This window comes from Nuphar pumila, chromosome 5 (assembly GCF_984573655.1).
Source record: "Nuphar pumila chromosome 5, dmNupPumi1.hap1.1, whole genome shotgun sequence".
In the NCBI taxonomy this organism is placed as follows: domain Eukaryota; kingdom Viridiplantae; phylum Streptophyta; class Magnoliopsida; order Nymphaeales; family Nymphaeaceae; genus Nuphar; species Nuphar pumila.
The window spans coordinates 5,611,800-5,683,888 of record NC_143253.1 but is presented as its reverse complement, the minus strand read 5'-3'; the positions used below and the strand labels follow the sequence as shown (position 1 = coordinate 5,683,888).

At 38.0% G+C, this 72,089-nt stretch overlaps 2 protein-coding genes across 4 annotated transcripts; one reads left to right on the top strand and one right to left on the bottom strand.

The window, feature by feature from the left end:
* The first annotated feature begins 6,497 nt into the window (after nucleotides 1-6,497).
* Nucleotides 6,498-10,658, top strand: LOC149836578 (calmodulin-binding receptor kinase CaMRLK-like). The gene is made up of 2 exons (XM_090005438.1): nucleotides 6,498-8,505; nucleotides 9,825-10,658. The coding sequence occupies exons 1-2, from the start codon at nucleotides 7,101-7,103 to the stop codon at nucleotides 10,490-10,492; spliced, it is 2,073 nt and encodes a 690-aa protein (XP_089861564.1). The 5' UTR covers nucleotides 6,498-7,100; the 3' UTR covers nucleotides 10,493-10,658.
* A 16,637-nt stretch (nucleotides 10,659-27,295) lies between these two features.
* Nucleotides 27,296-64,203, bottom strand: LOC149836577 (uncharacterized). 3 transcript variants are annotated; one of them, XM_090005439.1, is made up of 10 exons: nucleotides 63,921-64,203; nucleotides 62,993-63,071; nucleotides 51,217-51,315; nucleotides 49,143-49,256; nucleotides 46,875-47,038; nucleotides 46,656-46,737; nucleotides 41,101-41,186; nucleotides 28,984-29,196; nucleotides 28,631-28,855; nucleotides 27,296-28,187 (listed from the first exon to the last, which is right to left on the bottom strand). In XM_090005439.1, the coding sequence occupies exons 1-10, from the start codon at nucleotides 64,025-64,027 to the stop codon at nucleotides 27,476-27,478; spliced, it is 1,881 nt and encodes a 626-aa protein (XP_089861565.1). In that variant the 5' UTR covers nucleotides 64,028-64,203; the 3' UTR covers nucleotides 27,296-27,475. The 3 variants fall into 3 exon arrangements, with proteins under 3 accessions (XP_089861565.1, XP_089861566.1, XP_089861568.1); XM_090005440.1 differs by having other exon boundaries at nucleotides 28,984-29,187; nucleotides 63,921-64,202; XM_090005442.1 differs by lacking the exon at nucleotides 49,143-49,256 and having other exon boundaries at nucleotides 63,921-64,202.
* Between the last annotated feature and the right edge of the window lie 7,886 nt (nucleotides 64,204-72,089).

Below are 72,089 nucleotides of genomic sequence, written 5' to 3'. Positions count from 1 at the left end.
TTATGTTTTCTTCTGTTGTTGCTCTGCTCTCTCCGAACATTATTGGTTTTTCGGCTCCTGCGTGAGCCGCTTGTTTTTTGTTTGTTTTGCTTCTGTTGTTCTGCTTTTGTTCTCTTTGGGTTCAACTTTGTTGACCCTTTTGTGGTTTCGTCTCTCTCTCTCATGAGTACAAGCAAGAGTTCCCCAGCTGGCATTAGAATTAGATTTGAGTGAACAAAGTAACCATACGAAGCCCCAAGGGGAAGCAGATCAGGTCATGCTGAACAAGAGCATTTTTGCTCATGCCGACATCGTGGCCATCCGATTTGCATTTTAAAAAGCTCAAAAGTCAACTAAACCATGTGGCATTCATCCAAAATGCAAACATACGTCCACGAGGCCCCATGAGCAAAAATGCTCATGTTCAGCATGACCTGATCTGCTTCCGCCCCAAGGGGGTTGGCGTAGTGGGGTGGGAGCCTTGGCTGCTAGATGAGCAGTCAAGGTTCGATTCCTATGGGTGTCACCCTTCTGCACAAGCCAATGCATGGCATAGGCCCTATGGGCATGGTTCCTAACTTCGGAATTTTACGCTGTTGGCACGATGATCGTAGGTATAGCAGGCTGAGCCAGCACGACCAGGTCTTCGTGCCGGGTGTGGTTTGTTCGGGTTATGAATAAAAAAAAACATATGAAAGTCGATTGAACTTTTATCTGGAAATACAGCTGTATAAATTAAGGTAATTCTATTATGTGAAACATTAGGGTGCTTAGTCTCCCCCACAATATTCTTCTGCCTTTAAAACAAACAAAAAGGGACACGTCAAACCTTGCTCCTGTATGCATAAAGTGGATACCTTTGAGAAAAGCAGAAACAAGAGGAACTGTTGATGTCCACTTTTGCTTTTAGGTGAAGTTCCCATGCATTCTTTTTCCATTTATATGAATATATTGACATTCATCCTTCAACCCTGACCCCGTTATTGAGCAACCACTGTCCTGGAGTTGCGACACTCTTTTAACATTATGGGGAACATAATTAATTAAGATGATTAATTATATGCTGACATAGAACACAATAATACCACCGTGGTGTTTACCCATGGGGTCAGCAGGGTCCTGTGTCAAAGCTGAAGGCCCAAGATCGAATCCCGATAGCACTTGGGACTGTGGTTGCTTTATCACAGTTGGGCACATAAGGCTAGGTGGTCGCGTCCTCAACCTGGAGTTTTACTCTGCAGGAGTCTGGCCTATTAAGTGACCTAATTCTCAGTTAGGGTTTTCCTTTATCAAAAAGAAATAGAACATTATAATGCACATTAATTAGAAAGATCTTTCTATAGTAGAATGATCTTGGTTACCATTATCAAATATTTCAAGTATTCTATGCTTGATACTTCAAAACAATTGGTGGATACGGAATGTGGCCAAAATGATTACCATTATCATATTAGCAAAGTGGCCAAAATGATCTTTCCCCAAGTAACTATCTTGTTTAGATTGGCATATAAGGCATTTATAAAGTAATTAATTCACTGAACCATGATTTTATCTAGGATCAAAGTTGTCCCCTTAATCTCAATTAACTGAATTTGTATAGCATAAGGAATGAATTAATTTGGTGATTAAATTAACCCCAACTTTCTTTCAACAAAAATGTTGGTTTTGTTTACATAAGGGTAGGTTTGAATTTCGAACCTCAAAGCACAAGTAACATTGATCAGATAATGAATGTACAACTATTGCATCCCACAACCCAATGTGAATCTCAAACGAAACTATTCATATTTATGGACCTGACCATGAACATGCAAACCCACATCCGTATTCAGGTTTACCCGGACCAAACCATATAGGGTCCATGTATGGTAACAAATAAGACCCGATTTAGACCCAGGACCGGACCCGAAGGTCTGATTAATACATGGACCCAGGTATAGTTTGTGAAATTTTATACCAGACCCCAACCTGACCCGAGTTCTGATTAAGTCCCTCAATTTTTCAATATAAACATGATAAAAAATATTATTTTACTTGGTCTGATTCATGTAGTTCTTATCGGATCTGGGTATGGTTTCTCTTATAGTATACCCACATTGGACCCGATACCATACCCAAAAATTTGGTCCAAGTCTGGTTCCACCTGAACCCGAACCAAACCCGACCATTGACACCCCTATTCATGTGACACTTTGAAACTCTGAGTGTGTTTTAGTCTTTTTGCACCACATTGTAAACACAAGCTAACCAGTAGGAATTTTTATTTCTTTTAAAATATTGGTATTTTCATCTTTGTAAGCAATGGTTGTCATCCTCAGCCTTTTATGAAACAACCCTGGCCTAATTAAGTGCTTGAAGGTTCGGGCCCAGCTCATGACTGCATGCTTCGTACAAGTCCAGGCTTCGAAATAGGGTTTTCCACTGGTTGGGTCAGGATGCACCCCACTCAACCAAGGTCCCGTGCCTAGTTAAGCCCTACCAGATCATGCTACCCATCCAAATAGTCCCTATAATTAGTGCATTCTCTACCAAAACCAGATAGCATATCCTGGTTCCCCACTATCAAAATTGGATACATATTTTGCAATTATGTATGATTAATGCAGGTTATGATACATCTTACTCCGACCCAAATCCAGAATCTTTTAAGCCCTATATGCAATGCATTATATCTGGACTACATGCCTCATATTTAGTGATGTCAATGAATAGGATTTTATCTTATATTCATTTAATTGAATTTGGTAAACCAAAACCATATCCGATTATAATCGGATGCAGATATGGTTTTGAGTTTTTGTGAACAAATCTGACAAATATCTGAATTTGATGGATATCCGAATTTGTTTACATCTAAATTCGAATCAGTTTAGCCAACATTCGATTAATTGAATATGGTATTAGCCACACTCAATTTGAATCTGAAACCATTCACATCCCTACTCATATTGTCCTTAGAATCACAACATAAAGTTTTTTTTAAACACCACATCACTGACCTCACACTGTCAGGCCTCCTGTTGGTAAAACTCATGAGATCCTCCTTGCTGATAGGGATGTCAATGGATCAGATTTTACCAGATATCCGACCAAATCCAACTCCATTTTGTTGGATTTGATAACCCAAAACCATATCCAGTTACAATCGGATGAGGATATGATTTTAATTTTTTGCTACCGAATCTGACAAATATCTTGATTTGAAGGATATCTGAATCCAATTACATGAAAAAAAAAATCAATAGGTTATAAGTTTTTCACCATCTGAATTTAAATCCCATTAACCCCACTTCTGATAAGTCGAATCTGGTATTGGCTACATTTTACACGAATCCGAACTGTTTACGTCCCTACTTGCCAAGCAGAAATTACACCCAGCTTAGCTTTGATATTGCAGTAAGGAACGTCTCCAAGGGCATCCTGGAGGGTAGATCAGGTGTAATGTGATTGCACACTTTTGATGTGCAGTTGCACCTGATCACGCACAATATGCTGTTGTGCCACTGCTGACAGGCTGTATCCCAAAGATGGAGGGTGATCAGGTGCAGCAGCACACTGAAACTGTGCAATCACATTGCACCTGATCCTCCCATGGTCAGCCCTAACAAGGCAGGCAAAGAACTCGTGGGCCACATCAAGGGATATGTACGTTCAATAATTGGAAAGAATTCTCAACAAAGCAGTAGACACTGTGGTAAAATGGATGTTATTAAACATAGGAGTCAGAAAGCCGTTGACGAGGCCAGTGCTTGGCAATTGGCATCTTGGATATGAATTAAATTAGGGTATTAGCTGACCTACTACCGTTAAATCTAACGCCGTTAGGTCCAGCATGAGTTGCATATAAAGGGAAGATGGGGCTACTGAATGACGGATTCTGACCCATTTTCCTGGGGAGCCTTCTTTGATGGATCTCTTCTATTGGTAAAGGAAATACAGGTTGAGACAATAAAGGATATGGGAGGAGGTCCCTTATGCAAATCCATGGCTACCCAAGTCCAATCTCTTCTTGTTATAGCCAAAGGCAAGATCGCTCTCTCTCTCTCTCTCTCTCTCTCTCTCTCTCTCTCTCTCTCTCTCTCTCTCTCTCTCTGAAATATGGAAATTTATTTTCTTACCTTTGATTCTCTTCTGGCCAATTCCATGGCTTTTGTTTCTCTTGCTTCTTTTTATTGATTGATGCAAAACCAGTCTGCTTATTCCTGGACTTGTTTAATTTGTTTCAATGCTCTCTGGATGTTGCCTTGGGTTTCAGAGGCAACTGGTAAATAACCAGGTCACGGTAGCGCTAAAACCTGGTGTTTGCAGATGTGATAGTACAACCAGGGATAATTTGGCTCATATAAAGAAAAACAGCAAACAAGGAAAAGAAGTGATAAGCTTTTCCTGTTCATCATTTAATGCTTATGTTGTAAAGTTGGTTAAAGAGTGTTTTGAGTGACGAAGATTTGCTTTAGCTTTTAATGTTCCCTTGCTTTGATGACTTTTCCTAAGAAAGATGAAAGCTTGAAAGGAATTGTTATTAATACTGTTTCACATTTAGGGATTAATGAAAGCTGTGTGTGTGCAGAGAGAGAGAGAGAGAGCTTCTATACCCTCCTAAAGATGCCATGCTTTGTCTTCTAAGAAACTTAAAAGGACTTAAAATCTTAAAAAATGAAATGAAGGGGAAGAAGAAGACAAGATAGGAACGCTAATATATCAATTAGAAACTAAAATCGTATAACCACAACCACCACAATCGATTTTAATATCATGGACAAAGATCTGAGTGTATCGGTGTCCTCTCGCACACAGACCTTTGTTCATTAATTACAAATAGTTATTAGGTTGAGTCTTCCCAAAAATTTTAAGACAACTAAAACATTAATTATGTGGTTGTTAATAAAATATGTGCTATTTACTATTATCATCTTTTGAATAATAAGCACAACAGCGTCAATTAGGTTGGAAGTTAACTAGCAACTTGTTATCTACTTATTTGAGAAAAATCTATGTATCTTGGGAAGGGGAGGGCCTTCCATTCAAATTGCCATATCTCATTATTTTATGCTTTTATTCAAAAAAATTTATTTTTGCTCATTAAGTAGGCAGCAGTCTGGCCAATTGTCTTGTTCTTCAAAGCTTTTGCTTAGCACGACTTGAGCTTGTCAGCATGTTCACAGCTCGTAGGTGAGGCATAGCTTGGACCTCAACTCGGCTTAGATTACTTTTCCTCTTCAATTTCTTTCTGTCTTTTCTTTGTATGGTACTGGGTGGAATGGAGCATAATTTTATCATCCTCCTTTTTTTAGCCATAGTGACTTGCAATTATGGAAAAGGCAGATGAGGTATCATCCTCTCCCTATCTGACCCAGCTGGTAGAGCTCAGTTTGTCTCATCTTGTCCTCATGTTACCATAGCTGATATGGAGCACTCCCATATAGACCCCCCCCCGCCACACACACACACACACACACCACCACCACCACCACACACACACACACACACACATATATAAGGGACTGTCCAACCAAAAGAAGGTTCAAAATCTACAACCGACTGTTTCTTCTCTAATGAGGGAGTTTTTCATCAATCAGTATCATTCATTTAGTGAGCGAGTTTTGGATTATGAATTTTCAATGCTTAGATGTGTTTTTGAAAGTGCTAAAAATCAACGGCCCACAATACTTTGTATTGAAAATTTTAAATGCATTGTGACCTATCGATTTTTCACATTTCAAAAAACATGCGTATAAGTTGTAAAGTCCGTGTAAAGCACAAATATATGAAGTCTGATCAATGAGATGCTCAAGCATTGGAGAAGGGGAGTCGTCCGTGTTGGTTATAGATTTTGGACCTTACTTTCATTGTACAGTCACTTATATATATATATATATATATATATATATATATATATATATATATATATATATATATAATAAACTTACTATGAAACGGGATACCTTGTCTTAATCTATTTAACCACTAAATATTGGATCTAACCATGCAAATATGTTTTGCATGACTTATTTAATTACCTTGTTAATAGGTTTAATTATCTTCAATACATTTTAAGTTTCAATTTTCAATATATTGAAAAATCAACCACAATTCATGAAGATGGGGTTGTCCTAAAAATGGCCCAAAACATCATGTTGGATTCAACTCATAAAAATAGCAAGTAGATCATGCTAAACAAGTTCCAAAGGTTAGTTTTGCTATAGAGATTAGATCTATGTAAATCAAGAGTGTGACTTTAACGTCCCTACCCCCCACCCTCAGAGATTTATTCACCATGGATCCCTCTCTCTCTCTCTAATCAATTCTATTGCAGTCAACCTTGGAAATCAAAGTGCCATTACTAACGGTGGAAAATCACATTTCACAACGTACACCAAACAGAGACAGATATTGGACGTCAGATCTTCAAGATCCACGGCCCACGTCATTTTCATATTCTGCACACACATCACGGGCTCCTCCTCATCAATGCTTTAACTTATTCCTAACTCATATCGTTTCTTTTCCTTTTTCAGGGGTAAAGAGAATACAGTTCCAGTGAGGAGAGAGAGAAAGGCTTCAGCCTTTACCGTATCCTAGGGGACGGGACACTGAGGTCAATGTCATCTTTCCTCCTGTCCCTTTCTTAACCATTGATCATTGCAAACGCCATCTGAACGGTCAACCTTGTTCTTTCTTCGAAGTTAGAATCTCTCTCTCATTCAACTTTTCTACCAAACAGAACTAGAACTCTTCGAACGCTTTTATAGTGAAAGCCTTTCATCCATATGCATTCATTAGGTCTCCCCATCTCTCTTGTTTCCAAGGTCAGGCTTATTCTTTCTTAGAAATAATCTCTCTCTTTCTCTTTCTCTTTCTCTTTCTCTCAATTTTATATTCAAGCTTCTCTGCAACCACCAAGAAAACAAAGTATGAGAAACCACCAATTTCTCAATTTCATTGTCTTCATTTAATACTCCAACCTCTAATTTTTCCACAGACAGCCACCAAGTTAGAAAATATGGGGAACTCATAAATTTTTCCACTTCTTTGATGCCTTTTTCCCTTCTCACACCCACTACTCTCTCTGACTAAACTTTTTTTTGAAGACTCTAACTGACCCAAGAGAAGATACAAAGATGGTGACCCAAAAATATCCGAGTCTTCACCTTCTCTTCTCATTTCTAGTGTTTCCATGTGTGTTTTCCTGCAACTCTTCAGACTACCATATTGCAATGATGGCATTCCGAACCCTCACGGGGTTCGAACCGGAGACCTCCCTCAATTGCACAAACCCCATGAGAGAGATAGTCCTTCCATCCAATGGTCTCAGTGGCACCATCTCCTGGACGTACATCGCCAACCTCACTCAACTCCAGTCGTTGGATCTCTCCAACAACTCCATCCAAGGGTCCATCCCAGGTGGGTTCTGGTCCACCACCAAGTTGATGCATCTCAACCTCGCCAACAACCAACTCGGTGGGGGTATCGGTTTCCGTACGTCCGACCCGAGTCAACTCATCCCGGTTCTTCAGACCCTCAACCTCTCCAACAACCGGTTCACCAGCTTCGTCTCGCTCTCCACCTTCCAAAACCTCCGGGTTTTAGATGTCTCGAGCAATCGAATCTCGAACAACTCTGTACTTGTCAACGCTTTCGATCTCGGCAGGCTCTCATTCATCTCGATGTCGGGGAACAAAATCGGGTCTCTTCCGAATCGGCTGAATAACTCGAGTCGTATCGCTCACCTGGATCTCTCTGGGTGTAATCTCTCTGGTAGCCTAAAACCCCTCTCTTTTCTCACTTATCTGTCGTACTTGGACGTCTCGGATAACCGTCTCAGTGGTTCATTCCCGGGAGACTTCCCACCGATACGTAAGCTGAGCTTCGTAAACATCTCGTTCAACCAATTCACTGGCATATTGGACACCGAGACGCACAGAAGATTCGGAAGTTCTGCTTTCATCAACTCGGGTCTCACGGCTCCTCGTCCCCCGATTTCATATCCGGTTCTCTTAAAAGCCGGGTCGAAAACCGGTTCGAGTAGGAAAAGGAATGCCAATGCCATAATAGGTGCTGCATCGTCTGCTGGTTTCATTTTGGTGGTGGGAATTCTTTTGGGGTGTTTTTGTAGGAGGAAGAAGAGGTCCACCATGAAATGGATCGTCTCGAAACCGAAACCGCCACTTCCAGTCAAGATCGACGAATCCGGTCCGTTCTCCTTCCAGACCGATTCAGTGACCTGGGTCGCCGACGTCAAGGAACCGACATCAGCTGCTGTCGTGATGTTCGAGAAGCCGTTGATGAGCCTCACGTTCGCCGATCTCATCTCGGCAACGTCTCGGTTCAGCAAGGAGTCTCAGTTGGGCGAGTCGCAGAGCGGACCGGTTTACAGGGCGGTTCTCACGGGGGACATTCATGTGGCAATTAAGGTGCTGGAGCTGGCTAAAGATACTGGGGCGGAGGAAGCCGTTGCCAAGCTGGAGGCCTTAGGGAGGATTAAGCATCCCAATCTCTTGCCCCTCCTTGGGTACTGCATTGCAGGTAGGACATGCAGGAGCATATTGGTCATTGTGTTTATTATAGAGGATCGGTAATGTCTGTGCGAGCACATCGGGTTTCATACTCGGGGTTTGAGATCCAAGAATTAGAGATACACGTGTCTCTAGTCCTGAAACTGACCGCGTGGTTGGTAGGAGCTGTCAGTGCACGTCTCCTTGTGGTGGGATGTTGCAGGTTCAAAACCTAGTGGTACGTTGAATAATAACTGGTGAGGGTCTGTCTAACCATAGCTCGCCTTTCAAAAAAAAATACATGAATTTCAACTGAAATATGAATCTTAGATCTCTATTCTTTAGAGGACCTGAGGTTCAGTATTTATTTAACTATGTTTGTTTTTCCTTTGGCTTAGCTAAAAAAGAAAAGTGTCTCATGCCAAATTCAATACGCGGATCTCTTATGCATCTTTGGTTACTGGTGGAAAATCCTGAGCTTTCTTGATTTGGATTTGGTGAAATTGGATTCTTCTATTTGTTGGAAATGTTTTCCACAGAATCCATTTTCCATCTTTTACCAACTCAGTCGAGAAATTTAGTGCCGTGTAGAGGGATGTTGTTTAGAGTCATTCAAACGGAATTCAGGACAGCAGCTGCCCAGGTCGCCCGAGCGGTAGTGAGCCTGGGGAGAGGCTGCTGACCCCTTCATCCCAGGCTTGTCTCTCACCGGGTGTGCGGGTGGCTTTCACTGGTGGGCTCCGTAAGGGCTTGGGTGTTGGTGACTCCACCCGGAGATTACCTACTTCGGCAGGAAACTTCGTCATCAAGAAAATGGAATTAGGGACAACACGCCATCCACTGTCACAATAATTGCGTGAAAACAAACAGCGGATTTGTTGTGAAGAATGGAATGTGTTTTCTACAAATTCTTCCTAGTTCCGCAAATCCAAGCACAACCAGTGAAAATTCCAGAATTTCTTTGAAGTTTTTGGCCTTCCTATTAATAGTTGCAACTTTTGGAATCCAGCAAATTTTAAGTTTATTAATAAACTGTCCCTCAAGAAGCTCAATTTGGATCTGGTTCTTATTAGGATTGTGATCGGTCCAACTTAATCTGATCGAGGTCATTCCTTCTTAAAATGTATGCTTTAGATTCACCTCTAGGGGTGCGTTTGGATTCCCACAGATGGAGAAATTGGAATTTGATTATATCAAAATTCTTCAGTCAAAAACAAGGGAAAAAGAAATTTTGATGGAATTGGATTCCAAGTCCACCCAATTCTCGGAGTCCAAACAGATCGGTAGGCCGAGTGTGCATATATTAGGCAACTGTATCAATATGACACTCTAGAGTGGTATTTTTTGCAGGCAAGGAGAAGCTCTTGTTGTATGAATTCATGCCAAATGGGAACCTGCACCAATGGCTTCACGAGCTCCCAACTGGTGAGACCAATGTGGAGGACTGGAGCATGGACACATGGGAACAGCAGACTGGTGGGGTCCACGCCTCCGGGGAGAAAATGGGTTGGATCACTCGGCATCGGATCGCCGTGGGCATTGCTAGGGCTCTTGCTTACCTACACCATGCAGGGGACAAGCCCATTGTGCATGGCCGGCTCCACCCATCCAACATCCTCCTAGACGATGACTTTGAGCCCCGGATCTCTGATTTCGGATTCAAGGAGATTGTTGGTGGCTGGTCGTACCACCAACCTATCTACTCTGCACCCGGGTCCGATCCAGCGAGCACGGAATCTGATGTGTACAGCTTTGGGGTGGTCCTACTAGAGCTGGTAACTGGAAAAGTTGGGTCAGAGGAGATGGTGGCATGGGTCCGCAGCTTGGTACGGGAGAGGCATGGGGTCAAGGCGATCGACCTGAGACTGAAAAGGGGTGGGTCCATAAGCGGCATGGTCGAAAGCTTGCGGGTCGGGTACCTATGTACGGCAGAGTCCGGTAAGAAGCGGCCCACCATGCAGCAGGTTGTTGGGCTGCTTAAGGACATAAGCACATGCCAGTCTGAGCATGATCCATGAAGTCTTTCATCATCATCATCATGTACTTTTAGGCTCTGTACTTTTAGGCTCTTAGCCTGTACAGTGATGTTCAAAGTTTTCTTTAGGGTCATGGAATTTGAGGTGCTTGATTCTTGAATATCTTTGTCTGACATTGGTTGTATGATTTTTTCTTTACAATGATGTACCCTAGCTAGGTCACATTATCTCAATGATAAGAGATTGTTTTTTGTGTTTGATGTGCTTGAATATCCATGGTCCAAATACCACCGAGGTGGTATCCCATGTGGTAAGGGGGTCTTGTTCCAAGCTGAAGGCCCAGGTTCGAATCCCTCTCCCACATGGGACTGAAGAGATCTTTGCTAGGGGCAGAGCCGGACCTGTCAAGAGGCTAATGAGACTTGGGTTTCAGGGCCCCTGAGCTAAAAAAAAATTTAGGGGCCCATTTTTAATAGGGATTTCATTTTCAATAGGGACCTCAAAAAAAATTGGAGGCGCTGCTCTCGAACTCCTACTATTAATAGGGGGCTCAAAAAATTCCGAGGCACTACCACCGAACTCCTACTATTAATAGGGGGTTTATTTTTAGGGAGCTCATTTTTAATAGGAGCTCAAAAAATTTCGAGGCACTGCTCCCGAACTCCTACTATTAATAAGGGGTCTATTTTTAGGAAGCCCATTTTTAATAGAAGCTTAAAAAATTTCGAAGCCTTGCCCCCGAACTCCTACTAGTAATAAGGGGCTCATTTTTTCCCTCCGCCTCAGGCCCCATAAAACACAGGTACGGCCCTGGCTAGGGGTCTGCCTCACCCCAGCTTTTCTTTCAAAAAAAAAAAGAGAATATCCATGGTCCAAATCAAGGCAATAAGTTGATTGGTGTCAACTGTCAAAACGTGTTTGATCTTGTGTGCTTGTCTCTAAGACTTGGTCTCAGACCAGGCAATCCTTACCTAAGCGTCAGATTTTTTTCAATGCCGGCTTTTAGTATAAGCATATTTTTTCTACCAGACCCCTACTAGTTATACAACCATACCATTTGGGGTTCGAACTTGCAACGTCCCAACACAAGGTGACTGCACTAACTGCTCCTGCTAGACGTAAGGGAGCATATTTGCTACGTACAAGTGTTTTTTTTTTCATAAAAAATAACTTTATGTGATCTATATATGTTTTTCTTAGTGGAAACAGGCTCTTTGATGGTCCAATTGCAACACATAGCTAGGTTTTTATAAGGCTTCAAAAATCAACTGCTTAGAATATGTGATACTTTTTCAGGTCATAAAATCATGTTTTTTTACTGAGAGAAACCACTCCAAGCACACCATGCTGAGTCAGTCTCCCGTACTTATAGTATCTGCCCATGTCAGCACAATACTCCGAGGGCTTACCCCTCGACCCCAGGGAGTCACCAATCTTTGACTTAGGCAGGAGGGTGATGCCCATGGGATTTGAACCTAGACTGCCTGCTCAACGAGCTAGGCCCCATTCCACTTCGTCGAACCCCTTGGGTCTATATAATCATGTTTTTTAATAAAAAAATACAAATCAGGTTTAACCTATGGGGGCTTCACTTGTATGGTGGGGACAACTCGTGGACGTCACCAAGTTTTCTCTTGAATAAAAAAGAAATTTTTGTTTTAGAAAAAGTGAATGTGACCAAGTGCATGTTCCTTGTGGGCAAAGAAGACTTGAGGTTTCGTCAACAAACTCACTAATAAGGCAGATGGTTTTGCTCCACTTAAAAAAAAAAATACACTGAGATAAAGATTTCAGGACACAAGATTCCAATGAGATAGCATAATGGTTATGTGGCACTATTATAATCTTGGGGTCTTCAGTTTGAATCCCACAACTGGCCTATAAAAACAAAAGGAAAGGTTTAGGACATATTCTTCTTGACAAGGATGGTGAGGCACATTAGGATACTTTTTTTTTCAGGCAGACCCCACCAGTTATTATTCAAAGTATCATTGGGTTTTTTTTGTCACATAAATAAATCAATCTAGGCTGCTAAAATACCCACTCAAGATTGGTTTGTCACTTGCTCCATGGGGTTTGGTGTAGTGGGGTGGGGCTTAGGTCATTAGACGGGCGGTCAAGGTTCAATTCCTGCTGGTATCACTTTCTTGCGCAACACGACGTCCAACATAGGCTCTAAGAGCCTCGGAATTTTATGCATATGTGACGATGGCCATAGGTATGGCAGGCTGAGCCAGTACAACCAGGTCTACGATCCTAAAACTGGCTTCTTTCAGTCATTAAAAAAAAAAAAAAAAGATAGGCTAGTCACTTTTTGTCACATGAAAGAAGTCGATTTAGGTTTTCACCTTTCATCTTTCGGTTATCTCTTTATCTTTCAATTCAATAACTCTGATTGTTGTTTTGGTGAGGTCATAAATGATGTGAAAGTCGATTATGGAGTTTGCCACTTCCATTATACAACCATAGAATTATTACTTAAAAGGAAATTTAGAAAACCACTGTATAGGAAAATGTTACCCAAGATCTGCTCATTTTGATCCTAGTTCCTAGCTTTTGGATAGAATCATTGGAAGGGCCGACTTGAAAGACTGGACATGGCAGGTTTGTTGACACTGCAATTCTGAATAGCCCACATGAATATTTTTTGGATTTATAACCCGAAGAAACTGCACTCGATACGAAGACCTGGTCGCACTGGTTGAACCTGCCAAACTTATGGTCGTTGTGCCGACAGCGTAAAACTCCGAGGCTAGAACCCCTGTCCCAGGGCCTATGCTATAGGTTGGCTTGCGCAGAGGGTGATGCCCATGAAAATCGAACCCTAACTGCCCGACTAGCAGCCAAGACCCCACTCCACTACGCCAACCCCTTGGGGCAGCCCACATGAATATGCTTGCTTATAAAACAACAATGTGGGGGAAAAGCAGAAAAGAAAAAGAAGGGCAGTTACAAAATAGAAAAGGGGGCAGTTGTGGAGTGGATATAATGATAAGGTGATAATGTGTGAAAGCATTCACTTGGAGAGCAGCAAATCCTACTGTCTTTCTGTCTTCCTGTTCTTTGAAATGTTCCTTTTACTTTTTGCTGATCATGTGAGCCTCCCTGACACCATTTGTTAGTTTACACTGAACTTTTGGATAAGCATACAATTGGAATCGTCAACCGAAAACCATTTTTAAGTTTGTCTTTTTCTATGAAACACGGCCTAATACAGCTAATAAATTATATCCATTTATTTTATTTATAAATTATGCATGACTTGTTTTTAAATGTAGCAGTGATATAAATGGATATATATTTGCTGCAATATGTGTATAATCTAGTTGGAATCTCATGATGCAAGCCTTTTTTTTTACTCAATCTAACCTCCTAAATGTGTCTCGATTTAGTGAAAAGTGACTCTTGCATCGTATTTTTTGACAATAATTGTTTTTTTAATCAGATAAATCAGTGCATTTACAGCTATTGATTTTCGCATAGCCACAAAAAACAGTACAGAGGTCATATTCGGGCGATCCAACAGCCATTTTTCTATTAAAAAACATGTAGATCAGATCTATAATGTTAGATGTAACATAAAAACCAAAAAAAAAAACTGGGTTTTTGCCAAGTCAATTGTAAATACAATCAATTGCAGCAAACATTAACCCAATATAAATTTATGTTGAACTTATTAATGTTTGAGAGAGAGAAAGAGTGTGTGATGCAAACATATTAACTGAGTTTTTTTGGCCTTTTCAGTGCTTTTTCGTGATTTCGACCCTATAGATGTATTTGGCACGGCTGATTTACTAAAAAACCAACTGAATCACGTGTTTTCAATGAGAAAATGATATATGAAGCTTCAAAAAAATATAAAAAATTTAGATCATTGATTTTTTGAACTTTATAAAATCTACCCACATGCCGGAATTGAATGCATCAAGAGCTGACCCTTATAAAATCAAGTATGTACATCACATAAACATGGTCAGAATTAAAAAAAAAAACTAAAAACTCATTTAGCATATTTCATTTAACTCATTTACATTACTATATATATATATATAGGGAAGGAGGACCGTGCAACCAAAGGAAGGTGCAACATCTATAACCAATGATGATCAGGCAGCTCTCCTTCAGAGTTTGAGTGTTCATCGATCAAACCTTATATATTTATTTTTATAATATATTTAATAAAGAACATAATTTACACGATGATATTACAACAACTAGACATATTTTTTTACATGAAAAAATGGACAGTTCATAATTTTACAATGCAGAGTATTGTCGGCTTCTGATTTTTAGCACTTTAAAAAGTGTATCAAAATATCAAAAATTCATAATCTAAAATATGTTGTTTACTGAATAAATGATAAAAATGCAATCTATAGAGCTGAGTCGATGAAAAACTCAATCATTAGATAAAGAACGTTGCTCGATCGTCAATGGTTATAGATGTTGCACTTTCTTTCGGTCCCCCATCTCGTGTGTATATATATAAAGTTGGTTAACAGCTTTCTTGTACCATGCATCGGCCCAATATTCGTGTTCTTGTTCCATGCATTGGCTCAATCTCTTTTTTCATGATTCTGTCGAGTCCGGCGGGGTTTTCCGGCGAGGCGGCATACCTGACGGCGTCACTGTATGGCAGTGGCCCTGCAAAAAAAAATAGAACAGAAAAAACAAGAAATAGACAGCGTACCTGATGCTGCCATTTACGGAGGTTGGAGGTCGCCGGAGAAAGGGATTCTTCAACTCAGCCTGTCCGCAGCCACCACAAGCGCAGGCCTCCTTATGCAGACGGTGAGTCGACCTCTTCCCTCCTCAAATTTTTGTATTTTCGCTCATGTAAAGGGTTGCTCATGAAACCCTTTTATAAGCCGCGAAATGGGAACGGTTGAGTAACCGTTCCCTCTGTTTTCAGGTTTAACGGAAGGAACACTTCATGTGGGAAGCGTTACCCACATCGTGGGTAACCACCACCAACGTGGTGGTTTAACCCAACATTCTCCCACTTGTTCCGACGATAAACCTTTTAACCAGAAAACCTTATGGGAATAACTTGATGAATAGAATGGCCTTTATATTTTATTCTAAAGGTCCTTAGTTGAATCTCTAATCCTTAGGAGATTAACAACAACCATAATGAGAATCAAAAAACTGAAAGTGATCACTTTATTTATATGCATATGTCAAAAAGAGTTTAACAATTTCATCCTCATTACATGTTCGGAATATAATCCCGGTGCTAGCCCTTTAGTAAGAGGATCAGCGATCATCTCTTTGGTACCAATATTGACAATATGCACTAAATGATTCTCTGTCCTTTCTTTAACAACAAAATACTTCAATTTCATATGCTTGCATGACGTAGTACTTTTGTTGTTGTTCGAAAAGGACACTGCAGCTTCATTATCACAGTAGACCTTCAGTGGCTTCCCAATGGAATCGACCACCTTTAACTGTGATATAAAGTTCTTTAACCATATAGCCTGCGAAGTAGTCTCGTACAATGCAATGAATTCTGCCTCCATGGTGTGGGCAGCAGTGGTCGTCTGCTTTCCACTCCTCCAAGAGATTGCTCCCCCAGCAAGTAAGAAGACGTACCCAATAGTAGACTTTCTACTATCAAGGCATCCTCCTAAATCCGCATCTGAGTAGCCAATGACCTCGAGGTGGTCAACTTTATGATACGTTAACATATAGTCTTTTGTCCTTTGCAAATACCGCAAGACTTTCTTGGCAGCCTTCCAATGGGGTAAACCTGGATTAGACTGAAATCTGCCAAGTACCTCTACTGCAAAAGAAATATCTGGTCGAGAACATGTCTGCGCGTACTGCAAGCTGCCAACAACTGATGCATATGGATAAGCACTCATCTGTGCTTTGTCAATATCGTTCTGTGGACAATCCTTTAGGCTCAGCTTGTCACCTTTTGATATGGGTGTAGAAGTAGGAGAACAATTCTCCATCCTATATCGCTTTAACACCTTTTCTATATAGGATCTTTGGGAGAGGCCTAGAAACCCTTTTGCTCGGTCTCGACGAATCTCAATGCCAAGAACATAAGCAGCCTCACCCATATCTTTCATATCAAAATGTGATGCAAGAAACTGTTTTGTTTCTAAAAGTAACTTCATATCGTTGGTTGCAAGTAAGATGTCATCCACATACAACATCAATATAATGAACTTACTCCCACTTTCCTTAAGGTATATACATTGATCAATAATGTTTTCTGTAAACCCGAAAGTCACAATGACTTGGGAAAATTTAATATACCATTGTCGGGAGGCCTGTTTAAGTCCATATATTGATTTGTTAAGCTTACAAACCAAACGATCATTTTCACAGAAACCAAGAGGTTGTTCCATGTATACCTCTTCATTCAGATCCCCGTTGAGGAACGTTGTTTTCACATCCATCTGATGTAGCTCTAAGTCATAATGAGCTACGAGGGCCAGAATAATCCTCATTGACTCCTTAGTTGAGACAGGAGAGAATGTCTCATTATAGTCAATACCCTCCATCTGGGTGAATCCTTTAGCAACCAATCTTGCTTTATGTCTCTCTATGTTACCTTTGGAGTCCTTCTTAGTCTTAAAGACCCATTTACACCCTACGGGCTTTACTCCTTTAGGTAACGTGACAAGATCTCACACTTGATTTTTAGCCATAGAGTCTAACTCTTCTTTCATGGCTTCAATCCAGTGCGAAGATTGTTTGCTCTCAACAGCTTCCATAAAATTCAACGGGTCATCATCCATATCTATGAAATCACCAGGCTCCTGAAGGTACACCACATAATCAGGATGTATGGCAGATCTCCTAATCCTTGTGGATCTCCAAACAGGTCATTCCTCAGACTCAGATGAAACATGATTATCCTGCTCGTGCTCTTCCGCATTGTACACAATAGGTTCACTTTGGATTTGTGCATTAACAATCGAATGATCAACCACACCATCATTAGGAATAACAATGTGGTATCTTTCAATGTTTTCCTTAACAGGTGATGAAACTGGATCATGTATTTCCTCAAAACCAATGCTTTGAAGTGCACTCAATCCTACTGAACCATCTTCTAGGAATTTAGCCTTATCCGTTTCAACAATCTGTGGTGAGTGAGATGGGCAATAAAACATGTACCCTTTTGATCTTTCTGGATAACCAATGAAATATCCACTGGTTGTTCTTGGATCAAAGGCTTTAATGTGGGGGTTATATAGTTTAGCCTCTGCAGGACATCCCCATATGTGCATATAAGACAGTGATGGTTTCCTACCTGTCCACAACTCGTAAGGAGTTTTAGGCACAGATTTTGTAGGAACCTTATTCAAAATATGCACAGCAGTCCTTAAGGCTTCACCCCACAACTTTATGGGAAGTGTTGAATAATTCAACATAGCCCTGACCATTTCTTTAAGCGTACGATTTCTCCTTTCAGCTACACCATTCTGATAGGCACTACCAGGCATGGTATATTGAGGCACAATGCCTTCCTCTTTAAGAAATCGCGCTAATGGTCCTTCCCTTTGCCCCATCTTAGTAAACCTACCATAATATTCGCCACCTCTATCAGACCTGACTATTTTAATAACTTTATCGGTTTGTTTCTCTACTTCTTTCTTAAATTCCTTAAATATCTGAAAAACATCAGATTTTTCGAAAATTAAGTAGAGATACATATACCGAGAATAGTCATCAATAAAGGTGACAAAATATTTTTCGCCTGTGTAACAGGGGGAAAATGGTCCACATACATCCGTATGGACTATTTCTAATATCTCACTACTGCGTTTGGCACCCTCTTTATATGTGTTTGTATGCTTAGCCTTTATACAATCAACACATGGGTCATTGTCAGTAAAATCTAGAGATTGCAAGATTCCTTTATTTACCAGTCTCTTTATTCTCTTTTCAGAGATATGACCCAACCTTTGATGCCAAAGCATGTAAGATTTATCATCTGTCATGCTACGTTTATTTCCAACCAATGCGTATTCAAAAGTCAAAGACTCCTGAGTTTGAATCTTCACATTCAATCTATATAAACCATCATAAACAGATGCAGAACCAATTTCAATTGAATTTCTGAATATGAACAATTTGGAATTTTCAAACTTAAAACAATATCCAAATTTATCCAACTTTGAAATTGAAATTAAGTTTCTACTATACGATGGAATATAAAAGACATCATGAAGATCTAAAACTATGCCCATATCCAGAGTAATCCTGCAGGTTCCAACACCCTTCACATGTGAACGCATCTTGTTTCCCGAATAGATGTTTTTCTCATGCATTGTTGGTTCCCTTCTGCTCAGGAACAGCTGTAGACAGTTGGAAATATGAACAGTAGCACCAGAATCAATCCACCAGCTATTTTCAGGAATTTGTAATAAATTATATTCATGAGAAACAAATGACAAATTACCTCTATTTTCCAACCACTTCTTGTACTTTATGCAATCTGCCTTTATGTGTCCCTTCTTCTTGCAAAAGAAGCACTTTATGGGAGTAGAATTGGATTGCTTATCTTGGGATGACTTATCCCCAGTTGGCTTCTTCCTAGCATTTCTCTTAAATGCATTCTTCCTTGGTCCTACCTTGGACGTATGAGAAGCCATATGTGCACTTTCCACCTTCTCACCTTTCATCATCTCTTCTTCTTCAACACACTTGGACATAAGTTCATTAAATGTTCATTCATCATTATGTGTATTGTACGAGATTTTGAAAGGTCCGTATTCCAAGGGTAAGGACGTTAGAACTAAATGCACTAGGGAAGAATCAGAGATAGTGAGCTTCATGTCATTCAGCTGAGATGCTATGTTTTTCATCTCCAAAATATGCTGGCGAATGTTTCCCCCTCTAGTATATTTCATAGATATCAGTTTTGACATCAGGGTACTGGCTCTAGCCTTGTTTGAACTCACAAACTGTGCCTCAATGGCATTCATGAATTCCCTCACTGTTCTGCATTTTGGGATAGCACTTCGAATGTTCTTAGCTACTTTAGATTGCAAAAGCAACAAGCTAAGTCTATTCGAGCGCTCCCACTTCTCAAAAGCAATCTTTTGATCATCAGTACTCTGATCAGTGAGAGCAGCGGGTTCATCTATCCTTAGGGTCAGATCTAGATCCATATACCCTAATGCAAATAAAACAGTTTCTTTCCAATCACTAAAATTGGATCCATCTAGAAAAGGTATAGAGCTAGAGCCATCTAAAATCACAGAACTAGAAACTGCATGACAAAAGACACGTATCAGGAAGCATTCATACGAGACTAAAACTTTAGTGGAAAAAGCAAAATAATAAAGGCCCTTGATATGCTTCTTTCCAGGCGAGTGAAAAGGGTCATCGGAGTCCTACTTTGGTAAAAGCTCTGACACGCGAAAACACTTCGCCTACCGACCATATTCGGTAAAACTAAGGTTCTTGTGAAGATAGACCATCAACACAAGGTATCTTTGGATACACATGTGTGATGTATCTCGACACATTTACCTTATTCTACCTTACTTAAATTCCAAACACGATAAAACTACCTTTGGGTCGTCTATCGTTTCATGAATATAAGTACAATGTGCATATCGGCTTAGTAACTATATGATAGTATAAAATTCATTTATGACTCACGTGTATTCAGTCACTTTGGTGACATGAAAACACTGATTCATTTAACTATCCTTAATGCTAATATGCAAAATTATATCTTAAAATGGTCCATAAACCGAATGGACCAGACATATGACTCTCGAAATGGTTCTAAAACTGAATGAAACTGCCATATGTTCCATGAACCGGTCTTAAAGCACTCTGAACCGGTCTGAAACAACCCTGAACCGGTCATCCAAGGGTCCGAACCGGTTCTGAACCTTATGAACCGGGTCAAGTATGAACAAAAAGTTCATAAAACCCTATAACTGTATGCCAAAATCCATGTATTTTCTTATATTTAAGAAAACAGGATCTTAGCATCTCGGAACCGGTGAGAAACTGGAAGGAACCGGCCAAAAATGACTCTAAACCGGTCCTGGAAGGGGACTGAGTCAGTCCCTGATCCGGTTCAGGCCAAATAGTGCCTGGACCCTTCTGGATCCGGGTTAGACCCGACTGCTAACTGGATCCGGGTCGGACCCGGTACAGTCCGGATCCGGGTCGAACCCAGTTACAACTGGATCCGGGGTAGACCCGGTACTGAACGGATCCGGGTCAGACCCGGTACTACTAGATCCGGGTCAGACCCGGTAAAGACCGGATTCGGGTCGGACCCGGTATTACTGGATCCGGGTCAGACCCGGTTGTAACCGAATCCGGGTCAGACCCGATTGTAACCGAATCCGGGTCAGACCCGGTTGTAACCGAATCCGGGTCGGACCCGGTTGTAACCGAATCCGGGTCAGACCCGGTACAAAACGGATCTGGGTCTAACCCGACTCAGATTGGATCTGGGTCAAACCCGGTAATAACCAGATCCGGGTCGGACCCGGTAACCGCTGGATCCGGGTCTGACCCGGGGTTTACCTTATCCGGGTCGGACCCGAGCGGGTCCCCACCCGAATCCCTGATCCGATCCGGGTCACCTTATGGATCGGTTTCGGGTGGGCGGGTCCGGTTCAGAAAATGAACCCGACCCGAAAAAAAAATAAAAGATAAGGGTCGAATTAGGGTTTACAGAAACCCATTTCGCCCTTTTTCAAAAATTGCAGGGTGATTGCCGTCGCCTGCCGGCAACCAACACCGGCGCCTTCCGGCGACCAACGCCGCCATCCGCCGGCGACCAAACGCCGCCATCCGCCGACGACCAACGCCGCCATCAGATGGTGCCCCAACGCCAGCGAAAACATCCATCCGCCGGCCAAAACCGTTGCCGCAAAAGATTTCTGAAATCCGACAACTCAATAGTCGCCGGCAACGGTCCCAGACGAGCTTTAACTGGCGGATGTGGAGTGAAGTGCCGGCGGGGTCCTCGCCGACAGGAAAAAACCCCTCAAAAAACCAGAGGTAAGTATTTTTTTTTTATACTGTCGCCCAACGGCGACAGTCGCCGGTGCTGGCGACAGGCACCGGTGACCAGCAGCAGGGTCACCCCACGGTGACCTGCGTTTCTGGTCAAAACCGGAGCACACCCCGCAGCGGAAGCGGGGTGTGGGCCCATAACCCAATGTCGGGTCCGGCGAGGCGGCATACCTGACGGCGTCACTGTATGGCAGTGGCCCTGCAAAAAAAAATAGAACAGAAAAAACAAGAAATAGACAGCGTACCTGATGCTGCCATTTACGGAGGTTGGAGGTCGCCGGAGAAAGGGATTCTTCAACTCAGCCTGTCCGCAGCCACCACAAGCGCAGGCCTCCTTATGTAGACGGTGAGTCGACCTCTTCCCTCCTCAAATTTCTGTATTTTCGCTCATGTAAAGGGTTGCTCATGAAACCCTTTTATAAGCCACGAAATGGGAACGGTTGAGTAACCGTTCCCTCTGTTTTCAGGTTTAACGGAAGGAACACTTCATGTGGAAAGCGTTACCCACATCGTGGGTAACCACCACCAACGTGGTGGTTTAACCCAACAGATTCATGATCAATAGAGACCACCAAAGCAATGGACCCCTCTCTAACCAAAAGATCTATAGTCCTAACCTGCAAGCTGTAAAAGCTCTCCATGACCAGTAACTGCAAAACCTTCCCACCTATCGACCGCAACAAACACCTCTACCACTTTTGTTTGAAAGGACGCTGGGGGTTACCCCGAATATGTATCAAGTAAAAGATGACTAATTGCAGACGGATCTCCCGTAACGACCAGCAAATCCAGTGGCTTGTCCTTCCACTTCCAATATAGATCATTACAAGAACGTAACAAAAACAAAATTTGGCCCATGGCCAACAAAGGTGCTTTACACAAGACCTTATCAATCTGAAAGAGACTACAAAACGAATCCACAGCAGCTAACCTCCCCGGTCGCTCCAGTGATGCATAAATCAATTTACACCTCATAGGTGTATTAGAGATGAAGACCACACAGCCAGACTGAATTTCAGCAAGCATGCTGTAGCCGTGTACTTCAACAGGCATAGATGAGCCTATTTTTAAGACCACCAATCAAAAGGATTTTTCACTAGAATAAACAGCATAAGACAGAAGGTTGTATTCTCTAAAAGACACAGAAGCAAACCGCACAACACGTCCACCCATCATCCATCCAGAGACTGCTTGAGATTAAGCCACATTACCACTTGCCATCAAACATCAGCACCATCAATATCAACAACTTATTGACTCTCTCTCTCTCTCTCTCTCTCTCTCTCTCTCTCTCTCTCTCTCTCTCTCTCTCTCTCTCTCTCTCTCTCTCTCTCTCTCTCTCTCTGGTGGACGAAGATGAACCGGTTGTACCACGTTCCCCATGTTGGTGAAGCTTTCTCGTGGTCCAATCGACGATCTACACCGTGCTTCCGTCTGCTTGACAGGGTGCTCGTTTCGTCAGAGCTGCTGAGTTCTATTAATGACATCTCTTGTTGTCTTCTGCCACCATCTGTCTCAGACCATAGTCAAATGGTTATCCGATGGGGTCAAGGCTTCACCGGCGTTAGATCCTTTAGATTTGAGCAATGGTGGCTTAAGGAGGCGGGCTTCGAGTCGTTAGTCCATCAATCTTGGAGTAGACCTTGCTTTGCAGTCCGGGCAGCTACAAGATGCATGGTTAAGCTTTTTCGTCTATCCCGCGATATCAAATCTTGGCTCATCTCCAATAGAATAAGTAAATTCCAAAATCTGGGGGATTGGGAGCGAGAGCTGGCATCTATCAATCAGTCTCTCTTGGATACGTCATATATGAATGCATCAGATATTGAATGTCTCAATGCTAGATCGGCCGAGCTGACTCTTCTAGTGCAATCGTGGCGTCTAAAGGATGAAATTCGTTGGAAGCAGCGGTCAAGGGTAAATTGGCTTAAAGCGGGTGACGGAAATACAAGGTTCTTTCATTCTTTAGCATCTCACAGGCATCGAAGACATGCGATTCACACTCTGAATATCAATGGTGTCTCCTTTTCGGGCGATCAGGTGCTCAATGCTGTCTCCAACTATTTTTCTAACTTGTATTCCTGCATCCAAGCTGTAGGTGGCAATATGGGTTCAACTTTATTCTTGTCCATGGATCGAGCGCTAGCCAACTCGATTCAGGGGTTGTTCTCCGAAGAAGAAATCGTCTCGGCGGTGCGGGAGTCGTCTGGGTGGAAAGCTTCGGGATTTGATGGGTATCCTGTGGATTTCTTTCGCATATTCTGGCAATGCGTTAAGAGTGACATTCTTAGTGTCTTCGCCGAGTTTCATCGATATGGCCGATTGTCGGTTCATTCTCACCTAGCAATTGTGTCGCTTATTCCTAAGGAGGAAGCCGCATCGGATATCTCGCGGTTTAGACCTATATCAGTGTTAGGGAGTTTATATCGCATTATCGCCAAGGTCTTAGCTAACAGGATGCGGTCAATTGCCCCTAGGATTTTCTCAGAGGCTCAGTTCGCCTTCATTCCTAACAGAAGACTTCAACATTCCTTCATTTTGGCCACAGAAGTGTTGCACTCTCTCAAGATCAGCGGGGGGGCCTTTTTCACTCTGAAGCTTGACTTTCATAAAGCCTACGACTCGGTTCATTGGCCGTTCCTCTTCAACATGTTGCCAAACTTGGGCTTCGGTAGGCGTTTCTCTAGCTGGGTGCATGAGCTGGTAACCAATGCTCAATCACAGTTTCAGATCAATGGGGTCAAGGGAAAACAGTTCAAACTTGGTCGTGGTCTTCGGCAAGGATGTCCTCTGTCTCCGTTACTCTTTAACGTTGTCTCTGAAGGCCTGGTGGTCTTGGTTAAGAGGGCAGTGGAGGGTGATCTAATTGAATCTCTCGGTATTCAAGAGTGTCGTAGTCAGATCCTGACATACGCTGATGACATAATTATCTTCGGAAGGGCCTCCATCCAACAAATGTTAAGATTCAAGCTTGTCCTTCTTTTTTTCCAATCGATGTCAGGTCTATCCTTGAACTACGAGAAGTGTTGTCTTTCCATGGTCAACGCCCCTGCTTCAATGTTGGACTTGGGCCAGCGGATATTCGGATGCTCGGTTTCGAATAACTCTTTCTCTTATCTGGGCCTGCCGCTTCAAATCAGTCGTGTATCAACGGCAGCCTGGAGCACCACTATCCAAAGGGTTCAGGAAAAAATTTTGGGCTGGCAAGCGTCCTACCTTTCTATCGCAGGTAGACTAACTCTCATTAAGCACGTTCTTTCTACTATGCCAGAATATTTTATGTCTATGTTCCTGATGCCCATGGGGGTTAGTAAGAAGATAACTCAGGTAGTGACGCACTTCCTGTGGTCTGGGCGTGGTCCAAAAAACAAGCGCCACCTAATAGGGTGGGACACTCTTCGACTACCCCAAAATAGGGGGGGTTTGGGAATCAAGGACCCCCGACTGAGGAGTATGATTCTTGTCGTGAAGCAGAGTTGGCTTGCACACCAACCTGGGTCTCCGTGTGCAAGCGTGCTTCTAGCTAAATACGGTGGTGTGGAATCATTGGTGGGGGTCACAAGCATGCGTCAGCGATCTATGTCAAAGCTTCGGCGATCATGGATCCAAGCATGGTCTGCAGTTCTGTCTCATAATGGCAATGTTGAATCACAGTCTCCGTTCTTTGGTCGTAACCTTGCTCCGAACGGATTTTTTCGTTCTAAAGAAGGCTACCTCGCTCTCCTTCCGTCGGGGGTGGACCGGTTTCCGACGAACCTGATCTGGGGCAAGGGTCCCACTCCGAGATCATGTTTCCTGGCTTGGCTAATCTTACACAATCGGGTGCAGACTGACAACTTCCTCAAATCCATCGGATTTCATCTGCCGAGTAAATGTGTGTTGTGTGAGGCGGCTGAAGAATCTGACTTTCACCTTTTTTGGGAGTGCTCTGTTTTTCAAAACATCTTTAAGGTGACTTGGAATAAGCCAGGGGTCAGCGTGCGTCAGGAATCGTTCGCCAATGATTTGTTGTGGGGTCCTCAACCAGTTCGTCATTGCAACAAATGGCGTATTATTTGGCGAACTTGGCTTCTCTCGTCATGGTGGGTCGTATGGATGACTCGCAACAACGCTATTTTTCGGCATATTCCGGCAGTGTTCAACAACATGGTGAACCTTATTTTGGCGGACGTATACGCCATTCTCCGCATCAACATCCCTGATCTGCAACACCATCTGCCTCCAGGGACCATTCATGATCCTGGGTGATGCTCGTCGCCTAACTGTATTTGCTTCTTGTTTTTTCTTCATTCTCTACTTGCATCTCTCCTTTTCTTTTTTTCCTTTTTTGGGGCTCCTTGGCATGTCTTGGGCCCGTGTTTGGTTTCTCGGTAGGTTCAATGTTGGTTGAACCTGTTTTCGTTTCGTAATGTTGATGGTTATAGTTCGGCTCTCTCTCTCTCTCTCTCTCTCTCTATATATATATATATATATATATATATATATATATATATATATATATATATATATATATATATATATATATATATATAACTTATACGTGTGTGTATTGGGGAAGTGGTGGGTAATAAAACTTTAAACCCTTTTATATTAAGAGGGTCAATCAATCTTTAAACCCTTTATCTATTAACTTTTAACAGCATTTAACTGATCAAAATGGCCAATACACCCTCAAGAGTGACAACATTTTTTAGAATATAAAAAGGTATTTAGTGGCAAAGCATATCTTTTGTTTTGAAGAAAAGAAAAAATCAAACATATTTTTAAATGTATAAAATGATGTTTTAGTAATTTTAATTTGAAATTTGTTAGTGATTTATTTTACACCAAAAAAGTAACTATATTTTCCAAATTCACTGGGGTTTGAGGGTTTTTTAATCATTTCAATCAGTTGAGTATTAAGGTTTAAAGTTAGATTAATAGGACTATAAATATGATTAGAATTCTCGCTTATGCTTTAAAATGTGTCAGTCAGTCGCACAGAGTTTGTTCAAAACTAGGCAAATTCTGACAACCCTAAAATGGCGAATGATTTTTTAGGTCCTCACTCAACAAGTATTGCATGATATATATATATATATATATATATATATATATATATATATATATATATATATATATATATATATATATATATCTGCTAAACCAATTTGGTGCTAAACCGCATGCTAAATGGGTTCTCGGGCTTCTCCAGTACCTTTTATGCGGTTACCTCCGCATAAATGTGTTGGGCATGGTCTATTTACTAAGAATCCACACCTGGATCATGTGTTTTCGATGAAAAAATTGATGTTTGGATCCTCAAAAATTTACAAAGATTTTGGACCCTTGATTTTTCAAACTTTATAAAAACCCACCAATGTGTTGGAATCAAACGCTTCAACAGCTGATCCCTCTAAAATCAAATACATAGATCACATCTGTACGGTCAGAATTTAAAAATAATATGAAAAAAGTCCAAAAAACCCATTTAGCATGTGGTTTAGCAGGAACCCATTACTCTCTCTCTCTCTCCTATATATATATATATATATATATATATATATATATATATATATATGAGTAGGTGCTTGAACATTAGCTGCTTGATGAACATGCTTGATGGGTTTTTTAATATTTTTTATTTTATTTTTAAATTCTGACCATACAGATGTTATCTATGTACTTGATTTTATAAGGTTTGAAAAATCAACGGTCCAAAAACTTTGCAAATTTTTGAGGCTCCAAACATCATTTTTTTCATTGACAACACACGATCCAGGTGTGGATTCTTAGTAAATCGACCATGCCCAACACTATATATATATATAGAGAGAGAGAGAGAGAGTCTCCCTATAAAATGAAACTCTTTAAACAAATACACTATTCAAATTACAAGTATTTACAACGTATACTTCTATGTGCAAATATCCAAGTACATCCAATGGCGTTACCTGGCTAATGGGGTCACATGAAGAACAAATTTACAAAGCTACACTCTAAAGCCTGCACATGAATGTTTCCATGAACTCAAAAGGAACTCTGATTAACATAGGCTCCATTATAGAGCGATGCTTGGTTAGTTGCATGTGTTGATCCTATTTTATGTGGGAATGCAGGAGACACGTTCACCTGTTGGTGCACTGGTTCTACAGCCAGCACTCTACCTTCTGAGTCCACATAATCCTGCGATTCCAGTAGCCTCATCTCTGGAGAATGTGGAGAGGCTTTGTTTCTGTAGAGTGGCTGAGAAGGAACAAGCCGGGGGATGGTACTTGGTTTTTTTAATGCCCACGGTGGCGGTGGATAAGCAGATGGGTAGACTGCAGCCTGTGAAGATGAACATTGTGGCAACTGGTTGTCGAGCGTGCCCGTCAAGGAAACCCTGCGTTCTGGGTCTTCTAGTGCCCAAGGGGCTACATAATTGTTGTTTGGCATCTGCCAAGGGTGCAATTGATGCTGATGTGGCAGAAAAGGCTGCAGCACTTCAGCTGTTGGATATTCTGCTTTCTGCTGAAGAACTGGGGTAGTTTGCATATATGACCCAGTTTGCCAGAAACCGGAGAAGTCAACCAGGTCAATTTTTCCATCTTGGCAATTCCTACTTGGTGTTGGGTGTTCTACAACCACCAAATGGCCTCTTCCAGGCTCAATTGATACTGGTAAATCTGCATGGACTGCTAAAGCTTGACTGTTTGCGGCCTTGCCACTTTCATCAAGAATACTTCTAGTCTTTGAAGGCCTGCAAATTTTACATAGTTTCAGAAAACATATCATGGTCAGTTCTGCCGGAATGTTTAGGTTGGTTTAACAAAGCAAGAAAGAAGAGAAAAACCAACCATCCATCCACCACAAAGCAATTCAAAGATATCATTGCCTTTTTTTTCCTTTTTTTGGTGTTTTTCTTGATTTTTTTTAGGCAAACTAATCTTAGAACAGAACACCAAGGACTCTGCTGACCCTGAGAGGACAATCACACTGACTATCGCTCAACGAAACAACAGGTTTTCAGTGTAATGGTAATCTCTCAGCATAGGTTGCAACTTGCGATAGAATCCACACTTCCCATGTCCAAGACAAAACTTGGAAAACCACATAAGACAGTGTTACTGCGACTAAACCCAGGTCCCAATGTAATTGTTATTCTTAAACTATGAAGCAGTTTGTGCTGATATAAGATTTAACCTGCGAGCAAGCTGAGAAAATCCATCATCATCATTATCATCTTCTGCTTCATCTATTTTCTTCTCATTGTGAGGCACCACAGGTGTGACTGTAGATTCTGATTGTGCAATGGAATGAACTGGTTCAGATGGTAGAGGAGAATTTGAGGATATTTTGTCACGCTCATTGACTAGAGCTTGTTGATTACTGCTCAAAGTCAGAGATTCCATCAAAATCACCTCATCCCTGCAATTTTCATCCAATGAGGTGGTTAAAGCAAGGATTGAAATAAAAGGCAGCAGATTTGTACGCAGATATGTTTTCCCCTGATTCTATGCAATATCAGAAAGTTACTGCTGATAGTAAGATCTAACCTGGGAACAAGCTGAGCAACACCACCATCTACAACTTTGTCTCCTTTTTCCTCTTTGTGAGGCAGGGAAGCACGTTCTGATTCTAGAATGGATTGTACTTGTTCAGATGGTAAAGGACAACCCAATACTATTGTGTCATACTTAGCAAGCACGGCTTGTAGATTATCACTCAAAGTCAGAGCTTCCCTCAAGGCTGCCTCATCCCTGCAATTGCTATCCCACCAAATACTTAGTGCAAGGACCCACACACATTGCATCTACATCTATAGAGAGAGAGAAAGAGCGCTGGAGAGAGACTCAAAACTATATGCTAGAGTTCAGTTGGTGCTCTAAAGTCTCAAGGTTGTGTATCTCTATAATTTATTGCATTTTTAGCATAAACAAATACTACTAGTCCTTTATTGCATTTGTTTAAATTGAACGTACAAAGTTCATCTCTGTTTCTATTGCATTTGATAATGTTTCCTGAAAATTCCAATCAACAATTTACAATTTCATTAACTACCAGTTATAAAACATCAACAATAAATTCATAAATTTGAACAATCCTAAAACATGAGTTTGACTACTGATAGCATGTTCATTGTTAGTAATAGTGAATTACACAATAAAGCTGCATAACATCAAGATTAATAGGAATTCACAAATATCATTTGAAACTCAGGGTTCCATTCAACAGGAAAAGGAAATCCCATCAGCTTGCCAGCAAACCTGAACTTCCATAACAGTTAACAAAGAAACAAAAGAGAAAAAGAAAAGCTACACAAATACTGGATCATTTTTGAAGAATTACACAAATACTAGATCTTGATGATGCTAACAAGAAATCTCTAAAATTTATAAGAAAAAACTCTGTAAGACGCTATATTTAAGGCAAAAAAAAAAACCATAAGAAAGAAAGGTTGTCAGCCCCTAATGGGTATTTCGGTAAGACGCTATAACGCTATATATATATATATATTGTACACCGAAATACCCTTGATGGGTATTTCGGTCTTTTCACTGTAATAGGCTGTCAGCCCATTAGGGGCTGACAACCTTTCTTTCTTATGGTTTTTTTTGTCTTAAATATAGCGTCTTACAGAGTTTTTTCTTATAAATTTTAGAGAATTCTTGTTAGCATCATCAAGATCTATATGAAAGTTTTTTGCCTGTACCTGTATTGAGAAAGAGAGAAGAGAGAGAGAGGGAACCCAAAGATGTCGATTGCGGCTGTCACGATTTCTTCTTAATGAAATCGTGACCTAATAGTTGTATTAATACATTTAAGTGTACATTGTGGGTCGGGTCGGGTCTGGTGTAATATCCGAACCCGGATACAAATAACAGGAATTAACTCGAGTCTGGTACAGGATCCAGACCCGAAACATTGTTCGAAACACTGTCCACCTTTTCACCCCCCCTCAAGTTGATCATGGTTATGGACCATGTACAACTTGCCTTTAAGCATCCAAAAACAATCCTTTGTTAACCCCTTCGTGAATAGGTCCGCAACTTGTCTTTCAGTATTGACGAACTCAGGCTCAATCTCTTTTTCTTCAACTTTCTGTATCACAAAGTGTTGGTCAATCTCAATGTGCTTAGCACGACTGTGATGTACTGGATTGAATGACATGTTTATAGCACTTTGATTGTCACATAGCAAGATAGTGTGAGAGATCTTTTCTCCTACTTCAGTTAGTAGATGTCTGATCCATGTGACTTCGGCAGTAGCAGCAGCCATAGATCTATACTCAGCCTCAGTAGTTGATCTAGCGATAGCTTTTTGTTTTCTACTGCTCCAAGAGACTAAATTTCTTTCAATGAAGGCACAATATCCTGATGTAGATCTTCGTTCATCAGGATCTCCCGCCCAGTCCGCATCACAATATACAGTGAGTCTATGCTCATCTTTGCCATATGGTTGTGGTGAGTATGTCAATCCATCCCCAATAGTCCCTTTCAGATATCTAAGGATCCTCTTGACAGCTTCCATATGTCCAGTACGTGGCGCATGCATAAATTGAGACACTTGATTGACTGAATAAACGATATCAGGTCTGGTGAATGTGAGGTACTGTAACATTCCTATTATGCTTCGATATCTGGTGGGGGCATCACACAGATCTCCATCATGAGCACTAAGTTTTTGATGAAGCACATTCGGAGTTCCCAAAGGTTTGCAGTCTTTCATGCCTGCCTTGCTGAGAACATCTACGGTGTACTTGTGCTGAGTAAGTGTCAAGCCATGAGCCTGATTATCAACTTCTACACCAAGAAAACAGCGCAGAGCTCCAAGATCTTTCATTTTGAACTTCTGACCTAGTAAGCCTTTTACTTCTTGAATGTGAGCCGCAGAATTTCCTGTGATAACAATATCGTCGACATAAATTAATAACAGAGTGGTCACAGTCTAACTTCTGAAAATAAACAATAAGTGGTCCAGCATGGAACGTGAAAATCCATGTTTCTGAATCTCTAGTGAGAAGCTATCAAACCAAGAGCGAGATGCTTGCTTCAGACCATAAATAGCTCTCTTTAGCCTACACACATGAGTTTTACAATTGTGTTCTTGATACCCAGGGGGTTGCTCCATGTACACTTCCTCCTTCAAGTCCCCATGCAAGAAAGCATTTTTTATATCAAGTTGGCTCAACTTCCATCCATGTTCAACAGCCAGAGAAATAATAATATGAATTGTTCCCATTCTTACAACCGGACTAAAGGTCTCATCATAGTCTTACCCTGCTTCTTGAATGAATCATTTTGCCACGAGTCTTGACTTGTATCGTTCAATGGTTCCATCTGGCTTGTACTTTATCTTGTAGACCCATTTACATCCGACAACATTTTTGTCAGGTGGTCTGGGAACAACTGCTCAGGTTCCACATTCATGCAAAGCTTGCATTTCATCATTCATGGCTTCTACCCACTTGGTAGAAGTGGCTGCCTGGTAGTACATAGTGGGCTCATCTTCCTTATTGAGCGCAGTTAAAAAGAGTTGAAGATCCAAAGAGAAGTTGTTATAGCTAACCCACCTGTCAATGGGATGTCGTATGCGGCTCGATTTTCTGACCTCAAGAGTGTGAGAAATCGGATTACTGACTGAGACATGATCTAGATGACTTGATGTTGTTGGTTTCTGTCTAGAGTAGACAATGCCTTTGTATCTGCCCAGTACTTTTTCTGAATTCTGTGGCCCCGACGTCTCAATGTTCTCAGACATCTCTTTTTCTTGCTGCGTGCAATCTGATGAACATGCTTCATTGGAACCAGCAAAAAGTTCTGAACTCAACCAAGGATAGTAAACTTCAGTTGGTATATTCGTTGCATCAGCTTTGTCATCAAAATTTTGTTCATCAAAAACAACATTTCTTGAGATTCTGATACGTTTGTTGGTGGGATCATAACACCTATATCCTTTCTAGTCATATGCGTATCCCACAAACCTACACTTCTGGGCTTTGTCTTGAAACTTGTTTCTCAGGGACAGATCAATATGCACATAGCAAACACATCCAAAAACATGCAGATCATGATAACTAGGATGAGCTCCAAAGAGACAGCGATAAGGAGACTTATTTTCCAGAACGACCATTGGCAATCTATTTATCACATGCACGGCAGAATGAAAGGCTTTTGTCCATAGGTTGATGGGAAGATTGTTATCATGAAGCATACTCATGGCACTTTCAACGATATGTCTATGTTTTCGTTCAACAATCTCATTTTGTTGAGGAGTGTGAGGGCAGAACACCCTTCTTCCTATTTCGTTATTTCGAAGAAAAGAAATAAAATCACAGGATGAGAATTCCCCACCTCCATCACATTGAAAAAATTGAATGGACTCAGAAAATTGATTTTTGACCAAGGAAAGGAAATTTTGAAATAAAGAGAAGACTTCTGACTTATTTTTTATGAAATATATCCAAGTGTATCGAGAATAACTATCAACAAAGATTAGATAATATCTGCTTTCATACCCAGAGACAATTGGAGCGGGTCCCTACACATCAGAACAAATAATCTCAAAAGGTTTTGAAGCTCTCTTATTAATGGAATGGAAAGGCAATACATGACTCTTGCATGAAAGACAACTAGAACATTTATGACTGCTCTCATCCCCGTTAAGACTTTCTTTTGGAATGAGATTATTAGAAACAAGTTTCTCAATAAAATGACTCCCACAATGTCCTAACCTACTATGTCATTTGAATGGCTTATTATATTTAGAGATATTAAAAACACTGGCAGAAGAGGATGAACACGACTCTAATGAAGACTTCGAAATCAGGTGAGAAGGGCGAACATCATGACATGGAGCTTCTTCAAAGACATACATGTTGCCTCGTCTCTTTCCTTCAGCGAATGTTTCCCTCGTGCGTAGGTCCTTGACCTGCACAGAGAAGGGAGTGAATTCAACTGAAGCATTATTATCATCAATAAGTTTGGAGACGGAGACAATATTTTTCTTAATGTCAGGAGCATGAAGAACGTCAGAAAGAGCAAGAGTGGAATGTGACATGGGAATGACAGTCTTTCCAACATGAGAAATAGGATGATGGGATCCGTCTCCAGTGACAATCTTACTTTTTCCGAAATAAGGAATAGGGTTAGAAATTTTACCTGCATCACCGGTTACATGAGTTGCTGCCCCTGAATCAACAAACCATGTGCCTTCATCACTTTGCTTCAATTTTAACTCTGACAAGGCAGATATCAGCAACTCTTTAATCTCTCCACTGTCTCTGGTATTTGTGAACTTTCTTTTGGTTTCTGTCTGTGGACCCTTCCCTTTATTCTCTGGATTATGCAAACAATTCGCCTTGATATGCCCCCTTCTTGTTACAAAGGAAGCAAGTAGGAATGGATCTTGGTCCCTGCGCATGAGTTAACATGTTTGGAGTGGGAAGCAAACCACGCCCTCCGTGTCCACTTCGCCTTTGTCCTCCTCGTCTCCGTCCTCTACCATAAGTCACTTCTGTGATCAAAACTTCTTGAGTACTTAAATGATTATGAGTTTCTTCAGAGAATCCCTTCAGAGTCATTTCATACTAGATCAATTTGGCTCGTAGCTCATCGAAGGTAGGAAGAACAGGAAGGCACAATAGTGAAGTAACTATCATATTGTAGTCAGATCCCAATCCACTCAAAGTTTGTTGCACCATATCATTATAACTAACGGCACACCCTATAATTGCAAGCTGGTCTATGATGATCTTTATCTTGTTCAAATATTCCATGATGGTCATAAAATCTTTTCTTAGCAACTGAAATTCCCTTTTTAGAAAAACAACCCTTGCTTGAGAAACTTGCGAATACGTTTGAACCAGTCGTTCCCAGAGTTGTAGCGCTGTACAGTTGTTAAGAATAGCAATGAGAATCTCTTGAGACAGAGTTGAGGTGATGTATGCAACTGATTGATCTTTCCTTTCCCAATTGAGAAATTCAACATTTTTGACATACACGATTGAACTCGCCCCTTTATCATCTTTTTCTTCTCTCGGAACAAATTCTGGTGGGACTGAAGTGGTTCCATCCAGGTGACCTAAGAGGCCTTGACTCCTTATGAAAGGAATAATTTGTCTCTTCCAAATCAAGAAATTTGAAGTGTTTAACTTTTCAGAAACAAGCTGGTTGAGAAAACTTGAAGAAAGGTTTGATTGAGAGTGATAAGGATCCATTGAGAATAAGAAACAACAGGAGTATCCACAAAAATTTAACCCTTTTTTTTTGGGGGGGGGGGGAACAGAGGGTCGTAAATTGACAGAATCGGAGCATGCAGAAACGGAAGATGCAGGAACTAATGTTCAACTTGTGAAAATTGAGATTCAATGACGCGTGAAAAACACCTTTACACGTTAAATATACCTCTCCCTTTTGACAAGTGTAGAAACGAGTAATCAAAGGATAGATTGCACAGCAAAGCAATGAGAAATCATAGGAAAACTGAAAATTGTAGCATTCGAATAGGTAGATATAGATTTGAAAAGATAGGACAAGAAGCAAAAGATGATCAAACACAAACACAGGATAAAACTGATTCTCGTGAATGGGTTCACGTGAATCGTTTCACTTGGAATCCCTTTCACGTGAATCGGTTCACTTGGAATGGGTTCAGATGAATCGGTTCACGTGGAATCCCTTTTTCGTGAATCGGTTCACTTGGAAACTTGTAGCCCCCCCCCTTTACGATATGGGTTCTCGTGAATGAATATCACGTGAATCATAGGTTGACAGTAGTAGTCTCACGCAAGATGTGAGAATGCAAGGGGCTTCAGAAAAGGGGAAGAAGAAAAAAAAATGAGGAAGGGGAGTATAAGAGGAACGAAAAACCTGGGATTTTCAGATCGTCGACTCTGCCGAAATTCCTTTTGGCCTTTAGAGGATCTAGGCTCTGATACCATGAAAGTTTTTTGTCTGTACCTGTATTGAGAAAGAGAGAAGAGATTGAGAGGGAGAGAGAGAGAGAGGGAACCCAAAGATGTCGATTGCGGTTGTCACGATTTCTTCTTAATGAAATCGTGACCTAATAGTTGTATTAATACATTTAAGTGTACATTGTGGGTCGGGTCTGGTGTAATATCCGAACCCGGATACAAATAACAGGAATTAACTCGGGTCTGGTACAGGATCCAGACCCAAAACATTGTTCGAAACACTGTCCACCTTTTCACTATATACCCCTCCTCAAACTCATAGTGGAACGACCGAGAGTTTGCCAAGTAGGAAGTAAAATCTTGGTGACGGAAGTGCTTTAGTAAAGAAGTCGACTAGTTGATACTCAGACAGAACGTAGGGCAATGTGATGGTTTTCCTCAAGAATTCTTCATGAATGTAGTGGCAATTCATTTCAATATGTTTTGTCCTCTCATGAAATGTATAATTGCTTGCAATGTATACAGCGCTCTTGTTGTCACAGCATAATCTTGAAGGTTGCGCAACATGAACTCCCAAGTCTTTTAGAAGTTGTCTCAACCACACCAATTCAGACATAGTTGTTGTCATGGCTCGATACTCAACTTCAGTGGAGGAGAGAGACGCCTTTTGTTGCTTTTTGCATCGCCATGAAATTAGAGGAGCACCTATATACACACATAAACCCATAGTTGAGCGTCTATCATTTACATCCTCTCCCCAGTCAGAATCAAAATATGCAATGATTTCTAATAAAGAAGAGGATGAGAAAAACAGTCCATGATTAATGAAATTCTTAATATATCTAACAATTCTCATTACAGCACTCATATGCACTGTAGTGAGAGCATGTTGAAATTGACTAATAGAATAAATAGCATCAGATATATCAGGACGAGTAATAGAAAGATAAGACAAAGCTCCAATCATTTGTCTGTATGGGGTTGGATCTTGCAGAGGTTCTCCATCATCTTTTTTTATTTTGGCATTTATGACCTCCGGAGTATCAACTCGTTTTTCATCTGATAGTCTTGATCGTTCAATGATTTCTGTTGCGTAATTAGTCTGTGACAAAAAATAACCACAAGGTGAGTAAGTCACTTCTATTCCAAGAAAATATCATAAAAAACCAAGATCTGTAATATCAAAGTTGTCTTTAAACACATATTTGATATGGATAACTCCATGCTCATCACCTCCTGCGATTATCATATCATTTACGTAGAGTAGTAACATCATCATTCTTGCACTGGAAGACTTAACAAATAATGCAGTGTCAGTAAAACAAGATTTAAAATGAATTTATGTCATCACACTACTGAATCTATCATACCAAGTTTTGAGAGCTTATTTTAAGTCATACAAGGCTTTTTGTAACCGAAGAGTTTTTTCATGTGCTAAATTCAAACCTGGTGGAGGATCCATGTAGACCTCATCATTCAGGTTACCATTCAAAAAAGCATTTTTTACATCTATTTAAAAGATAGGTCATTTTTTAATTGATGTTATAGAAATGAAAGTTCTCAAAATAGTCATTCAAGCAATTGGAGAAAATGTTTCGTCATAGTTTATTCCATATTCTTGACTATATCCCTTGGTTACTAACCTAGCCTTGTATATTTCTAATGTTTTATCCCATTTAGTTTTTCTCTTGTAGACCCATCTACATCTTATGGTCTTTCTTCTTTTGGCAATGTTTAGAGTTTCCAAGGTTTTGCCTTTTCCAAGGCTTCTAATTCACCATTCGTTGCCTTGATCGATTCTAGATGATTTTTAGCATCATGGTAAGATTTTGGTTCTGAATATGGGTGTATGGCCATTAAGCATGATCTATACCTTTCTTCAAAGGAATCATAAGATACAAATCTATTGGGAGCTTTTGAAATTCTTAAGAATTTTCTAAAACTAGAAGAATCTACATCTTGATTTTGAGAATACTTTTCTAAAGCACATGGTGGATGACTTTTGGTTCTCTATTATTCGCATCATGAGTGTCTTCATCTTCGCGCTCATGCATGTCATAAAGGTTTTCACACCCTTCATGTTCATTGACATGATAAAAAAAAATGAATAGTCACATCTTTCTTGAATTTTTTTCATGCTAAAACCAATTTCATTTTCAAGAAAAGTGACATTTAGAGAAACATATAAATTGTCTATTTCAATGTCATAACATTTGTATCCTTTTTGGTTTTCGGCATAGCCTAAGAAAATACAAGGAATTACTTTTGGAGAGTTTGTCATACTTATTGGTAAGGACAAAAACATTTACATCAAAAGACCCTTAACCTTTTATAATTGGAGATGTTTTAAAAAGTTTTTCAATAAGAGATATTTTCAATATTTTTTAAAGGCATTCTATTTATCAAATAGATTACCATAAGAGCGGCTTCAGCCCAAAAAGCTTTTGGAACATTTCTAGACACAAGAAGCGTTCTAGTGGTCTCAATAATGTGTTTATGCTTCCTCTCGGCTAGTCCATTTTGTTGAGGAGTGTATGGGCAAGATTTTTTATAGACAATCCCATGTAGATTAAGATAATTTTCGAATTCTTTTGACACAAATTCTTCCCCGGAATCAGTTCTAAAGATTTGAATATTAGTTTTAAATTGATTTTTTATGTAACAATGAAATTTTTTAAACAATCAAATACTTTCGATTTTTGTTTTAAAAAGAATATCCAAGAATGTCTACTATAGTCATCTACAAACACAACATAATAGGATACACCTCCTTTGGATCCAACTGGAGTCGGTTTCCATACATCTGAATGTACTAACTCAAATGGATTTTTAGTTATAAAATGTCTTGGTCCAAAGGGAAAAGACTTCATTTTGCAAAGAATGCAATCTTCACACACAAAATCTTTTTCTTTATAACTTGAAAGAAACGGAAACAAATGTAATTTGGTCACGCTAGGATTTCCTAGTCTTTTGTGCCAAATTTATATATCTTTCTTTTTCACAAAATTACAAAAGGTTTGGTTTGATAACTCAAAATTGTCCATTACATAGAGATCTCCTCTTCTATGGCTTCTCCCAATCGACTTTCTAGACTGGAGATCCTGTGTTAAACAATCATTAGATAAAAATAGTACTTTGCAACCATGGTCCGTAATTTGAGAAACTGATAAAATATTTAAATTTAATTTTGGTACTACTCTAATATTTGGTATGTGCAAGATTGGTGGCTTTTGAAAAATCCCAAAACTTTTGATTTTTAAGGACGTTCCATCGGCGGTTGAGACATAAAAATCACTTGGGTTAGAATTACATTCGGATAAAATAGACTCATTTAGAGTCATATGAAAAGAAGCACCGAAATCTAAGATCCAAGAGGTCTTACCAGGGTCACCACTTGTGGATACGGCCGCCCCCGAGAAAGAAGAAGCTTGAACTTTATGCATAGGTTTTAGTGCCTCTATTAGTTGAGCTAAAGATAGCGAGACAATACATTTGGAGTCGTCTACATCACTCCTTTCAACCGAAGCAACTTTTTTGTCTTCTCTATGATCATCCTTCTTTCTTTTGGGACAAAATGGCGTGATGTGTTCCAGTTCATAACAGTGATAGCAAATATTTTTTTTACCATTTTTATATTCATGGTCACCCATCTTTTTATTTCTTTCATAGTTATTGGGGTTTCTTCCATTCTCATTTTTTACAAAATGAGGAGGTTTATAGCTTCTATTATGATTTTCGGGTTTTGACATAGCAAGTACGGATTCTTCATCTTTAGAAGTGGAAGGCTTTTTCAATTTATTTTCTTCCATAGTCAATTCTTCAATAGTTTCTACTATGTATGGTACCCCTCCTTTATAAAGGAGAGCCGACTTGGTTCCTTCAAATTTGGGCTTAAGCCCAATAATAAATTGGTAGAAGTGCCCCGCTTTAATTTGGTTTTGACGGAGTTCTACATCTTAAGGGTAATGTCATTTTGGCTCAAGAAAAGTCAATTCATCCCAAAGAAGAGAGAATGCATTGTAGTATTCCCTAATGCTCATCTCTCCTTAAGTCATGGTTCTTACCTTGTTTTGAACATTACATATGTGAGCAATATTTTAAAACTATACATGTCTTTAAGATATTTTCACGCATCACTAGCGAAATCAAATTTCGTCAAACTAAAACACTTCTGGATGTCCACACTATTGATGAGACATCCAATTATCTTAGAATGGCTCATCCTCCATTCTTTCCATTTTTTTCATAATCGAAAACGACTTTAGCTATTTCCTCTCCTTGAAAAGCAACTTCCTTCTTATTCTCTATTTTAGAAAAAATGAGTTTAGGCGTTTTTTCGGAACCGTCCACCAAACCCCATAGTCCCTTTTCCCATATTTTGTGCTTTACGATGGATGCCCACATCACATAGTTTGTATCATTTAAGCAAACGGGAATGGAGACTATTATTCTCCAATTCTTTTACAATGAGAAGAAAAAGAGATAAAGAGAGAAAAGAAAAGAGGAAGAGGAAGTGAATGTAATACAAAAAATGGTACACTTCCCGAAGCAACAATTCACGATTTTTTGTATTTGCCAAGCTCATGATCCTCCTCTTGATGTTATCACGATCTTCCTATTGAAAAATTATTTTTGGACCACAAAGCTCTAATACCATGTAATGAAATGGATTCAACCCAATACACATGGAAGAACACACTTTCAATCAAGTAGAATATTTGATTGAATAATTGAACCACCCACACAAGGGTCAAATAAAATTGTTATTGCATAGAGACACTCATAAAGAGTTACAAATACAAGGCCCCTTATGGCCTATTTATGATACAAGGACCACAAAGGGAGAAGCCCAAGGTGGCTGTTGGGCTGCTCCCAATGGTCCGTTGGGAGCAGCTCCAACAGCTACTTTGGAGCTGCCCCAAAAAGCACAATAAACAAAAAAAAAGTAAAATACATAAAAACAAAAAGAAAGAAAGGTTGTCAGTCCCTAATGGGCTGACGCCTATTCCAGTGAAAAGACCGAAATACCCTTGATGGGTATTTCAGTGTACAATATATATATATATATATATATATATATATATATATATATATATATATATATATATATATATATTAACAGTCAAGAGGCTCAAGAATCAGACCATCCATCACTTATATAAGGAACCTTCAGTGCTGGAGGGTCAAATGACCATCTGGCAGGTTTTCCTGGATTTTAAATATTTTTTGGGTTTCGCCTCAGAGGTTCGACAGCACAAATGGTGTCAGATGATGCAGTTCACTGGCACAAAAATTTAGAAACAGATATTTAGATGTTTGCCATCGAAAGGACTAAAGAAAAAGAGCTAAACCAAAACACTTGGAATGCCCCGGCACCATGGGAATTTAAAATATAGCATTGGAGAAGAAAAACCATTACAATAGGAATCAGTTATGTTTCATCATTAAAGTAAATGGATGAAGTCAATAGATCACTGAAAAAAACAATTAACTAACATGGAACAATACAAGACTGTTCCTAAAGAAATAATGTCCCAGCCAAGCATTTTATGTTTTTCCAAACAAAATGTACACTCTTATAACCTCAAGCACTACATTTAAATAAAACACGTTCAATATGTCAAAAGTTACAAAAAAGTTCCATTTAAATGAAACATATTCTATCATTCAATTGTAAGTAGTGTACAGCAACTTTCAAAGCATAGAAGGAAGAAAAGAATCACTATTCCACTTCAAATGACCACAATAATACTCTTACACTGTCGTATCAATAAGCCGCACAATTCTTCTGTAGTTGACACGGCATTGATTGACAAGATCCATAATCACCTCATCCTTCAGAGCCTATTAAGGAAAAAAGAATGAGCACTTAACAAGATGGTAGTCTGGACAGAATTGAAAATTAAGCCTAAAGAGACCATCTATGTGAACATCTTCATAGCTTTCACAGTGGCCCCCTTGAGTATATTTAGAACAAGCCATAACTTAGAAGAAAGAAGAATAAGTCACAATGCCATAATAGAGAAACAACATAAGAATAGCTTGCCCAAGAAAGCTGAGTATTAACTTTACAACAAAATGATCACAATTTTTTAAGGTTATTATGATTTTGTTACTTGTGAAATATACTTTTTATAAATGTCAATTCTACAGTTTGCAATAGGAAATTATATATATATATATATATATATATATACACACACACACACAGAAGCATAACTGAAAAACAAAGATAATATTTAAAAAAAAATGCCAAACAGCTTATGTACAGAAGTGTATAACTAAAAAATTTGTGTATGAGTTACCATGACCCAGCTGATCTCAAGTCACTAGGTCTAAAACAATGAAAGAATGTATCACTCAAAACTAAAATTCTTTATCCAGATCTGACCAGGTCCTTCCATTAAAACTCACACTCAGACTATTGCATCCCTGCCTCTTTGAAATCTAACTTGCTGGTTGTTAAGAAGTGGCAATTTGAGACAAACAAAGAAAAAATAATAACAATAATTCCACTAAAACAAATGAAATTCAAATGCATTATCATAATGCATTAGACTAAACCCAACAAACAGCAAAGAACAAGAACAAGAGATAAAAAATAAATATTTTTATTAATAAAAATTATTGACATCATTTACAAGGAAATCTCACTAAAATCACTCATGCACAAATACAACTAACTACACTCATCATTCGATCAACTATACAACAAAAAAAAGAGCAATATATAGAAGAAAACACCTAACAGCTAGTTTGACTATTCAATTCAGCCGTTAAAACAAACCCCCACAGCTAGTTTGAACAAATCCCAACAGCTACTTGGCCATTAAAAATGACCAAAATACAAAAACAAGATATTTAGTCATTTCAATGACGACAAAAAAAAATAAACTAACCTAAAGTATATATTAAGTATCATTAACCTAAATCCTAAAAGATACACATAGAATATACCTGAACTAAAGATTAAATACACAAAAAATACCTCTGGCATACCTTGAATACCGGGAGAAATAAAATAAAAAGAAATACCTATAAGCACACCATAGTATACTTAGGTATGTACAACCTACACAATGATATATCTTAGGGAAAATTTCATTTCGGGGCCAACCTTTGGCCCTTAATTACAAATGTGGGCTTCACGTTTCCGAAATTCCAAATATGGGCCAAACTTTTCCTGAAAACAGTCAAATAGGGACTGTAGGTCAATATCTATCATCTTGGAAACCATGATTCCTTTTTGGTTTCTTGTGTTGTCCCTTGAAAATTGAAAAGTACTCATTCATCCCCATAAAAAAAAAGTTAAATAGCTTGAACCCTTAATGATGAAGGTCATTGTTGTAATTTGGCTTGTGATTTAACCTGAGTTAAAGGACAATAATAAATGCAGACCCTTAGATGTTGGCAGAGATGCCAAGGGACAATGAGGATTTCAAAACAGGTCATGTCTTGGTGTCTCGATGAAATATAAAAAGGGTAAAATTTGAGGGGCTTGTGTTGTGGTGGTGACTTTAATTTGTCACAGTACAGATAATTTGAATTGTTAGGACCTTTTGATTTTTTATATCTAGGGAGGAGGAATCCATCGCAATGGGTAGGCGTCATGGACAACAGTCTTCCCATACTTGCCGTCACTTCCATCAGCCACCTCCTCGGCCCTACAAGGTCCTTTCTGGAGGTCCTCGCGGCTGTCAGACTTCTTCCCCTCGTCGTCCCCTTCGTCTTTCGCGTTCTTCGCCCTCCAGCTCCCATACCAAGGGTCGACCTGTTAAAGTATATGTATATATATTTCAGTATTGTAATTAGTAATGCCTTATAGGGGCATTTTGATCTTTTCACATGTAATAATAACTGTTTATTAAAAACAGTATCTTTTTTTTGTTATTTTTCTTTTTCCTTTTGTAATTTAGTTGGCCATTAGGGGCTCTATGGTCTTTTTATCATAGAGTCATTGGGAGCTCCCAAAGCTCTATGGTCTTTTTATCATAGAGTCATTGGGAGCTCCCAACGACTCTATTTGGGAGCTCCCAATGGCCTCCCTCTCTCTTGTAACATGTATAAATAGGGGTGGTGTTCTCCCCTATTCTTTAATGCTTGGAGCTCAAGCATATGCTCAATAAAATCATATTTTTTATCTTTTTGTGTTGCCATTATTGGCTCTTGTATTGTCTCATCGCGGACTCGTGCCTGAGCACTTTGTGATTGTGTTCTTGTAAGCCCTTAGAGGCCTTTGTTTGTATTTTTTGCATATTTCATTACACGACCTACTCCTCGGTATTCCTCCTCCTTCCCTCCGACCTCTTTCTATAAAGATCTTTCAAGCTCTCAAAAAATTGGAGCACATGAAGACGTTTGGGGTAATTCTCCACTCTACGTCATACAATCTTCAAAACCTTGAGCAACTACTCAGTCTCCTCAATGACTGATCCCTCGCACACCTGACTCACAGACACATGCACCTCTCCAAACACCCTTTGCAACGTTCAAAGGAGTTTACTCAACTTTCGCCCATTTTTCTAAAATGTATAAGTCTTGGATCCTTAACAATCCCTATGATAGCCTCTTTCGTTAAGCGGCTTCGTCGGCACATCCTCTGCGTCTTCGAAATTTCTGCCTCCCCAAGACCCCCCTTTTTCCTCGACCTTGAAAATAAACCAAAGGTTGGCAACAAGTCATCTCCAAAAAATCCTTTCAGGTTATCAAGATGCTTTCTAAGGGGCAGAGCTCCTTTCTCCACCAAGGTGACCGGTGGTGACAGAAGTGTTTGGCCTTGAACTTTTAAAGGCGAACACTATGCCTTCATTGCCATTTTCCTTTCCGCCTCAATGACCCAAACCTATTGGGTTGCAAATGAAAAAAATTCAGGTGAGTTGTACCCTCGTGCTCCATCTCCTTTTGCTGCTACATCGAAATGTTTGATGATTTTGGTCGTCCTACTTCCACATTCAAAGTCAACATCATATGGATCTCACCAGACGACCTCTCATCACGGCCTTGGCCACACTCGTTTGGTTTTCGATTGGTGCAAACCTCCTCTCCGTCAGTGCAATCATTGTTAATTCAGATTCTAGACGAACCCAATATGACTCCACCTCATGCATTGTTCCCTCAAGAATTGAGGATTCAGTATAAAGCAATCATTGTGGAACCCTCGCATGATGTGCGAGACTGTAGCGACCTTCGTTAGCCACTTGAGACGGAACACATGGAACCTATAACCTCCACCGTCTCATGTTCCACCTTCCCCACTTTTTCTATGAATCCCTCATTTATCATGTGTTGCCTCAACCTTCTTCACTACCTTGTCCATCGAGACACATGGCGTTTACAACCCCCATCATACTATCAATTTCCATAATGATCCCCCTCCCGTATCGCATTTACATTTTGTCCATAGTGTCCCTTTCTTCCCCTGCCCTGACAGTTTCAATCCTTTCGGCGGGGCCCCCTTGACCTCTGGGCCCTTACATGTTTTCCCCACCCTTTATGGCGACATTTGCTCCACATCATCATTTCCTTCTCAGGGCAACCCTAACTTTTGTTTTCCCCCTCCTTTCCCCTCTCACCTATCCACCACCCCACACGTACCACCCTTACCAGCTGACAAACTTTCTTTTGTTTTCCCTCGCAGCTCTCGGGGACTACATCTCCACCCCTTCTCTTCCCCTGACACCTCCCATCTTCCTCTTTCTTTCCCTAGGTTATGGATCGATTAACTCCTCACCTTTCCCTGTGAACCCTCTTCCCTCTCTCTCCCCTTTTGTTGGACCTCTCGACTCTCCTTTGTGTTCTTTTGCCTTTCCTCTCCTTGAGGCTTCTCCCCTTGCAAGCTTTGCGTTTTCCACACCAATCCCTCCCCCCTCATCGGTTTCTCCTTCCCCTCTCTCTCCCCTCTCGGTCAACCCAAATCTTTCATCATTGGAAAGCGTGCTTGGTGCCCCCTTCATGCTTCCCGAAATCACACCAAGCTTCCCTGATTGTTGACCTTGGTCAGCACCTTCACAAGGCAACTTGGTTGATCTCCAACCTTTGGAAAGCTAAACAACTAGCCAGATCTCATGCTTCCGTGCTCAACCTTAGTGGGTCCGCTTCTGGTCTTCGTGGATCGGAACGTATCCCCTGTCCTGACGCCCTCGTAGTTTCAGTTATGAAAGGTGCCTTCTGGAACATCAGGGTCCTCAATTGCTCAAATAAACAATTTTTTGTAGCCAATTGGATATGCCAACTTGGTCTTGACGTGGTGAGTCTTGTCGATGTCATGAAATGGCATGAATCCCAATGCACTCCATAATGGTCTTCGAGAACATAAAATATTTTGATAAAAAAACTGCACACAGCTCACCCCAATAAACATCTATGAATCAACAAAAGCATATATGGATTCAGAGGCTAATCAACTATCAATTAGATCCGAGACTTGTGTCAACACGACACACATAAACTTTGGCAATTGCAGATTGAAAAGATGGTTGTGAGATACCATGTTTGCAGCTTGTAGTTTGTGTTATTTCATTCAGGTATTTTTGTCATATGTCATATATAGCCTCAAAATTTTACTGTGTGGAGATTTTAAAGTGAATAAAAATAGACTAGCACTAACATATGCTGAAAGAGTTGACACCAAACTAATAAAGAGAAGGAATAAAAAAAGTAGAGAGAGAGAGAGAGAGTTAAGCGCAGAACAGACTACATAAAATAGAAAGAAAAGAAAGAAGAGGTTTTGTCTCTCATCATAATCTGTTTCCTACTTCGATCAAAATACCAGGAGTTAGGAGATGCGCTTTGCAGAAAGAACCAAATCAACCACAAGGAACCTGGAGTGACCTATAGTTTATAAAACATAATTTCATCATGTGGTACCTCTTAAATGTATGCATGGGAAGTGTGGAGTTGTCTGTACAGAAGAAACCACAAAAGAGAAAGTTTTGACATACAATTTGCTACTCAAACAAAAACATAGGTTTTGGAGGACAAGAAATTCAAGGACTACCCTGCAGAAAAAGAAAATATCTACAGGACCAGATATTTAATTGACCATTACACTTTTGCCGTAAATAATATGTACAAATCAAGTCAATGGATGGATTCTTTAAATCTAGTTAATGAATGATCTCCATAGATAACCCCTTGGAGACACCACAGAATTTTATGAAATCATTTTCGTTGATGATTACAAGGTCCTTAATAAACTCCTAAGCATAAGACTTAAAATAAATCTGTTAAGCAGCATACCTATCCAAAGCACATACAACCAAGTAGATATCCCTGAAACATTAAGAAAACAAAATCAACATCATGAGCCCCTACCTGGAGATCATGAGGATCAACAGCATCCAGTATCTCATCCAAAACAGTTGTTAAATGACATGCTGATCTCATATCTACCGATCTGCAAGAATTATTTTAGATGTTCAAACAAGAGACTGTACAATGTACAATTATCACTGTTGATATTAGAAAAATAACTTTCTGGGGAATCAATAAAGAGTGTCATTTTACTTCAGATAATCAATTCCACTGAATTACCTCCGGCTGTTTGCACCAAATATTCTAGTTTCATCAAGCTGCCTAGCAACATGAACAGGCATACCATAAACAAACTGAGGATTTGATGCAGGTAAATGTCTTGCAGGAGGAGTAAATATTGAAACTGAATCCTTTGATGGTTGAGGAAACTCAAGTCCAGATCTCTGCCATGGAAAAAAAAAAGCGGTTCTCTAAGAATAGAAAATAATGATAAAATTCAACAGCATTTGCAACTAAACCCTACCATCTCCCCATCACAAAGGCCATACTTAATGGCATAAATGATGACTAGGTAGTGAAAGCAATTGATGCTTCACATGAAGATAACTCAATCATCAGTATGAATTCACTTGAGCTAAGATTTATGTTTCCTACTTCCATGCATATGGCTGAATCATAGTCACCAAATATGGCAATATCTTTTAATTTATATACATTTTTAAAGGATCCAACCAAAAAACAAGATTGAAAATATTGCTCAAACATATCTATAGTAATAATATCACAATTATTATTATATCATGAAAACCATTTTAAAAAATTACTTAATTTTTTCCAATTTTTTATGCCAAGATTTTTCTAACAAAACAACTTGTTTTTAAATCCTCCGTAGGAAAACCTTGCCAATGTTATTTTGGCAATGACATTGATCACTGTGTGTTAAATATGTAAAGCAAAATAAAAAACAAATTCATCAGATCATAACTTTCTCAGAGATGTTAGCTTGAGCAATACACTGATGTTGAACTTGCACGGATGGGTGAATTAAGGCACTAGATAGACTGACTGCACAACAGAATAGGAAAAGGACATTTTATCTACTTACCAAACCCATGTCCCCAAAAAATGTCATGAATTTATTCCATGATTTCACCCCAAATGTATATATAATATGTGGGTCATTCATTATCTCCAAAGGACAAATGAGAAATCCAAGATAAAATATCTTGGTCAGCCCAAGAAAACTTGTTCCATTAGTTAAACTATAATCCTTTAAGTAAACAAGACAAAAATGGATGGTTTTGAGAGAAATTGCTTCACCGATAATCTATGTCACAGGGATTCGGCCAGCAGGGTGCCACACCCACGTCGACGCGACGCGACTCAGATGCGGGTGTGGCACCCGGTGCGGTCAAGCCGACCCTGGGTGTGGTCAATGCACCTAGGATCATAAATGTCCAAATATGGATTTAAAAAAAAATACTGTTAAAAATTAGTGTTACTGCTGCTAATTGTTAATATATATATATATATATATATATATATATATATATATATATATATATATATATATATATATATATATATATATATATATATATATATATATATATATATATATATATATACCCTCCCGCACCCCTGCACCCAAGTTTTTTTAAAGTGCCGCATCGCCTCACCCGCACCTATGTGACATAGCCGATAATGATCTCGAGTGTGAATCCTGCTTTTATGGTAGATGGACCCGGACAAAATGATACATGAAACAGGCCATCCCCCATATCTAATATTGAAACAAGCCTTTGGTAACAACAGTATAATACATTTTAATGAACTGGACTAGTGCTTGTATGCGTTAGAACTATATTTTAATTTACCTGACTTTCCAACAGTTGAGTATTGAACTGTGGGATAGACATTTAGTTCCTACTCTAGGATCATGAGCAATTTGCAATACGCTTCTAGTAGCAAAAACTGAACAAACCTTAAGTTTTCCCTAGGTGTAAATAGTAAAGCACAAGGCGACCCCTAGGAGTGCCCAGAGAAAACAAAAGAGCCAAAAAAATGGATGTCCAGCAATAGGTATGGGTGAGGGAACATATTGCCAGCTGAGCGCAGTATATGGCTGTTCAGACTCAGCTCTTTATGCTTAATAAAGAGACATGTTTGCATAGTCTGTGCTATTTGTTTCCTGGATTTTTGTGAAGATTAAATTTTACACTTAAAAATAAATGGTGCAGTTCATTCTTTTACTTCTTACAACAAGTTATCCTTGGCTTGAAAAAGCAATGCATCATGATAGCAATCAATTCCCATGAAACCAGACCAGTTGCCAATTCGGTTTGAGAACCTCCTCTTTTCACAAAGTGAATCAGATTGACTTTTATTAAATGCACATGGACCAAAAAGACAAGGTATTGGAATATTCTTTAAATGTAGTCAGTTTTGAGGCACAACTTTAATATTATTTGATAGTCCACTCGAAAACACATTAAAATTTGTAAACAATTTTAAGGCAAGTATTATTTATGAGATTCAAATGCTAACCTTTAATTCATTATAGGCCCAAAAGAACTGGGGAAATTTCCCTCCTGGGCCACCAAAGGCTTCCTTCCAAGCATGTATCAGCAGCAGAATTTTATCCCGAACACTTATATCTGCCTAAAAAACAAAAAAGGAAAGAAATGTACACCTCAATGTCCCAAGTGAGACTAAGGAAAGAAATGTACACCTCAATGTCCCAAGTGAGATTATGTATCAGGACTTGTGACAATGATAAGATTATTTACTCATGTGGCTGATATCCTGGTCAACAAAAACTAAATGCAGCCATGTAATTTGTTATGTTTGACTATAGAAGATCATGAAGGTAATGTCCTTATAATTTACTACATGCAAACCAATCTTTTGAACATTACACCCATTAAATATGAGAGATTTATTCAAAAGCATGAGCAAGATGGAGAATCTCTAACAAACCCAGGTTGGATTCTACAATGGCCCTACTTGGTATCCAAATGAAATTTATGAAATATGTGGCAGAATTTTATGATTCCAACTTCGAAGAGGTCAAAAGAACTCCACAGTTGAAATTTCTTCCGTTGATATTCATACATATATGCATGTAAGAGAGAGGGGGGGGGGATATTTAACAGAGGAAAAATCAAAGAAGATACAGATAAAGAAGAAAAGCTGATCAGGTCACAATGTCTCACCAAACACTCTTCTTTCGCCATCTTTTCTCTAACTTATACTGAAAATTTCCACAAATGTTTACACCTCTTCATGAATAACATGAAAAGATCATGCCAGATCTATAATGACATTAAAGAATCTGCACCTATTATTTCTTCATAACTGCAATTTCTTGGGTATTTATGGCCTCCTCCAAGAGAATTCCCAGTTTCCTCTCTCCTTTTTGATCTGTTGGTTTGTAAGAGGCATCAAATTATTTAGATATCCTATAGTGAATACCCTTGGCCATAAATCTTTGAGAAACACAACCAGCTACCTAAGAGCCACAGTAGCCTAAAGGATACAACAATTCCTACAGCAACCACATTTTGCATAGGTTTTTCAAATTAAGATTTCCAATACTAACTATTGTGCTGGAGAGGAAGACCAAATTGAAGACTAGTGAAATCTCTACTATGTACAATATCATCCATATGAAGAAAAAAAGGACAATACAATGGTGTGACTCTTCTTTATATGGAAGAGGAGGAGGCTGCCATCACAACAAACAAGCTTGTGGAGCCAGATCATATGCTTCACCCACCCTTTCCCCCTTAACCATGTAAACATAAAGAATGGAAAAAAAATAAAAAAGAATATTTGAGATTGTCAAGCTGATCTTAAGCTTGCTCAAGCTTGAACATGTTGAACCTCAGATTGAGCTCAAGCCAGGTCTAGAATGACTTCAAGCTAAGCTCGAACTTTACAGGCCTGGCTTGGTGGTCATGTAGTATAACCCTACATATTAGCCTTACAATCCATGTCTTCAATTAGGTTTAGACCATTGAGCATAGTCCATAGACCACAATAACTAAAAGAGAGAAACAATATAGCAGCTGCATGAAAAACATATCCAAGAAATTTAATTTTCACAATGACAATTGTTTCTTGCTCCTAGTTTGCTATCTACAACAAAGATACAATTCCTTGGAGTCAATTTCAACCATAGAAAAGCAAATAAAATTCTACATAAAGGTTTAAACTCATCTCAAAAAGTAAAAAGCAAGGACTGTTTATCAGACTGTATAGAGACCTTTCAGGTTAGACATCCTGCCCAGTATCCTCAACTAGCAGTACATGGATCAAGTACATTAGCATTTATACACCAATTTCAATCTCTTCAACAGTGAAGAAATAACATCAGAATTAGTGGAACAGTTGAATAAAATGATGCGCATCGATTATTATAGAATATAGATGAGAAAACCCATCACAATAGGCCTGGACTTATATAGCAAAAAAAGAGATATCACATACATGATCTTCAAAGAGAACTGCTATATGCTTCTCATGATCAATATGATAGTTTGAATCAATGTCAGATGGAAATATGTTTGAAAGAACAAAAAAATACAGATTGGAAATAGATGGTGAGTTGCAGACATACTGTTCTTTGAACAATTTTGATCATCTCTTGCAAAATATTGCTTTCAACAACTTGGCACTGCACATATTCTCCACAATTTTTTACTAGCATCTCCAGTAACTGCAAGCAAATATAGCCAACAAGTCATGTTATTCACCTTAGGGAAACTAGTCAATCAACATGTCCCATTTTAAATATCCCAGTTGGCCCAAACATCAGTCATTTTCATAATGTTGCACCAACAATAAAAACCTTGACATCCACCGTACCAAGAAGTGATGGAATTTTATGGAATAATTTCATCGGTACAGGATGCATGACCTTTTCATAGAATATCCATGGATAACAAATAAACTATCCCAGTGCAATAACAACTACAAGGGTCAAGAGAAAGCTATTTACAATGAGAACTGTTCAGGAACAATGTAAATAAAGATGTGACTTGTTAAATTGTAATCTATTATCCTTGTAATGCCCATATATATTTTATATATATAAAGAAAGATACATATACATATATATTTCATATATATGTATATGTATCTATCTAATTATATATATATAAATATATATCAGCTGTAGGGGTATTTTAGTCTTTTTCACTTTTGCGCATATTCTCTTTGGAATGTGCATGTAATTCCTTTTTTTCTTTTTTACTTTTTTACTTTTTCTTTTTTTACTTTTCTTTTATTCCTTTTTTTGGATTGCCTTGGGAGGGACCCAATATGATCGTTGGGCCCCTCCAACCGTCACATTTGTGACCGTTGGAGGGGCTCCAACGATCACATTAGGGCCTCTCCAAGGCCCCCCTTTTTGTGTTATATATAGGGGTCTTCTCCCCTTTGTAAATTCATTCTTTGGAGCTTATGCTCTCCAATTTCTTCAATACAAATTTGCTATATTTTTATGCCGGTGTGCATTTGTGAGATTTAGTGGGTTGCGCTTTTGTGCAAAAGTGTTCTAAAGAGTTCTTATTGTGCATGTGTGCACGTGTTGATCATCAAGAATATTAAGTTCTTGATCATAGTATCTTGTTTAAGATACTTTTACATAGTATCAGAGCGAGGTTGGAGAAAGAAAAATCGTGTGGATTCTCACATTTTTTCGTGCCTCGAAAAACATGCCTTCAAATATTTGGTGATTGGGGTGGATCCTTTCGTTTATTCAATACTTTAGAAGATCCTTCCACCAAGAAAGATCTAAAAATCTCTTGAGGTACGTATCTTTTTTCCTCATTTCTCCTTTCCAATGGGTGAAAAAGACTCTCATTTCTCTCTCGGCTTTAAACTTAATGGCTCCAACTATCACGTTTGGGCCAGAAATATGGAAGCGCATATTAAAGGAAAAGGGCTTTGGGGCTATGTCCAAGGCTCAATTCCCGAACCGGAGCCTAAGATCACCTTAATGGAGAGAGGAGAAATAAAAATTCTTGAAGGAAAAGAAAGAGCCAAGGCTTTTGAAGATTATAGCAAAAAACATGAAGAATGGGAGATGAGGAACTTCAAAATCCTCTCATGAATTTTCTCGTCCGTAGAGACAAGAATCAATGCCAACATTATAAAGTTCAAGAAAGCTTCTCAAGCGTGGGAATACCTTGAAAAAATGTACACTTTAAGGGATTTTTCCCACAAATACTATCTTCAAAAAAGGGCCTTGACCCTGCAACAAAACGAAATGACTATTATAGAGTATTTTGCGGAGTTGTCTTCCATTTGGGATGAGCTTACCATGCTTGAACCCAAATGAAGCGGAGAGGCTATTGAGCTTAGGCACAAGCAATTAGAAGAAAATCGTTTATTCAACTTTTTGAATGGGCTTAGGCCCGAATTTGAACAAATCCGATCGTCTCTTTTATCCGCCTTCCCTTCCCCCTCTCAAGAAGATGTAATTAATAAACTAAGTGGGGAACAGACACGTATGGGTATAAGTAAGAATAGCCCAAGTGTTCTAGCAACACCTTCCAATAATGAACAAAATGAATGTGTTAATGTTGTTTCAAGACCAGGGAGCAATCTAAGGACCTACAAGCCTCCTCATTTCAAGAATCAAAACTGAGGTTCAAGTGGTCAAGGAGGAAAGAGGGATTATAGCAAACTCGTGTGCCACTTTTATAAGGAACTGGGCACATCAAGCCAATATGTCCAAAATGGAAAAAGTTGTTAGTCATGGCTACCACATCCCAACCTCAAAAGGAAGAGTGCTCATTATCTTCAAATGGAGCTTTCTCATTGTAACAAATTGTAGATGCTCTTCAACCTCTTCTCAAATGGGCTATTTCTAGAGCTGTCATGTCAACCTCTTCTCCTCCTGGTAAGACATCATGGCTTTTAGATTCGGGTGCTTCATTTCACATGACCCCAAGTATGAGTTTCTTTTCCGATTACTCAAATAATTGCTCCCCATCCTTCGTTTCAACCGCGAATGGAACATCTCTTGAAGTAAAAGGAATTGAAAATTTTGAAAAACAAGGTTTTTTTATTCCAAAAATTAGATTTATACCTAAATTAAACTTAAATTTACTTTCGGTTTCTCAACTCTCGAACCATGGGTATGATATAAAGTTTTCATCTAACAAATGTTGGATACAGGATCGCAGGTCCAAGAGGTTGATTGGGGAAGGCTCTAGGAAGGGCGATCTTTACTACGTCGATTCTCTTCAAATTTCAAAGAATCATTTTTGTAATGTTGTCCAACAAAAGGATATTAATGTGTGGCACAAGAGACTTGGACATCCGAATATTGTAAAATTTTCTATTTACCTTTTGTTAAAAATCTATGTAAAAGTGATTTCAATTGTAACGATTGTATACTTGGGAAAATGAAAAAATTATATTTTTGTTAATGATTTATGTTTACAACAAGACCTTTTGAAATTGTTTATTCAGATGTATGAGAACCGGCACCTGTCTTATCAAAAGGAGGTTTTGCATATTATGTCATTTTTGTTGACGACTACACAAGATATTGTTGGATTTATTTTCTTAAACACAAATATGAAGTTTTTTCGACTTTTAAAACCTATCATATGATGATTAAAAATTAATTCAATGGGGATTTAAAAATTTTTAGAACTGACTCTAGTGGAGAATACCTTTCAAGTGAATTCAAAAATTATCTTAAAAGTCATGGTATTCTTCACCAAAGATCTTGTCTAAAAATCCCTCAACAAAATGGATTAGTCGAAAGAAAGTATAGACACATAATAGATGTAATCAAACAAGAGTGCACTATTACAACGCCAATGAAAGGCTACACAAGTGCACGAATATAAAATGGTCACTAATGGACCAATAACAATCTCACGAAGGTGATACCGAAAAATCACTCTCACAAAAATAGCACAAGGCTTAAAGCCAAAGGAGAGTTTTATAAACATGCAAAAGTGTTTTTGAAAAGAATTGCTTACAAGAGAGAGGTGAGGCTTTATTTATAGAGCCTCACCTAATGAATGGGAGGCAGTCCAACGCTAGTTGGACAAAATAAAAAATACATTTAACTCCCTAGTGGACTGTTCTAAATAAAAGGACAAAAATACCCTTGTTAGGAATTTGTATACACTTTAATTTTTATACTCCCCCTCAAACTTACGGTGAAATCACCAAAAGTTTGTTAAAAAGATACAAAAATCTAGGCAAAGGAAGAGCTTTGGTGAAGAAGTCTGCAATCTGAAATTCAGATTGAACATATGACAATGTAATAGTCTCCTTCAAATATTTTTTGCAAATATAGTGACAATTCATCTCAATGTGTTTTGTTTGCTCATGGAAGGTATGATTGCTAGCAATGTATATAGTATTTTTGTTGTCGCAGCATAATTTTGAAAGGTCTGAAATATTAACTCTCATATCTGAGAGTAATGCTCGCATCCATACAACTTCAGTGGTTGTTGTAGTCATTGCCCTATACTCAGCTTCAGTGGAGGATAAAGACACCTTTTGTTGTTTCTTGCATCGCCAAGAAATAAGATAATCACCTTAAAAAACACAAAAACCAGTTGTTGAGTGACGGTTATTGGGATCTCCTCCCCAATGAGAATCAGTATAAGCAATATGATTTAAAGATGAGGAAGATGATAGGAATAGCCCTTTAGAAATAGTTTTCTGGATATATCAAATTATTCTTAACACGGCACTCATGTGAACTGATGTGGGCGCATGTTGAAACTGGCTGACATTGTGTACAGCATGCGCAATATCACGTCTAGAAATAGAAAGGTACATTAGTGATCCGATAAGTTGTCTATAAGGTGTTGGATCATCTAATAAACTCTATCTTCAGCTCTCATTTTTGCATTTATCATCTCAGGTGTATCCACACACTTTCTATTAGTGATTCCCGAACATGCAACAATATCTGCTGCAAACTTGATTTGAGATAAAATGTATCCCCTTGGCGAGTAAGTCACTTCAATGCCTAGGAAATATCTCAAAAAACCAAAATCGATCATATCAAAAGATTTTTTAAGCATAACTTTAATTTTTTCAATTTCCTTTTGATCATTGGCAGTAATGATCATGTCATCAACATACAAAAGAAGAATAATAAGAGAGGTACCTGTAGATCTTATAAACAAAACAGTGTCAGTGTAGCAGGATTTAAAACCAAATTTCAATATGGTATTATTAAACCAATCATACCATGCTTTAGGAGCTTGCTTAAGCCCATACAAAGCCTTTTGAAGTCGAAGAACCATGTTATTTTCAATAGTCAAAACGGGAGGAGGATCCATGTATACTTCTTCAGTTAAATTTTTATTCAGGAATGCATTTTTAACATCTAATTGATAAATAGGCTATTTTCTAATGGACGCTACTGCAACTAAAGTCTCAACTGTGGTCATACGAGCTATTGGAGCAAATGTCTCCTCATAATCTATTCCATATTTTTGGGAGTATCATTTTGCAACTAATCGTGCTTTATACCTTTCTAGGGACCCATCACTTTTTGTTTTGATTTTAAAGACCCATCTACACCCTATAGTCTTCTTACCCTTGGGAAGATGTTGAATAGTTCAGGTATGGGCTTTATGTAGAGCATCTAACTCTATCTTCATGGCTTCTACCCACTCATCTATGTTTTTAGCTTCATTGTAGTTAGATGGTTCATGATATGCATGGAGAGCTAGAAGATAAGCTCTATAATTTGGAGTAAAAGATTCATATGATACAAATCTATCTGGAGGCCTATGGATTCATTCAGATCTCCTAACACTAGTTTCATCAATATTTGTTAATTGATTATATCTTTCTAAGGCACACGGATGCTCCCCAATACTATGTCTAGAATATTGTAAGAGATTTTGGCATGGTTCTCTATCTTCACTAGAGTCATTAATAGATTCAACATTTTCAACGTCATTAACAATTTCATTATTTGATTTAGGTAGTAAATCAAATAAAAAGGCATACTCAACTTCTTCCTTGGGTTTTTCAAAATTAAATTTGTTTTCTTTTTCAAGAAAAGTGACATTTCTGGACACATAAAGTTTATCATTTGTTTGATCATAGCATCGATAGCCTTTTTTATTCTCGGCATATCCAAGAAAGACACATTTTATGGCTTTGAGAGAGAGTTTGTTATATTTTTCAAGAAGCACAAAACATGTACATCCATATACTCTTAGTTTTTTCAAGTCAAGAGAGATTTTAAAAAGTTTTTCAATTAGAGAGTTGTTTTCCAAGACTTGAGAAGGCATTCTATTTATTAGGTATACTGCGGTAAGTACAGCTTCGGCCAAAAATTGTTTTGGAATATTCTTTGAGATAAGAAGAGTTATAGCAGTCTCAATAATGTGACGATGCTTTCTTTCGAAAATTTCATTTTGTTAAGGAGTCCTTGGACAAGATCGTTGGTGTAAAATTCCATGAGTTTTTAGATATGATTGAAATTCATTTGAGAGAAACTCTCCCCTTGAGTCGGAGCGGAAGACTTTAATATTTGTTTTAAATTGGTTTACAACAAGGTTATAAAAATTTTTAAAACACGAAAAAACTTTTGATTTAAGTTTAAGAAAGAAAATCCAAGTATGTCTACTGAAATCATCTATGAATGTAAATTGTAACATAATATGAATACCCCCCTTTTGACATAACAGGAGCGGGACCCCACACATCCGAGTGCACCAATTCAAAGATTTCACTAGATGAGGAAGTTCTTGATCCAAAAGGTATCATTTTCATTTTACCAAGTATACAATCTTCACATACAAAATCTTTATCTTTACAAAAAAAATTCAAAAATGAAAACTGAGATAATTTGGATATACTTGGATGTCCTAATCTTTTATGCCAAAGATCTAAATCCATGTCTTTGACATGATTACAAAAAGACTTTTTTGGTAAACATAAAAAATCCATATAATAGAGATCTTCTCTTTTATGGTCTTGCCCTATCAGCTTCTCTAACTGGAGATCCTGCACCCAATATGCCTTAGATGAGAAGAAGACTTTACACCCATCATCGAAAATTTGAGAAACTGAAAAAATGTTTAAATCTAATTTTGGAATGACCCTTATATTTGGAACAAAAAAAAATTGAAGTGTCTTTAAGATTTTCGATGCTTTTGACTTTTAAAGAAGTGTCATCGGCGGTTGACACACATGAAAAGTATGAATTGTTGCAATCGGATAAAAGGGATTCATTATATGTCATATGAAAAGATGCTCCTGAATCCAAAATCCAATTGGACTTACCTGGAGATGAAGAGATGGTGGCACCCGATGTAGAAGTAGTAGCCTTAAGGATATTTGAAACAGACTCTGTTATTTGAGCAATTGTCAAACCATTGAAATTGCCTTATTTCTTGATATCTTGAGTTTATTCACTTAGAGCGACTACTTTCTTGAATTTGGGGCAATCCGGTCTTATGTGTCTCGGTTCCTTACAATGATGATATATGATTTTACCCTTGTATCCTCTATGATGTCCTTCTCCATTGGTTTTTCGTTCAAAATGAGGGGGTTTATATGTTTTTACAAAGTTTCTAGGTCTTGCCATGGCAAGAACCTCATCATTTGACTTGTGCATGCCAAGTCTTGTTTCCTCTTGGTAAATTTGTGCAAGAGCATCACTTATATAAGTAATTGAGTTCCTATGAAGTAAAGAGGACCTAACTTGTTCAAATTTCAACCAAAATCCATAAAGAAAAGAGAAAAGATTTTCTTTTTCTATTTGAGATTTTCTCATTTCAATAGCTGAACCTTCCCATTTAGGTTCTAACGTGGCTAATTCATCCCAAATGGGAGATAAAATCCCATAAAAACCTCTTACACTTTTGTCTCATTGTTTAGCATTACGTACCTTGTCTTGGAGGTGATATAGTTTAGCCATATCATTTTGAATGAAGGAGTTCTTTAAGGAGATACATGCATCACACTTTCTTGAACTTGATAATGTTGGTGGCAATCTTAAATTTCATGGTATTCATAAACCATGAGAGAATTTGAGCGTTGCTTGCTTCCCAATCTTCCAACTTATCTTGGTATTCTTGTAAAGCCTTTTCCTTTTCTTCTTCAAACAACACTTTGACTTGATCTCCTTCTCTTCTAGTCAACTTGAGTTGGGGTTCACTCGTAGAACCACTAACAAAGCCCCATAGTTTTTTGCCTTTGATGTTATTCTCCATTGTCGTCGCCCACATTAGATAGTTGTTCTCGTTTAGCCTGTATGTGATGACAGAGGCGACATCTCTTTCTCCCATAATGAATTGCAAAAATTTGAATAGAGGAGCGGCTAGCACAAGCGTGAAGGGCACAACAACATAAAGGATTACTAAAGAAGCCTTTTCAAAGACCTCACTCTGATACCATGTAATCAAACAAGAGTGCACTATTACAACGCCAATGAAAGGCTACACAAGTGCACGAATATAAAATGGTCACTAAAGGACCAATAACAATCTCACGAAGGTGATATTGAAAAATCGCTCTCACAAAAATAGCACAAGGCTTAAAGCCAAAGGAGAGTTTTATAAAAACACAAAAATGCTTTTGAAAAGCATTGCTTATAGAGCCTCACCTAATGAATGAGAGGCAGTCCAGCAGATGTTGGACTGCCTTCCAACAATCAAAAAAGCAGAAAAAGTAAAAAGTGAACAGAAAATAAAAATTACATTTCAGTCCCTAGTGGATTGTTCTAAATAAAAGGATAGAAATACCCTTGTCAGGTATTTGTATAGACTTTAATTTTTATAATAGAGACCACTTGAACTCTACTTATTTCTCAAAACATTCCAAAAGGTTTTTGGGCTGAAGCTGCTTTAGCATCTGTCTATCTAATAAATCGGCTACCTTCGAAAAAATTGAACAATATCTAGCCTTTTAAAATATTGTATACCAAAGAACCAGACTATAGTCGGTTGAAAATTTTCGGTTGCAAATGTTTTGTTCTTACTGACAAGAACGACAAGCTTTCACCAAAAGTCATTGTTTGCGCCTTTCTTGGATATTCCAAAACCCAAAAAAGGTTTTGTTGTTATGATATACAGAATGATAAATTATATGTTTCCAGGAATGTGAGTTTTCTGAAAAATGTTAATGGTTTTGAAAGAAATGAACCTTTTAAAGAAAATATGGACTACTCTTTTTTATTTGAATTATTAGCTCATGATGATGATAGTGACGATGAACTCACTCCTAATGAGGCCAATGATAAAGAAAACGAAGAAGATTTTCCCTCCCTTCCTCCTATCACCCAACATAATGATGAAGGAACATCGAGAGACCCTATAACATATACTCATAAAGACAAACAATTTTAGGAGTGTCACTGAAAGATACAGTGAACCTAGTGGCTCCAATTCAACAAATGATGAAAATCTACGAAGAACTAAGAGAAATAGAAAGATGCCCTCTAGGTTCATCTCATATAATTTCTTTACTCCTAAACATAGAGCATATCTTAGTGGCATTCATTCCTATGTAGAACCCAGGAACTTCGAAGAAGCAAAAAGAATGATGAGTGGTTGAGAGCAATGGAATGTGAGCTTTCAGCTCTCAACAAGGCAAAAACTTGAGAATTTCAAGTTCTTCCTAAGTGTAAGAAAGCAATAGGGTGCAGATGGGTATTTAAGATAAAAACTAAGAGCGATGGATCTCTTGAGAGATATAAAGCTCGGTTAGTTGCAAAGAAAATATAGTCAAGAATACGGGATTGACTATGAAGAAACGTTTGCCCCTTTGGCCCGAATGGTCACTGTCTGATGCCTCATCATCGTTGCCTCAATTAACAAATGGAACATCTATCAAATGGATGTTAAAAATGCTTTCCTAAATGACTATTTAAATGAAAAGGTATATATGGATGCTCCACCAGGAATGCAAACTCCCAAAGGGAAAGTGTTTCGACTTCAAAAAGCACTTTATGGTTTAAAACAAGCCCCCAAGGCTTGGTATGATAGGTTTAACTCTGTAATGTTAGAAAGTGGTTTTTCATCCTGTTTCACTGACACTGCTTTGTTCGTTAGAAAAACCAATGCAGGGATTGTCATTCTGCTTTTGTATGTAGATGATATGCTAATAACCGGAAGTGATACTAAAGGCGTTAAAAGCATAAAATCAATTTTAAATGATTTGGGATTTCTAACTTATTTTTGGGGTATTGAAGTGACATAATCTTATAAAGGGTATTTTTTGTCTTAAACTAAGCTTGCATCTGAGGTTATTGACAGGTTAGGTATTACGGATGATAAAGTTTATGAAACTCCTGCTATAGTAGGAGCTAAAATGGAAATTGATGATGGCATTCCTCTCTCCGATCCTACCCCCTACAAGCAGCTTGTGGGATCATTGATGTATCTGAGTATTACTAGACCAGATATTTCTCATGCAGTTCATACTGCAAGTCAGTTCCAACATCAGTCCATATGAGTGTCATCTTACGAATTGTGAGATACATAAAGGGTACACTAAACAAGGGAGTATTTTTATCCTCCTCTTCTGAATTGAAATTAATTGCTTATACTGACTTTGACGGGGGAGTTGACCCAAATAACTGTCACTTCACCACTGATTTTTGCGTGTTTTTAGGAGACTCGTTGATCTCATGGAGGTGCAAGAAGCAGCAAAAAGTGTTTTTATCTTCTACTGAAGCTGAATATTGAGTCATGACAACTATTACCATGGAAATTGTATGGATTCATCAGTTATTAGAAGATATGAGGATCAATGTTGAAGGGTCCACCAAGCTATGTTGTGATAACAAGAGTGCAATTTATATTGCCAAAAATCATACATTTCATGAGCAGACTAAACACATAGAGATGGACTGTCACTATGTTCGAGAAGCATATCTCAAAGGAGTCATAGATCTTCCGTATGTAAATTCAAAATATCAGTTGGCAGATTTCTTCACCAAAGCTCTGTGTTCTCAACAATTCAACTTTCTTCTTGGCAAACTTTCAATCATCATGCCCTAAGTTTGAGGGGGGTGTTAAATTGTAATCTATTATCCTTGTAATGCCCATATATATTTTATATATAATATTTCATATATATGTATATATATCTATCTAATTATATATAAAAATATATATCAGGCGTAGGGGTATTTTAGTCTTTTCACTTTTGCATATATTCTCTTTGGAATGTGCATGTAATTCCTTTTTTCTTTTTTACTTTTTTCCTTTTTTGTTTTACTTTTTTTTTTTACTTTTCTTTTATTCCTTTTTTTTTGGATTGCCTTGGGAGGGACCCAATATGATCGATGTGACCGTTGAAGGGGCTCCAATGATCACATTGGGGCCTCTCCAAGGCCCTCCCTTTTTGTGTTATATATAGGGGTTTTCTCCCCTTTGAAATTCATTCTTTGGAGCTTATGCTCTCCAATTTCTTCAATACAAATTTGTTATATTTTTATGTCGGTGTGCATTTGTGAAATTTTGTGGGTTGTGCTTTTGTGCACAAGTGTTCTAAGGAGTTCTTATTGTGCATGTGTGCACGTGTTGATCATCAAGAATATTAAGGTATTGATCATAGTATCTTGTTGAAGATACTTTTACATGACTTGCATAACGGAGTACCCAAAGTAGCAGTGTACACCCAATCACAGTTAAAAAAGGAAGAAAGTATCTAATTATACATGGGGAATAGTCCCTGTGGGATTTAAACCTGAGACCCCTCTCAATTATGATAGTGTGAACTAACCATCCAGCTATCTCATCCAACCCTAAATATTTATATGTTGATTAATAACCATAATGTGAAACTAATGAAACAAGAGTCCAGGATTTTTTTACAAAACCTGATTCTGTGGAAGGTTAATTTCATAAAGACACAAGAAAACAAAGGTCTGATGCACACATAAATTCAGAAATGAAGCTCACAAGCCAATAATGAAGACATGTTCCTTTGGAAACTGATCAAATTTTCAAGAACAGGAACCATTAATGAATTCTCAAGTTGATTGTACGTGGAAAATGATAGTGTCATTTTTCTATATGAATTTACTATTTCCCATATAAAATATGTCTGGACTCCATGATTGCAAGCATTTTTTCTAGTCATCCATGAATACATAGATGCATCATACATCCTTTCTTGTCCAGGAAAAGGATACTTTGTGGTCAAAATAGAAAAAAGTGCCCATAAAAAAAAATTTAAAAAAAAGACATGAAATCCCCATGCACAGAGTAATGATCAGCATTCAACCATACAAGATAAAATTATAAATATTTGACACTATTTTTCTCTAAGAATGTGACATCAAAGAAGTGTTGTTAGTCAACAGAAATGCACCATTAACAACACCCAGAAAGCAGAGCGAATTGAAGCAACAACTATAAATATAAAGTCAAGAATACCATCAAAGTAAGCAACTGAACTTTTGGGTTTTTATTCCCAATTCGCCTTTTTACGACTTTCATCACGTCTTTGGCATGCCTGCCAAAATCAAAGACAAAATTTGGTTACTTACTCTATAGAACATTTTAACTCATGTCACATTCAAAAGGTAAGTAAACAATAACCGATAAATTATATCATGAACCATGCCATATAATCTTGAGTAACAACCCTAAATCCACCACACCAATCAAGTGAGCCCAATTAGAAATTGGAATATGCCAATATCTATTTTAGACTTCCAAGAAAAAAATTTGAAGTTGAAAAATCTTGTACATAGTAACGACAATAGCTGGTAACTTAAACAAGCTAGAACTGACTTGAAACAGATTTCACGATTTAACCCTGCAAGAATATTCGCCATAATCAAATGTCTTCTATAGAGAGATTTTCAATTACCAATCGTATACCATACTATAAATGCTACAGTTATATCTCTTGGTCGGAGAAAGGCTCTATCTTTGATGACTCTTCAGCAATTCAACTATACCAAACATAATTTCGATTAACCATAAAAAATATTAGCATATCATATAGAAGAATATCTAAGGGGCAAAAATTAGACATCACCACATGAGAGTTTTGCAATTTAAACTTCATAAATATTCACAAATTCATTGATTTTTTTCTTTAAAAGAAAAACAAAAGAACTCAACTAATGAAAAGGAATTCATAGTGTAATTGCTTAAATGGCAAAATCAATTAACCGAAACTGCCCGATCAAACTACCAAAGATTCATAACTTTATCTGATTCATACATTTAAAAGCAATCTAATACTAACAAGAATTAAAGCATGAAAATCAGTAAAGAAAAAATAAAATGAAGGCAAACAAATATACAATCAGGAAAAAGAGAATATAGAAAAAAAAACGAAAGAAAAACTCACAACGGGCTCGAATTAAGCGAATCGCAAATTTCCAAATTCACCGCCCAATCGGAATCGATAAGGAGATCGCTGGTGGCCTTTTCGACGAGAGACGCGAACTTGGTCATCTTCAAACACAGAAAAAAAAAATCCAACAGGACCACAATCTCTCAAACCCCACGACTCAAACAGAAGCCACATACAAAGACCACCCAGAAAACCACAATGCCACACAAAAAAAGTCAAAAACGGCACTCCCCACTAAAGTATTTCACTGGCCACACGTCATGCATAGGCAATAAAGATAAAAAAACAATGCCCCAAGCAAGAGAGACTTCACCCCCCAGCCAAGCATTTTTTTTTTACGTGATCACTATGAACTCCTTTACTTGCCCACAACAATAAGCATAGAACCAATAATTAACCGGTGATGATGATTGTCCGGTAGAGATTTGCATATATAACATAAGAAATAATGATGGTGGTTATCACCTTTTAGAGAGAGAGAGAACCTGGTTTTGGGAGAAGGCTGAAGCGCGTCGTTTTCAAAGTGCGGAGAGTCAGCAACCATTGTGTGGGAACAGGAAAGGGAAAGGAAACCACTTTCTTCAAAGAGTGCCCATCTCCGCTTTATTTCCTTCTTTTCTGATTTTGTTTTTTCAGAGAGCGACAAAACCAGAAAAATCGATTCCTTGGAGGGACCAGCTTCCGTTGAGCTCTGACCTTATCCCGATACCCCCTCTCCCTTCTTTCTTACTTTGCCTATTTCTATGTATAGGATGATATGACAAAGAGTACACTTCAAGAATAAGCCGTATGTTTGTTCTTTTGCCAACTGTAAAGTTGCAAAAAAAAATATTTAAATGATTGTGCTGCTGTCCTAGGGATGTAAACGATTCGGATTTGGATCAAATATTGGACTAATGGGATGTTGGTTAAACGAATTCAAATTAAGATTGGAAATGGGATGTTTATCAAATCTGAATATTGGTAGAATTCAGTAGCAAATCCAGACTCACACTAATTGCTGTTTTTTACATGGTAGCATAGGTCTCAGGGGCAGGCAGAGGCTGAGCTGGGGGGGGGGGCAGGACTGGCCTCCCGGAACAGTTAAAAAAAAAAAAGTAAAAGCCCAGTCCTAACCCATCCCTGCCATCCCTGATTCCATATGAAATAGATTTTTATCCATTTTTGTAGCCCAGTCCTAGCCAGCCCTGACGGCAGCAAATAGTTTGATTTGTCCATATAAAATAGATTTTTATTAATAATTGTAGCCATTTTTCATTTTATCTCAAAAAAAAAAATAAACGGGGGCCCTGACACCCAAACCCCCAACTATCACACCAATTTTTTTTTTTTTTTGCTACACCCCTGTTTGCCCCCCGCTCACATAAATCCTAGCTACGCCAATGGGGGGGCAGGGGTTCTAGCCTGGGAGTTTTTAGCTACTGCATGACAACCGGAGGTATGGCAGGCTGAGCCAGCACGACCAGGTCTTCATGTTATTTGTGGTTTCTTGGGATTATAAATTAAAAAACAAATTCTGATATCCATCAAATTCATATTAGCAAAAAATTTAAAACCATATCAGCATTTTATTATAATCAGATATGATTTTGACTAATCAAATTTGACAAAATGGAACGGAATTTGGTCGAATATCAGATAATGCATGATCCATTGACGTTTTGGCCGTCCATCATAACATGGGCGGATGTGGCAGGTAGCCTGTTGTCTTTGGTGCTACTATTTTTTTTTTCAAGGCAAGCTGGGAATGACTCCGTGAGTTTTGAACTTGAGACTCCTCGGTTATGATCATGCCACCCAATCATCCAGCTATCTCATTTTGGTCAAATTGCATCTAAAGTTGATCAACTGTGATAGTTACGTTTGGTAGTGTCAATGAGCCTGATACCTTTCACATTAGTGTCTATGGTCTGGCTTTTGACTGAATTAAAAAGTAATAATAATAAGTAAAATATATTGAGTAGTTGCCCAAGTTTGACTCCTGAGCACAGTGACAAAAGTTAAACACTGTAAAATATCGGCAGCCAAAAACTTGGGAGAATTTGGATTTTTTTTAACTCTCATTTTTTGGCAAATCTTGACAATAAAAAAATAAATTTAAAAATATACAAATTAAATTTTTACAAACAAAATATAAATGCAAAATATTCAAAAATAAAAACCATGCAATTTTTTGCAATAAATAGCTGAAAAAAACATAAAATGTTGTGTTTAAAATGTGATGCTTATGTTTTTTACAGAAAACTCACAAAAAATAAAAACATTGCAATAAATTACTAAATTTAACTTACGAGTAATCAGTACAATGATGAAGGTCAATAGCGGCAATTTTTTTCATTGCTATTGTTTTATTTCTCATTGTTATTAGCCTTTAATGGCAAGAATTCTCATCGATCAGTCATCGTAAATAAATTGTCTTTGTTGATCAATAACGGCGACATTTATAGGTTGCCGTTAAAGGTAACCCAATACTAACGAGATTACTTGCCACAACTGAGAACACTAATAGTAGTGTGGTAGGTTATAATGGTGGGGTTATTTTAATGGCGAGATATCCTATAAAGGCAAGATATTTGGCTCACTGTTATAGGCTATGTATAGGTTAAAACATTCATGTCTTGTCGGTATAGCCTATAGCAGCGAGCATTAACTCACCATTGTAGGCTATAACAAGACGGATTAACTCATCGATATAAACTGGTTATAACGTCGAGCCAGGAATCTAGCCTATAACGATCATTATAGGCTATAAACCTACAAATTAAAAACTAAAAATTAGTTTTAAAATATTTTTTTACATTTAAAAACTTATAACTGAAACATACATTCAACAAAAACATCAAATGCATTTCAAGCATACATCCTCAAACATTTAACTTCAAACAATCAATTTCAAACATTCACTTTAAACATACATCCTGAAACATTCAAACTATTGACATACCTTTCATATATTCATTCAACAAAAACTTTAAATATACACTTCAAAAATACAAACCCCCTCCATGCTCTCCAAGCCTTCAAATACAAAATCATTATATCTTCTTTAAGTATGCAATAAATGCACTTCAAATACAAACTCCTTACACTCTTGACATATTCTCCAAGCTTATAACATATATATATATATATACACTTCTAATATTCATATAAATCAAAACTTAATTGTAGTAATTGTAGCAAAAAGTTTAAAAATCAAAACAGTTATAGCAAAATGTTTAGAAATCTAAGATAAGGGGTTTTGTCTGTGCACATTCATGAAGGACTGCATATCCACTTTGAGCTTCTTAGTTGTTTCTTTTTTTCGCTCTATTTCTTGTCTAGTTGCTTCTATCTTTCGCTCAATTTTTTGTTGTCACTTTATTTCCTCTCTTAATCGTTGAAACATTGTCGGCGTCACGTCCATCTGAGAAGATAACTGCGAAATTCAAGCTTAGCTGAAATATGATGGTTTGGATGAAGAAAAAAATGCACACATCCATCTTACATGTTTATACCACTCTCGAAGGACCTTGGCAAAGACGTCTCGTTGAATCATCAACGAGCCTCTTGTGAATAAGATGTTGAATTTTCAATCTCCACAAATTACAATTTCATATGCATGTTATTAATAATTGGTTATCAATAACTAATGATATTGTATAAAATATAATGAATCAATATGGCACTACAAAGTGTGAGTTACTTACATAAGTGTCTCCTGCTTTGCTACAAATGAATGGGTGTCTCTTTGTAAAATACACTTGACGTTGGTTTCTACTCATCTATTTCAGCCTGTAAATAATAAATTAAGAATCTATCATATCAAAATATTTATTACTATACTATATAAAAAAAATTAAACTTTAGAGAATATAAAACTTATCTTCGTATGATACCTCTAAATGTATGAAGAAGATCCACTAGTATGCTAGACTGTATGTTTTGCTCTATTTGTCAAATTTTTCTTCGATGATCTACTAGTATGTTAGACTATCTATTTTGCTCTATTCATCAAATTTTTCTTCGACACTCAGTGTTAACTAAAGGATGATCAATTAGTTGATGAAAATCTAAAATTTTAAACATTTGTTTACTTATAAATACATATTCAATATTTACCGTCTAATAGTCTCTAATGAAAAACTTGCAAATCCCTTTTCACACTTAGGAGTTGACTCCTTAAAAAGAATATTGTTATGTTACATCGTAGTTTTGAAACTTCTGGTAATGCTTATGGAAACCTTCTTGCACTCTTGAGTATGATAGTTGAAGTTGTTTCTTCACGCACCACTGATATTCAAGTATATCTTTGTCTAAATCAAACTCTTCTTGTACAAAGTTATCAAAATATAGTTAGTAACACTCCTTTTATGGATTAATTTGTTTATAAAAATATTGTTGAGCAATATACTTACATAAACTACCTCTCGCACCGTACATCATGGTTTTAAAACTTCTGGTAATTCTTGTAGAGACATTCTCGTACTCTTGAGTATGATAGCTAAAGTTGATTTTCTATGCACCAATGATATTCAAGTATATCTTTGTTCTTGTACTAAATTGTCAAAATATAGTTAGTAACACTAATTTTTTGGATTAATATGTTTATCAAAATATTGTTTGGCAATATACTTATATAAACTGTCTCACACAAAACCATCTTCTTGTTGTCTTAGACCTTCTTTCATGAGTTGTTAGTGAGTATGACACGCTTCTTGATGATGCAGGAAAGTCTCCTAAAGAATACAGAGGAGCCCTTGCCCATGACTCCTAGTGTCTCTGGTTTGATAGTTACTGAAGTCTTTTATTGCTTTATTAGCTTCTGATGGGATATGTATTTCTTATTCTCACGTTTGCGTTGAGAAGATTCTGCAATTCCCAAATTGTAGTAAGAAACAAATATTAATATGAATGAAAGTAATAAATTTGTAATTATATTAAAGTAATATTAGATTAATATTTACCTGAGGCCACCGTGAACAGCTCTAAAGCTGCAATGGTCGGTGATGTGTGGGGGTCACCCCATTCTTCCTTGAAGTATCACCCACCTAAAATTTTAAGTCAAACTATCTAGGTGCTTCTTTTGGTTGGCAGCTCATAAACTGATCTACGCAGAGGAAGAAGGCCCACCTCTGGGTCATGAACGATATATCAACATTTGTTAATGTTATGTAAACAATATTAAATCATACAACACTACACAAAATTGAATCATATAAGAATATTCATTATAATACAAGAACAACATTAAATCAAATGAATGACAATAATAAGATCATAGAGTAATATAATTTTTTAAATTCATTAAGATAGCACACAATTATGAAATATAAACAAGGGCCATATACATTTTTTAGCTTATTTTTAAGAAGAAAAAAGAAAACAAAGGCAGAAAATAAAGCAATAATACATGCACTCACATTACATAAAGGTAAATGTTCAATTGCACTTATATCAATTTTTGGGTCTAGCGATGAGTCATCCAATTAGTTAAGACTTTCTAACAAGACAAGTCTTCTTTCTCCGCTTGTGATGGAAACATGTTGCAGTAACAAAAATGCCTTACAATATCAGAAAATGCCCCAACTTGGTTATGTTTATTGTTGTCTTCCATTAACTCCTATTGTCTTTCATTATCTTGAATTATAGATAGTTGACCCTGTGTTCTTCTTAATTTTTTGCAATTTTCTACTAATTTTCATTATTCTCACTCCAACTAGAATTAGAATCCTAATAATTGCAAGAAATTTACAATAACATATAATGATGACTATTGTGTGCATGTTCTATCTGTGTAGGCTCACATATCTTTGTTATCAGGAAGTGACATTGGTTAATGAAATATACATTAAATTCTTTAATAAGTTGTGAATCCAAATAATAAAAAACAATAGTCAAGACTTGGCTTTAAAGGCATAAAGGGACTATTTTTATGTGCTTTTTATCTTGCTAGAAGATGAGAAAAGTATATAAAAAACAAAAAATTGCGATTGAGTGTATAACAAGCACAAGAATAAAACTGTGATGCAATCTCAAATATTAAACTGAAAAAAGAAATCAAATGAAACTTTTAAAATGTAGAATTTAACATATACAAAACGATTCTTGGAAAGTGCAAGAAGGCTTTGCCATGGCCTATAGAAGTAGAAAAAAAGGCATACATGAGTTTATAACATATATACATAAGACTATCAGTTATCAATAAAGTAGCATATGGATAGGTAGTGTCATAAGAGTAATGAAGTCCTATTGTCCCAATAATTACAACATATGAAAAGGTGGTGGAAAATAAAAAAATATAGATAATTCAAGTAGGGAAACTTCTCTTTCAAATAATGATATCATAATGCAACCAAAGTCTAGTAACCAAGCAAATATCAATGTGTCATATATATGATGACATGTCAAGACATCAACAGATAAGATTTTTGGAAAGAATCTGCACATATGGTAACAAAGGATCATCATATCTATGAGACATGAAATGCAATATAATAAAACATAAAAACTAACCAACAGAAATGAGATTAAAAGCTAAATCAGGTGTCATATGAACACTATGAATTAGGAAATCAACCTATTTTGGTAAATATTGAGATCCTTACCTAGGAAACCCCACTCCATAGGTCAAATATCTCACAAACATCAATCACTTTTAATACTCGTCTGTGCCAAACAATTCTAAAACCATTTACATATAATATATATTATAAACAGACACCATCCACACACACACACACACACATATATATGCTAGTTGGAAAAACCTGATTAAATATTCATTCTATTAAAAAAATAAATATAACCCTGACAAATATCATTCATAGTTTCATACACAGGCTAATTGAAGAAACCCTAAAACCTTAATTAAATATTCATTATAAAACCATTCACATATAAATATCCCAAACAAACACCATTTACATATATAATATATATGCTAATTAAAAAAACCCTAAAAATAAAATTTATAAAAATGACCTATTCTTTGATGGCTTAATGATATATATATATATATATATATATATATATATATATATATATATATATGTTAACGAAACCTAAAAATAAATAGGGCTAAATAACCATACCTTAAGCATGAGTATAGAACGAAGAGGGAGTGAGCAATGAAGATGAAGGGAGTCGCTTGAGTGAGCAGCGAGGAAGAGGGAAGGAATAGGGCACATGATTGTTGGAGTGAGCAACGAAAAGGAAGGTGATGCCTCTATCGAGCAATGAGGAAAAGGGAAGGAGGGAGCAGGGCATGTGATCGCAGGATGGAGCAATGAAGAGGGAGGAAGGGAGTCAGGCAAGGGGTGGCCAAAGTAAGCAATGATTGAGAGAGCAGGGAGAGATGAGAGAAAGAAAAAGAGAGGAAGGCCTTCGTCGGGGCTCCTCTTGAAATTTTTTTCTCAAATGTTAGTCAAATGGGAGCTTTGACCTCACTCTATAACGATGTCATAATTGTGGTCGTTATAGAGTAAACCTATAACAGCGAGAGTCAGATCTCGTCATTATTAATCAATAATGATGCAATCTTCTGATCATTAAATATATTTGTTAATGTGTTTTAATGCAATATCTAACAGCTAAAAAATCTTATTGTTATACATAGGTCTTTAACGACGATATATGTGCAAGGCAAGGCAAAATTGAGAACATAAATATCATTGTTATTGATAAAGCTATAGCAGTGACATTCATGATTGTAGTAGAATAACAACAATGATATATTTATGTCCCTACTCTTACCTATTAATTAGCAGAGATAAAAATCTCATTGTTATTACTTAATCAATAGTGGTGAGAGTTTTTGTCACTATTAAAGAGTCGCCGTTATTGACCCTCATCCTTGTAATTTTTTCTTTGCGAGATTTTCATATATCTCGCAAGATTTTTCACTATGCTCTTAGGATTATGCCGGTGGCTTGCCCAATTGATATGTCCTTACTAAGCTTTATTATCTAGGAGAGGGTGGCCATTAACAGATCCATGTTCCTAGGCAGGTTTCTTGTCATTAAAAAAAAAACAAGTACCAAGGCGGGTTTCTCGTCATTTAAGAAAAAAAAAGAGTGATCTACAATACCCCCAAAATCAAGTTCCTTTGATAATTATGCCAGTTACAAAATCAAGTTAATCTTGAATTGTAGAAAATAAAAAGTTTAGGAAGATTATTGAAAA

Excerpts from the sequence above, each read along its gene's own strand:
- LOC149836578 (XM_090005438.1), top strand. The coding sequence starts at position 7,101 with ATGGTGACCCAAAAATATCCGAGTCTTCACCTTCTCTTCTCATTTCTA. Across the intron at positions 8,506-9,824 it reads CCTTGGGTACTGCATTGCAG|GCAAGGAGAAGCTCTTGTTG; the intron begins GTAGGACATGCA and ends TATTTTTTGCAG.
- LOC149836577 (XM_090005439.1), bottom strand. The coding sequence starts at position 64,027 with ATGACCAAGTTCGCGTCTCTCGTCGAAAAGGCCACCAGCGATCTCCTT. Across the intron at positions 63,072-63,920 it reads TCGCTTAATTCGAGCCCGTT|GCATGCCAAAGACGTGATGA; the intron begins GTGAGTTTTTCT and ends TGATTTTGGCAG. Across the intron at positions 46,738-46,874 it reads TTTGGTGCAAACAGCCGGAG|ATCGGTAGATATGAGATCAG; the intron begins GTAATTCAGTGG and ends TAATTCTTGCAG.